General features: G+C 44.7%; 1 protein-coding gene and 1 pseudogene across 3 annotated transcripts; one reads left to right on the top strand and one right to left on the bottom strand.

The window, feature by feature from the left end:
- The first annotated feature begins 6,606 nt into the window (after positions 1–6,606).
- On the top strand, positions 6,607–12,574 carry LOC105239600 (annotated as a pseudogene).
- GAD1 (glutamate decarboxylase 1) lies at positions 12,256–54,003 on the bottom strand. 3 transcript variants are annotated; one of them, XM_011230649.3, is made up of 18 exons: positions 53,911–54,003; positions 53,122–53,447; positions 51,630–51,774; positions 48,187–48,249; positions 42,485–42,643; positions 40,664–40,906; positions 35,486–35,576; positions 28,263–28,375; positions 26,991–27,106; positions 26,827–26,906; positions 26,549–26,603; positions 25,135–25,251; positions 23,920–23,984; positions 20,408–20,486; positions 19,117–19,266; positions 16,719–16,826; positions 14,721–14,810; positions 12,256–13,930 (listed from the first exon to the last, which is right to left on the bottom strand). In XM_011230649.3, exons 3-18 carry the CDS (start codon positions 51,709–51,711, stop codon positions 13,757–13,759), a joined length of 1,785 nt encoding a protein of 594 aa, XP_011228951.1. In that variant the 5' UTR covers positions 51,712–51,774; positions 53,122–53,447; positions 53,911–54,003; the 3' UTR covers positions 12,256–13,756. The 3 variants fall into 3 exon arrangements, with proteins under 3 accessions (XP_011228951.1, XP_034510614.1, XP_034510615.1); XM_034654723.1 differs by lacking the exons at positions 35,486–35,576; positions 40,664–40,906; positions 42,485–42,643; ... (2 more) ...; positions 53,122–53,447; positions 53,911–54,003 and adding an exon at positions 29,726–29,779; XM_034654724.1 differs by lacking the exons at positions 12,256–13,930; positions 14,721–14,810; positions 16,719–16,826; ... (5 more) ...; positions 26,827–26,906; positions 26,991–27,106 and adding an exon at positions 29,726–29,811 and having other exon boundaries at positions 28,348–28,375; positions 53,122–53,927.
- Positions 54,004–64,151: the final 10,148 nt, after the last annotated feature.

Raw genomic sequence — 64,151 nt, 5'->3', positions numbered from 1 at the left:
CTCACTTATATGTGGAATCTTAAAACAAAAACGAGATCCAAGCTCAAAAATACAGAAAACAGATTGGTGGCTGTCAGTGGCAGGAGTTGGGGGTGGGAAAAATGGGTAAAGGGGGTCCCAAGTTATGAGCTTCGAATTACAAAATAAATCAGTCTTGTAATGTCAGGTACAGTATGGTGACTATAGTTAATACTGCATTGCATAATGATCGCTAAGAGAATAAATTTTAAAAGTTCTCATCACAAGAAAAAAATTGTAACTATGTAAGATAACAGATGTTAAACAGACTTATTGTGACGGTGGTTTACAATACATACAAATACCAAATCACGTGCTACATTTGAAATTAATAAGTTATATGTCAATTACAACTCAACTTAAAAAAATTCAGACTGAAATATTCCTTATACCCAGACTCCTGTGGTCCCTCAAAATCTTCTCCAGACCCGGAATGCACCCACAGTGGACTAAAATACAGAATGGTCAGAGGACAGATGGTCCCTGCCTAGAATAAATCTCACCACCATATTTCTGCTAGCTGGTGCCACCGTCTTGAATAATAATGACCTTCTAGATGTCAGACTTCGGTCTTAAGGACCAAAGAGTTCCAACCTGCCTTATCAGATGACCCCGATTCCAGACCCTTGGCTTCTTGCTAACCACCGACTGCTGGAGGCCACCCCCGTCTTCTGCCTCTTTGGTACCAGACTCCTGAGCTGCTGAGCTCCCTTGGTCTCTCTGGGCTCTCAGGGGTCCTTGGCACTCCTGGGCCACTTTCCACCAGCGTAAATCAGCTGCTGCCTCTACCCCGATCTGATAGCTGCCTCTGAGGGACCAAAACACCATTCACACCCCTGCATTTGGTAGCTGAAGCGAAGAAAATTTGAAATGTCATACTTGGGCTGGCTACAATTGCCGGCTGCGAGAAGCGGCTTGTTTGCCCACTAGGCGGCGTCTACCTAACCCAGAGAGAAGCTTTCCTGTTGAGAAAGCACAAAGGAAGTGTTCTTTTGCTTCTCTTCTGCCTTTCTATTTATTCTGCTCACCACCATCACCCCCCCCCCAACCCTAAAAGTAACCTTCAAACAAGGCCCCTTTCTATTTCTTCCTCCCTGGAGGATTCCAGCTTCTCTCAGACTCCCCTGACTGTAGTAAGGCAAGAAGGCTGTTCTTTACCTTAAGTCCGCAAGGATTGACAAACTAGTTTTGCCACTGGGTTGTAATTGAGCCTGCTGAGTGCCGGTAACCTTACCTCCTCCCATTCCTTCCTTTCAGCTGATTTTCTCCAAAGTCAACAACAAGCTTAGCCACCCGTTTTCTTCTCTTTTCTTCTTTCCCACGTTACATTTACTTTGGAAGGCAGTGCAGCAGCAGAAGAAAATGTCTGCTATCAATTCAGCAGGACTTACCTACAGGGACTATAGGGGGCCTGAGTATCCGAGCGGGCACAAGCACACTGGGGTTCAGCCTGTGAATCTGCTCCCACAAAGTAAAAACTAAAGCTATGCTGATGAAAGACATTGCTCTCTGGAGGTTGGAGTTGTGCCTCTGAGCTCTTCACAGCAGCTGATTGTCTATAACCATTCCCCCCCCCCCCCCCCCCCCCCCCNNGCATGGAAGTAAAAATAGGGTCATAGCGTTAGGGGCAAAACCCCGTCTGTTACCAGAGGGAACTCCAGGCCTGCTCAAATTCTCCCTAGCTAGTTCAGAAAGCCCCAGGAGTGCATGTGGGGTGCTGTCCTTCAGGTACCAGGGGAAACTCACCATTTCCTCCAGCCGGGCTGGGGCGCACTCTCCACTGCCTCTTCCCGCTGCGGCTCTTGCTGGGACGCACCGAGGGCCCAGGCAGGGGCTGCCCAGCCAGCCGCGGCCATGATACAATCTCCTGCGTCCGTCCGCAGGCCAACCCCACTTCCCTCCATCAGGAAAGGACCTGAGGCCGACGCACGTGGAGCCATTTCCTTGATTGGGCCCCACGTAGATGCCTTTGCGCCTTCCTTCCAAGGTGTAAGTACTTAAGACTCACAGATCGGTTGAGCCAGCTTCACGCCCTTTCCTTTGTTTTGCTTCTCCAAAGTCATCTGGGGAAATAGTCATCGCTCCAGGTGGTTTCTCCCCTCTAGGAAAGGGTAGGGCCCCTTGCCCACTCTCGGAGGAACCTAAGATCTTTGGGGCTTAATCTGTCATGACTATACATTCATTGTAAGCATTTTTGAACAGTCCTAATTCCGTGGAGTAAAACACGAAACTGTGTCGTCTTCCAGTCTCTGGTCCCAATTGTTGAACCTCTTTTTCTCACTATGCAGTGAGCCCTTTAGCAGCAGTTTACATGCCTCAACGTCCTTACCACTCTTGATTAGTAAACAACAGTCCGGCTTTTTTTTGTTTGTTTAGCACTAAAAAGGGTCGCTTTTAAATGTCATCAAAAAATAACCACTGTTTACAAGTTGCCATAGTTTTCCTGGAGACTTTATTTTACACAGCCGTGTATTTTCAACTAGGGTTCACCACTGAGACGCAAAGGCAGTTTTAAAACCCACATTTAATCCTCAGCAGGCGTCGCGATTTCAGCAACCTCCCCACCTCTCCACACACACACTCACACCAACATCCGGAGTTGCCCCGGGGAGCAAGGCGCCAGAGGGGATGCACGCGTCCTGACGCCAGGTGTGGCCCGCCCTACGCGCCATCCCGCCATCCGCGCGCACTCCGCGGCGGCTTCCAGAACTTTCCACATGGGCTCGCTGCCGGTGCCCGTCAGGTAGCTGCACAACAGCGCCCCCCCCCCCCCCCGTGTCCCTAGCCCCCGAGGCCAGCCTGGGGTGGTCAGGCAAGCCCGGTCCCCTCACACTCCTCATGCCCGCATTTCCTCACCTCCCAGGCTTCGGACGCGAGTCCCGAGCTGCCCAGGTCCTGCTCTTCAGTCCGTTTCTCCATCTCGCCCGCCTTTGTGCCTCCAGGGACCTGAGGCGGGAGGGGCGCGCTGTGAACTGGGGCGCTCCTCTAGTGGAGGGGGCTCTAGCTCCTCTGGGATGCCTCCTCCCCCTTGACTGCCAGGCTCCAGCGGCTCTGGGCTGATGGGCTCCAACTCACAGTCCTGACCAAGCCCTTCGGTCCTCTGTGGGGAGGAGGTGGGGTTGGAAGTCTGGTGCGAGGCCACGACTAGTGTTGGAACGGCCAGTTCTACCACCTTGCGGTAAACTGTGAGTGGGGCGAGCGACTGGACGGTGGTCAGTTCTCTTTAGAACGTGAGCTTACTGCGTTTTGACTCCGTAGTTGGATCTAAGCACCAATTTGGGGACAAACAAAAAAGCCTCCCTCAGAAGCCTACTCCAGAATACAAAACCATCCCTCATGCCCTCTTTCCCTCCTACACACATGCTTTGAGGACCAGGAGCAGAGGCAAAGCCTGAAACCGCTCACCAAGCCACATCTTCCTGTCATTTGGTCTGCCTGTTGTTCCTGCATTCATGCCTGCTGGGGTGACCAGAGCACCTTGATGGCCAAGCAGTGCTGGCATTGGAGCAGAAGCAGCTGCAGCCCTGGCCACCGCTAGCTTTGTCCCTTTCACCCTGTTCTCTTCCCTTGAGTCCTTGAAATGTATCTATGGCTGGGGAAAAAAATACCCTCCAAAGTTAACCACTTTGAACCCATCCTCATTAGAGTCTTTTTTCAAGCCAAACTTAATCCAGTAATGTGAGATCTAGACATAAGGCATGGCCCTTTCCCCAAAAATCCCCATGTGGATTCCACTGTTATGTGGCTACAAAACCATACCCGCTTGTCTTCTGTGTGTCTCACAGTTTGTAGTGAAACAACTTCTTTTTTTACCACCGCCTCTTCAGATTTCTGATACTAGTTCTTAGGAATAATCCAAGGGCTGCCTCTTCAAAAATTAAAATCTCAACAAGACATTTCCTGCTGAATTTAAGGGATTCCTGTTCACACCAAATCATTGTCCTTAGAACACTAACTGTCTCTCTTCCTCAGATGAAGTTTTTGTCAGGAGGTACCTTGGTCCCCAGTGCAAATTTAACTCATGGTGGATCCTACCTATAGCACCCCCCCCCAAAGATGTCCTTGTGCCTTATCCCCGAAATGATGAATGTGTTACGTTACATGGTAAGAGGGAGTATGCAGATGTGATTAGATTATGGATCTTGAGATGGGGAGATTATGCTGGGTTATTTAAGTAGGCCCAATGTAATCACAAGGGTCCTTGTAATGGAAAGAATGGGGCAGGACAGTCAAAGATGAGGATATGAAGTAGGGCTATGAGCCAAGGAAGTCAGACAGCCTCTAGCAACTGGAAAAGTCAAGGAAATAAAGTCTCCCCTAGAGCCTCCAGAAGGAATTCAGCTCTATCTCCGGGACTCTTAAGAACATAAATTTATGTTGTTTTAAGCCACTAAATTTGTGGTCGTTACAGCAGCAATAGGAAACTAATATAGCCCTTTGGACAAACTGAGCCATTATTAAAGAATCTTAGGGTGAACATAGTGTAGGCTTCCAAGGTGGGACTCCTGTTCCATCTGTTACATCAAGGCCAAGATTTCCTAGGCTTCTTACATGTTGCTTTACACATGGAATCCTTATTGTCTATGGCTTTATGACCTCACTTCAGGAATATCCTCAGCTTGTCTAGGGTCAAGTGTCCATCCCTCTGGTCCAGGGCATGGAATGTCCTGATTTGCCACACCTGTGTCAGGAGATCTCTAGAATCAGGGAGTGGGCTCATCCCTTCAAATTATACTGGGCAAGAATAAAGAAAGGATATTCTGTCAAAGGAAAGTTAGAGTAATGTGATCAGAAAAAGACTAGACGCCAGGCAGGCATAAAACACAGATGTTTATAATGGAGGCTGAGGGAATCAGGAGGAGAGCTTTTGTAAGTGGTTTTATTAGAATATTAAAGCAACCTTGTATTATAAAAAATTCCAGTCTTCAGCCCAAAATATAGTAAAATCCCTTTTATTAAGTTGCTTTACATCATTTGCTCAGATTAAAGGATTTTAAGATTCTTGCAGGTAAATTTGATGCATGAATCTGGTTTCCTTTATCTGTAAGATATAACAGAGTTGCCATAATGCCTAGGAGCAGGGCCCCTTGATGTGACTGGAACATTTCCTGTTGAACAAAGTCACCTTATCTAATAGTTACCCTTTCCAGCTTCAAGGCAGCAAATCACTTGGATCACTGTGCTTTCAACCCAGCCTCACAAATGATGCCCAGGGAGCAAAGTTAGAGAGTCCATTCTCAGAGAGGGGCTATTAAAAGCCTTCAGTAAAGAAAAGTTCAAACACATGCAGATCAATGAAAAAGAAAATTACCCAAATGGAAGGTCTGAGATGTAAGAACATACCATGCATAAATTGAGTGGTAAATATGTGGGTATAACTAAGCAAAAATCTATTGAATAAAGCTATTAATAATACACGGATCGTACGGTTAAAAAAGACCTAAAATACCGGATAACAACGGCACGTGTATTGGGAGGATGAGGATCAAAGTGATCTAAGGTTCTTATATGATTTATGAGGAAAGTAAAATTATTAACTTTTGAAATGGTAAAGTATTCATGCTAATTTATTTAGGGTAAGCGATGAAAAACAGACATCAAGACTGTAATTTATGAGCAGTTCTAGTCTCATAAGTTAAAACTGAAGAACAACAGAAACAAGAGACGAAACTCAACTAATTAAAATCTTCTACAAGAAAGGGAGAAAAACATAAAAGGATAGGACAAATAGCACAAAATAACATAGAATTAATCCAAATATAGGAAAGGCAGCCAAAAAAGTGGGTCAGCATATAATGATAAAAGTTATGACTCACCAGAAAAATATGACAATTATAAACTTGTTTATACCCAATAACAGAGCAAAAATTAAACTACAAGGGAAAATCGACAAATCCATCACACTTAAATTTGAGTGACAACAAAACAATTGTGTGTCAAAACTTGTGGTATATAGCTAAAGGGATGGATGTTTGAGGGAAATATCTATCTTATACTTCCATTAGAAAAGAAGAAATGCTCAAAATTAATGGCCCAAGCATAGAACTTGAGAAGTTAGAAAAAGTTACAGCAGATAAGACTTAAAAAAAAAAAAAGTAGAAGAAAGGAAATCATAAACACAGAAGCAGAAATTAATGAGGTAAAAGCAATCATACAATAGAGAGTATTGACCAAGACATTCTCCGAACAGTTTAATGGCACTGACAAGCCTCTGCTGAGATTAATCAATAAAAAAAGAAAGCAGGGGTGCCTGGCTGGCTCAGATAGAAGAGCATACAATTCTTGATCTTGGGGTTGTGAGTTCAAGCCCCATGTTGGGTGTAGAGATTACTTATAAATAAAATCTTAAAAAAAAAAAACACGGACACAAATTACCAGTATAAGGAAAAACGTGAAGACTATAACTATGGATGCAACAGATTAAAAAAAGAAGAGGTAATTATGGACACCTTTATGCCAATAAATCTGAAAACTTAAAACCTATGTAAAAATTCTTGGAGAATCTAAATTGCAAAGGTGGACTCAAAAAGACAAAAAGGTCATTTCCAGGTGGTACGGGATGGAGTGGCCAACAGTCTGCAGAGCAACATGTCTGAATTTTAATGTGACTTCTGTGCCACGTTCCTCACCCATGACTCTGCATCTGTGAGGAAGACACACTGCAGTGGCAGGAAACACAAAAAGAATGTGAAAGACTATCAGAAAGGGATGGAGCAGGTCAGAGCCTGATCCACAAAATGACTGCTGCATTCAACAAGGAAAGCTACCTCCTACTCCATTCCCTGCTTCTCCTCCTGCAGGGGCAATGACCCACCTACCCCCCATCTCAAGGGTCCTCCTTGCCCTGGTATGATGCCAGCACCCCATATGGGGGGCCCTCCCATGATGCCAATGATGGGTCCTCCTCCTCCTGGGATGATGCCAGTGAGACTTGCTCCTGGAATGAAGCTTCCTATGGGAGGCCACATGCCAATGATGAGACCTCCCACCCGTACCATGATGGTGCCCAATTTGGTAGTGGGACCAAAAAAAAGAAAAAAAGCAATTTTCATTTGTATTGTGAAATGTGAAAATAAAATTGTCAACTCATTTAATTAAAAAAAAGAAAAGACGTGGAAAACAAATTATTTATGAGTAATACTACATGAACTAAACATTTATTTATTGCAGAAACTTAGCAAACTAGGAATAAAAAGAAATTTCTTAACCCCAATAAAGGGCATCTATGAAAAAACCTAACAGAAACATAAAACTGAATGGTGACCGGTGAAAGCATTCCCTCTAATATCATGATTAAGGCCAGGGTGCCTGATACCAACACTTCTTTTCTGCATTGTACTGCATATCCTGACCAGAGCAACATATCAAGGAAAAGGGGTGGGGGAAGGTATAATAATCAAAAAGGAATAAATAAAGCTGTCATTATCCATAAATGGTATATTTCCCTATTTGGAAAACACTAAAGAATCAAAATTATTTGAGTTTTAGCAAGCTTTCTGGATACAAAATCATTACCCCAAAGACAATTACATTTGCATACATCAGCAACAGTCAGTTAGAAAATGTCATTTTTAAAAAAGATTTATTTATTTATTTTAAAGAGAGACAGCATGCGTGAGCAGGAGAGGGACAAAGGGAGAGGGAGAGAGAGAGAATCTAAAGCAGACTCTGTGTTGAGTGTGGAGCCCGATGTGGGGCTCAGTCTCACAACCCTGAGATCATTACCTGGGCTGAAACCAAGAGTTAGATGTCCAATTGACTGAGCTACCCAGGTGCCCCTGGAAAATGTAATTTTTAAAAGATGCCATTTTTGGGTGAAATAGATCAAGGGGGTTAAGAATACACTTATCATTATGAGCACAGAGTAACATATAGAATTGTTGAATTGTACACCTGAAACTAGTATAATACCATATGTTAATTATACTTCAATAAAAAAGATGCCATTTAAAATAACAACAATATAAAGTACCTAGGAATAAACCTATCAGAAATAGTGCATATCCATTGTAAAACTTTATTGAAAGACATTGAAGATGACCTAGTTAAATGGAGATATGTACTATGATTATGATTACTACACTCAATATTGAAAATATGCTGATGTTCTTCAAACTGATCCACAGATTCAATAAAATTCCAATAGGATTTTTTTGTGGAACTTGATGAATTGACTCTAAAATTATATGGAAATTTATATGGAAGAGTAAAGGGCTAATAATAACTCTCACTCTTGAAGAAGAACCAAACACCAAAAAAAAAAAAAAATCAATTCAAGACAAATAGAGACTTAAATGTGAAAGGAATAAAACCATAAAACTTAGAAGCCAATATATATATGAAAATATCTTAATGACTTTAGGATAGGGAAGAATTTCTTAAGTCACAAAAAAAAAGCAGAGAATGCAAAGATAAATACTGATGAATTCTACTACATTAAATTTAAGAACTTACGTTTCCAAAAAAAGACCATTAATCAGATGAAAATTCAAGCTCCAAATTAGGAGAAGATATTTGCTAAATGTATAATCAAAAAGAATTAGTACTTGGAATGTATAAAGGACTTCTAAATACCATAAGAAAAATACAAACAACTCAATTGAAAATTGGACAAAGGGCATGATTTAGGCATTTCATAGAAAAGAGAACACAAATGATTCATAAAAATGTGAAAAGATGCCTCATTTTTAATCAGGGTAAGACAAATTAAAACCACAATGAGATATTACTTCATACTCACTAGACTGGCAAAATTCTGAAGCCAAGTTTTGGTGAGGTTATGGGCCATCGTGCTGCTGGTTAATGTGCAACCTGGTATGACCACTCTTCTTTACTCAGTGAAGTTCAACAACATGACCCAGCAATTTCACTTCCAGATATAAATCTTAGAAAAATATTTTTTACACGTGCACCAGCCAGCAAGTACAAGAATGCTCACAGCAACATTGGCCCTAAAGGCAGGAAACTGGAAAAAATTCATATATCTACCCCCGATAAAACGGATAAACCAACTGAAGTATATTCATGCGATGAAATAGCCATAAAAATGAATGAATCCTGGCTGGAACCATCATCAAAGGTAAATCTCAAAAACATGAGGCTACCACATAAGGCTGTGATCGCAAGCTGTGGCCGTGGGTTCAGCAGGCACTGAAATCTAGTCTATGCTCCATGTGCCAAGCTGTACACACTGGCACAGGGACGCCTGTCCCTGAAGGGAGGGGTGCCTTTTTTACTTTTTAAAACTGCACAAGACCCTCTGGTCCTACAAAATCATAAGGTTGAATAGAAAGACAAATCACAGAAGTACATATATTCTGTATTATTGTATTTCTATAAAGCGTGAAACCAGGTAAAAGTAAACAATAATGATTCATATATATGTGGTAAAACTATATAGACAAACAAGAGAGTGATTAATGCAAAATTCAGAATAGTGATTATTTCTTGGGAAAGGGGAAGCATCCAGTTAGGAAAGGTTCATGATGGGGGCGCCTGGATGGCTCGGTCGTTGGGCGTCTGCCTTCGGCTCAGGGCGTGATCCCAGAGTCCTGGGATCGAGCCCCACATAGGGCTCCATCCCAGAGTCCTGGGATCGAGCCCCACATAGGGCTCCTCCGCTGGGAGCCTGCTTCTTCCTCTCCCCCTCCCCCTGCCTGTGTTTCCTCTCGCTGGCTGGCTCTCTCTCTGTCAAATAAATAAATAAAATCTTTAAAAAAAAAAATTAAAAAAAAAAAAAGGAAAGGTTCATGATGGGTTGGACAGCTCTAAGCTACTGATATTCTATTTCTTTGGCTGAGTAGTGGGTACTCAAGTATCATGTTGTCATTCTTTATCCTTTACATGCCTGTTAAAAAAAACCCCTCCTTATATATTCCACATAATGATTTTAAATAAAAGGGACTCCACCCAAGAGTACTGCCTGAGGAGAAGAACTTCCAACGTAAAGTTTGGACTGGGTAGATTGCCAAGGGGCCCAGAGCTGAGGGTCTGAGTTCTAAGTGGTTGCAGGAGAAGAGACGTTGACTGCCTCACGTGCGATGAGGTGGGAGGGCCTCAATGGGATGTGTCAAAAGTGCTTCATGAAAAAGCAAATTAAAACCACAGCAAGATACCGCTATTAGAATGAAGACATATGTCCATACAAAAGCTTGTACACAAAGGTTCATAGTAGTATTATGTACAATAACCAAAAAGTGGAAACAACTCCAATGTCCATTAACTAATGAATGGGTAAATAAAATGTAGTATATCTCCAAGTGGAATATTAGTCAGCAATAAAGGGAGTGAGATATTGATAAATGCTACAGCACGGATGAGCCTTGAAAAGATGCTCAGTGAAACAAGCCAGTCACAAAAACAGATTGTGTGATTTCATTCATATGAAGTGTCTAGAAACGGCAGATCTGTAGACAGAAAGTGGATGAGTGGTATGCTAGAGGGAGTGTTTGTATGGGAATGAAGAGAGACTGCTCGTTGGTATAAGGTTTCTTTTTAGGATGATGAAAATGTTCTAAAATTGATTGTGGGAATAGAGACACATCTCTCTGAATATACTACAAACCAGAGAGTTGTACACTTTAAATGGGTGAATGATATGGTCATGTAAATTATATCTCTATAAAACTATAACCAAAAAAAGAAAGGTTAAAATTTTTTAAAAAATTGATAATACCAACTATCAGAATACAGAGCAATTGGAAAATTTGTACATTGTTGGTGAGAATGCAAACTGGTACAGCCACCTTGGGAAACACAACAGCAGTCTCTTGTACAGACACACTCTATACAGTATGATCTAGCAACACCCAGGTTAAACGAAAACCCATGTTCACACCCAAGTCTGAATACTAACATTTATAGTGAATTTTAATTGCCCCAAAGTGCAAACAACGCAAACTTCCCTGTGTGAGGAAATGGATAAACACACCAGTACATCCGTACAAACGGAACACGACGCACTAATAAAAGGAACTAACGACCGATGCCAACAACAAGGATGAATTTCAAATGCACTGTGTGAAGTGAAACAAACCAGACTCAAAAGGATGCATGTTATGTGATTCCATTTACATGATGGGAAAGGCCAAACTCTAGGACGGAAAGCAAACCAGAAGTTGCCAGGAATTAGGGACTGGGAGAGGTGCTGCCTATAACGGGACAGGGGGACATTTATTGGTGTGATGGACTGTTCTGGATCTTGATTATGGTGGTGGTCACAGGACTGAATGGGTTTGTCAGAACTCACAGAATACTATACGGAATGACTTTTATTGTATCTTAGACTTTACCTCAATAAAAGAAAAATCCCCATTCCTCCCCCCACTCCCAAATGGTCCCATGAGAAAAAAAATTTCACAGACCAGAGGCCCTGATGCTAGGTGAGAATTTATCAGTTACCTAAAATTGTGCCTTTCTTACTTTAACCCCTCTGCCCCCAGGGAAAATGCAGTAACTAGGGAGCAGAGATGAGCTGAAAGAGGATAAAAAGAAGCTGACCTTGTCCCACCACCAGCCTGTCTCCCCCTACCACTATGGGACTGCAGCCTAAAACAGTGCCAGACCAAGGGAGGGGAGAAACTCTCTGTTGTATAAAAACTTGAAGTCTTCCCTTATTACATTGAGCTGGACATTTGATTGCTAAAATGAAACTGTTCTTGTAACTGAGAGGCCAGAAATGTTATGAGATTGACCTGAATTCAAACAGGGGCGTGGAAAGAATCATACCTCAGAAGGGATTGGAAGGAATAGTGGCAGAAAGAAGAAAATGACTTTATGATCATCTCCCTGTGGAACCTGGTCTTACGACAACAGTTATGTGTGCAGTCAGTATGCTCATTACAAAGGACTCTTACCTAATCCCTCCATGTGCTGAAGAGAGAGCTCCTTGTATTCCAAGTGAGTGAAATAGTATTATGAAAGCTTAATAGAATGTAGAAAGTGGGACCTATTTCCTAATGATCCAGCACCAACACATATTCCCTGAAAAAGTGAATCAGGCCCACCGTACGAGCAGGAGCAGCGGCAAGGCACGGTCCCGTGATCTTAGAGGTATTCAGATACCACAGAGGCCAAGTGCTGTAAGATCCCCATTAGAAGGAACATTTGTCTGCCATGCACATCGCTGTAATCCCAGTGCCTAGAACAGTGCCTGCGACAGAGGAAGAAAACAGGTTTTGAATGGCTGCATGAATGGGACTCCAAGGTGCAAACAGGAAAATGAGAAACAGGGATGGCTTTTTTTTCTTTGGGCTTGAATCGCAAATTTTATTTAATTGTAATCAGAATGATTTTACAGATCAGGGGTTTGGGCACCTATGACAGTGGGTTGAGTCCCAGCTTAAGAAGGGCAAGTGACCATCACCTGTGGCAGCTGGTGGAGAGGGGATGGGCTGCGGTGATCTGTAACCATCCCTGGAAAGCTCTGTGCATGAAACACAAGCTAGAAGAAAATTTCGTTCAAATTCTCCATGGAGAATATTTTTATTTATTTATATTCTTCTTGCATACTCTAAAACGCACAGTGTGAATTTCCTTTCCTCAAAAACAGTTGTGAGCCTGGTCAATTTATTGGAGCTCTTCAGAAGGTCCTCGGAAACGTTGCCTTAGGTTTGAGCTAAGCAAGTCACAGAGATTGGTCATGAACTACTACAAAATTACAGGAGATCTAGTTATTATCCAACAGTTACTAGAAAAGCATTGAGAACACTAGACAGATAGCCAGACAGAAAGGGTAATAGAAGAGCAGATGCTGTTTAAGTTATGGAATTTCCGTACAGATGACTCTATGTACAGTACCAGAATTCTCTTACAGACAGTAAACTTACACTTTGATCATTATTTTAAGGGCACTCTAGTATAAATACAAGTCTCACTAATTTTTATCTTTTTTCTTTGGCTCACAAATGCACGAAAATACCATAAACAGTTTTCTGAACTTACTGCATTAATATATAAATAAGATACATTACAAATGGGAAGAAAATACAAGACGCCTCTTTAACATGGTAAATCTCTGAATATAAATAAGCAATTATTTCATTTACCTACAATTTAAACAGTCATTGAAATCATTACATGTGTTCTTTCCCTACCTGCCCCCCCCGAAGGTCAGACAACAGAAATATACACAATCTACGCAAATTAGTCCCTAAAAATACAACCACAGTACACCTGTAACAATGACTCTGCTACGATTTTCCCCTAACTGGATGCTAATGGAGAGGGTGTGACTCTTGTCATCTAGTGGTACTTTGTCTCGTCCGTCATCACTTCAGGTTAGGAGAAACACTGACAACGAGGTCAACTCTCGCCAGCAGTATGTCCCTTGGTCCCTATGACACAACATCTGAAAAATATCTTTCCTGGGATTGTTGCGCAAGCTGGTTTGCAGCATGTTTGGCCCCTCAGTAGTTACTGAGAAGGTAAAGTTAATTCTCTTGGAACGGGAGACATGCTGTGATCTATCACCAAGCCACACTCACGATACATACATATACATAGAGAGAGAGGTATATATAACTGTACATATATACTGTGTTCCTAATGGGCAACTTTTTAAAAAGAACATGATTTCCTACTAACTATAACAAGCTTAAGTAAGGTTTAAACAGTATTCTTCGAGATATTATATTTTCCCTCGATGAAATAGCCTATGTGTTTTAGCCATTCATAGAGGTTGTTCTAGAGTGCCAGAAGGAAAGGGAATTCGCATAAACTCATGTTCTGTGGAGGGCAATTACAGATCCTGGCCCAGTCTTTCTATCTCCTCAATGAGGAAGTCAATATCAGACTGCGTAGCGGCTGGGTTCGAGATGACCATCCGGAAAAAGTTGGCCTTGTCCCCCTGAGGCTGGTAGCCAACCATGGTCGTGCCAGACTCCATCATCAGTGCTTTGATTTTGGGGGCCACCTTGTGATGGAAAACACAAAACAAAACTCAAGACCAACATTAACACCATTCTTTTTTGAACAATGCAGCCTATTTCTTAGTTGAGGAAAAGAGCCACTTGCTTTTTACTGTCTGTATCTATACTGGCATAAAGGCAAATATTTTATATCCGAGTTTCTTCAGTGGCTAATATCCAATGACTGAGTCTACCCAATCATAAATTCCCTCAGAAACTATTGTGTGACTGAATTTTGAAAGTCAGTCGTAGAACCATGATAAAACAAAAAACAAAAACAAAAAACTCTTATGGGCCGCAACGCAAATTAAGACTTCTGAATAATCCAGAGCCCAGGATCTTGCCTGGCACATAGACTACGCTCAACGAATATTTGTTAGATGAATGCAATATTATATAAATTCAATACTAATAACCAACAATTACAAATAATAAACTGGATATAGAAACTGACAACTAGAATGAATCAGCATTAGAGTGGACTTGAACTTAGTAAAAACATTTTAAGAGACACAGTTTAATACGGAAGTTTCTAGGAATATATATATCATTCACCTGCCCCGCATATAGCAACACCAACCTAAGATAGGGATGCGTCCTTCAGCAGCTCCCCCCAAATGTGAATCCCAGCAAAGGGATAGCCCAGATTCAAAAAGAATATAACAAGATGGCACCCCAGCACCCCAAGTCTTTATTTTTTATGTCATCCTCATTAGAAGGACACATTAAAGTGTGGATGTTCTGACTGTTAGAGAAATTGCAGAGGGTTAGATGAGATAAGGAAAGATTCCATACCCTGTGTAGTTTTTCCCGTCGTTCAGGGCTATCCGGAATGCCCCTGAGGCTTTGTGGAATATACCAGAAACAAACGTTTGTATGTTCAGGCTGCAGAGATTTTCACAAAAAAACACATCAGAAAATAATGAGAATTTGAAAGAAAGCTATTCCCAAACCCCCGTGTACCCTTGGTGGAAGGCTCTCAGACCAAAAAAAAAAAAAAAATTTTTTTTAAAAGGGTTTCAAGTCCATCTTGAAAGCAATGTTACTTCTCTACTAGGAAGAACAATGCCTGGTTTATCCAGTCATATCTGGCAAGAGAGCTGCTTCCTGTGACCAATTTTCTAGATGACCAAAGTTACCCTTTTCTTTTTTAAAAGATTTTATTTATTTATCTATCTTAGAGAGTGTGTGTGCGCGAGTGGGATGGGGCAGAGGGGGAGGAAGAAGGACAAGCAGGCTGCACTGGGCACAGAGCCACATGCAGGGCTCCCCTCACAACCCTGAGACCATGACCCAATCTCACGACCACAAGACCATGACCTGAGCCGAAATCAATAGTTGGCACCCAACTGACTGAGCCATTCAGGATCTCAAAGTTACCACCTTTAAACATTGAAATATTAAAAAATTATTACATTTGGGCAGGTTTTCAGAAGAGTATTATCCATCTCGCCGTTTTGTAGGGCCTCATATGGAGAAGATGCCTGGCACATCTCATTTGGATATCGAATATGTTATGAGTTTATTATACTGATACTGAATCTTCTCTTGATGACTCAGGATTATTATAATGAACATTAATATCATGTCTAAACCATAAGACAGTTCTCACTGAGATGCCTGGAACTGTTTAGTGTCCCTGCTCTAAAACCTATCCTTTTCGAGTTCTTCTGTATTCTTGGCATAACTTTTCAATTTCCTTCCTCGCTGCTGTTTGCCATCCCCTGCCTGCCTCTACCTGGCTTGAGATATCACATTTGTCTCTAAACTGCTAGAATGTTCAAAATAGTGTAAATATTCCAAGTGCGGTCCCATAGGTGAAATGCATGAACACTGTGTCATTAAGTTGAACTGCTCAGGAGTTTTTCTTCCTCATTTGGTGACTCTCCACACGTTCCTAATAGTTGAGGTTGCCTGATAAATAGACTAAGTTGAACGTAGGTGGTGTTACACTATGCTGGTTTATGAGTGGGTTTTCTTTTATTGAACACTGGCTCCTCCTCTAACTTTCTTTATCCAACTGTGAACTCCGTTAGGGCAGAGATAGTACCTGTTTTGCTCACTACTCTATAACCCAGCTCATGGCATGGGATCTGGCACACAGCACGCATTCAGTCAATACTAGTATGACAGGTACCTTACTGTATGCAACGTGGATATGAACTCAAGGGCAGAAACAAAAAAAAAAAAATTTAAGAGAGAGTGGGGGTGGGGGAGGGGGAAGGGCAGAGGGAGAGGGAGAATCTTAAGCAGGCTCCATGCCCCATGCATGAGCCCAATATGGGGTTCAAACTCACAATCCTGAGATCATGACCTGAGCTGAAATCAAGAGTAGGATGCTTAACCAACAGAGCCACCAAGTGCCCCAGAGCAGAAACAACTTTATCTTGCTCTCCTCATAATGAATCTATGTAAAGTAGAACTTCATTTTAAAACCAGTCTTGGGAGACAAGAATATACCTGTCTTATAAACTTCTTGGAACTGAGAAATACTTTATCCTGGAGGTTCAACACAATAATAAGACATACCCAGGAAAGACAACAGGCCAAGTAAAGGCCTCTTGTCTGCAAAGGGTTGGTCTAGAGCTGTACCATTTTAGCAAAGGCAAAGGCCAAAAGTCATCCCAATGATATCAAAAGAGAAGGTCACTGACACAGAGGGAATTAAATGAAGAGTACATAAGAATAAAAATTCAGATGCAGCTTCTGGCAGTGTGGGAAAATATGGCTTGAGAGCATCCCTCATTAGCTTTTCTGGAAATGTTATGCATCTAGTCTAAGATGACAACTTACCTCACCATCAAAAACCATCTCAAATTCTTCTCTGTTTTTAATCTTGGCATAGAGGTATTCAGCCAGTTCCAAGCATTTGTTGATCTGATTTTCAAATCCCACTGTGCCCTGGTGTAGAAAAAGAAAAGTCATGTTGGTTGGTGATGTGTTGCATTTTCCTGTGATGAGCATTTGAGAAAGCTATGCTGACCTTGTCTACTGGGAACACACATCTTGGAGATGGTTAGGAAGAGCCACCTAATTAAATGAGTACAGTTTCTTCCCAGCACTGCAAACAATAAAATGAAGCATGTCTACTCTCTTTGGAAGGTACTGTAGTCTCTGGGCAGTTAGTTCCAATAGGGCTTTTAGTTTCCTTCTAGTGATTCACAGCCTGGACCTGAAGCCTATTGTTGGTTTGCTTTAGGACAGAGCTACTCAAAGTGTAGCTGTCCACAAACTGTAACTGGCGCATACAAATGTGAGAACAGAAACTGAGATTAAGCAGTAAGGAATTTTAAGAGCATTTTGACAGAGTAATTTTATGTCTACTGACTCTAGTTTTAAAAATTGAGGTTTAAACTTTATTTAGTTTTTTATTTCATTTTTCTAGCAATTCATCATCATTTATTGTATTGGTCTATGATAGGTTAAAAAAAACCCAGCTGGTTCTTCACAGAGTTTGTGAAATACTACTTTAGAACCCACTTTCCCCAGCCTTAGCCTTAGCCAACCATGCCTCCATACTCCCTGGCAAGCTACCTTGCACATAACATGGAATCACTCCTTTTTGGTGCCAGGCAGGCAGGCAGGTGGTCTCAGTACATGCCCTGAAATTGGAACAGCTCTAGCTATTGACAAACTGGTTGAGCACAAGTTTCAAAAGCCAGCGTGGCTGATTAATAACAGCAGCAAGGGGGTTGTTGAGTGGGTTGGTGTTAACAAGGCGAGCAGATGCACAAGGCTGGCTTGTGGATTGTTAGTGCGCCTGGGAAGAGTCCAACACTGGCAAAGCGTTAGCCTCCCCAAGTAGTCACTGCTGAGTGTGATACCTTGACCCGTCCACTTTCTTTCTTTTTTTTCTTTTTAAAGATTTTATTTATTTGTCAGACACACACACACACACACACACGCATGCAGAGAGAGCATCCATACATGCACGCATGCACACAAGCAGGGGGAGGGGTAGGCAGAGGGAGAAGCAGGCTCCCCACTGAGCAAGGAGCCTGATGCAGGACCCCAGGATCATGACCTGAGCTGAAGGCAGTTGCTCAACCAACTGAACCACCCAGGCGTCCCTTGGCCAGTCCACTTTCCACTTGAGAAAGAAGCCCGTACTGGGATCCCACCTCAGCAACAAATTCACTATAAGCCGAATTCCCCGTAGATGGTTCAAGAGGTTATCGTTAGGCAAAATGAAGACATAAATTACTGATGTAGGCCACGTGGTCATTATACTTCTAAATGATAGGGCTCTTTCTCTTGTTGCAATTCATGGCTATTTATATGCTTAAAATACCTATGATTACTTTGTGGTAGAAATCTGACTATTTCTATATTAAGACAAAATGACTTAATGAGAAAAAAACTAATAATCCATCAAATCCTTCCTACAGAAAAACATTTGACTAGATGTTTTGCTGGAAAGCTTTGTTGTTTTGGTATTAGTAGACACAATCTTAAATGTAGACATCATTAAAATTAAGTTATAATAGGTAAGTAAAAACAACGGTTGCAATATAAAGCTGTGAAATCAAAATTGCCTTAGTTGATTGCATACTTTTGAAACAAATAGTTGAAATGGCGATCATCTCCCTCACCCATATTTAGGGGGAGATTTCTATAGTTTGCTTTTTTTTCTAGACACAGAAATGCAACCCAAAAGGTTGAATGCAGACGCAGCATGCCTTAGTCTAGCAGTAGGATTTCTCAGGATAAAGTATGCAGTATTCCAGAATAGCATATAAAGTACAAATAATGGGAAAGCCATTATTTAAATAGAACTAAAAACTATCACATATATTCCATGATTCAAGGCCTCATAAAGAAGTGCAGGGTTCTGCATAGAATAATGCAGTAATTTTCTCTCTTTCTCTACATCTGCACTAAATAATTTCAGCATTCCTAAAGGATTATGGAGAAAGTCCTTATCTTGGCAAAATTTTTAGTTGTTATAAGAGAAAGTTACAAGAAAACTTCATGTTAACTCAAATTGAGGAGACTGAATGGAAGGAGGGAGATTTTGACATAAGGGATAAAGTGATCTCATTTGCAAACAAAGAAAATACGGTTAACTCAATTATCTAGATATTGATTACACACATATTAAATTATCTGTGATATATCTTTGCCTCTCTTTTGCCAGCCAGCCTGTGCAAATTGCATTTCTGCTCTATTTCCTGAATTTTCTCCTTTGTACCTTTGCTTTCCACATCAGCCAGAACTTGAAAATGTCCACATGGCGGCCACACTGGATTGCCTTGTCCCCAGTGTCATAGGAGACATCATACTGCTTGTCTGGCTGGAAAAGGTACCCGGCACACATCTGGTTGCATCCCTGGAGTATACCCTATCAGGAAAATCAAGACAAGTTTGCATCTGTAGTCATAGGTCAGAGATGTGAATGGCTTTGAAACAGGGCTGGTGGGAAGGAAAGACTTGGGATCATGTGCAACCTTTCTTCTAATGTCTTTATAAGGCCTTCCATTTGTTCTGATGGCTTTCTTGAAAACCAGCCTTGGAAAAACCTTTGCCCCTTTCTCTCTGTCACTAATTAGAAAATGATTTTTTGTCTCAGACGCTTACAAGAAGGGACCCACTGCCCCCTCTAGGGGGCATTAAGAAATGTGTGTGGGTGTTTTGGGTTGTTTCCAAGCCTGGGAAGTGCTATGGTGTTCAGTGGACCAGGGTTGCGGATAGAAGCTCCCTGCAGTGGGTAGAACAGCCGCACGCGGTGAAGAATTTTCCTCCCCCAAAGTGCCGCCCCCCAAGTCTTCTAGTCTTTTCCAGGGATCTCCTATAATGTTAACAGACACTCTGTTAGGAAAGCAGTAAAGAGCTTGGGCAGGTTCTGGCTCCTACAAGCTGGAGACAGATCTCTGGGCTGCCTCGGTATACATATACTTTACTGAAGCAACAGTGCCCTTGAGAGCAGGGTCCTATCAGTAGACGCTTAAAGAACTAACTTATTTCCAAAAGCTTTTTAGTCAACATTCCTTGTTGTCCTAAGTCGTTGTTCTGCCTAATTTACTTCAGCTCTTGGGACCACAAACTCATGCTAAGAACTTGTAGTATGTTCCAGGGAGCGCTTTCTGTATCCAGTTGGTGGCTCGCCCAACGGCTCTCACTTTTGCTTGTACCAACATGAAGGAACGCGCAGTGAAATAAGGCCCTATAGTTTCCGTCACTGACAGGACCCCGAGTGCTGAACAACAGGCAGGGAGGGCAGTAGAGAGCAAGAGCCAAGAGGAGGCTCGAGCTGGCGGAAGGCTAAGAGACAAGGGCAGGAAAGAACAGCAATGGTAGTTTCAATGGGCCTGTCAATCTTGTGTGTTTATCAAGTACAGTAATAACAATAACAATAACAATAATAATAATAATAATAATAATAATAAAACCAAAACCAACACAGAACAAAAAGATGCTTTTCTCTTCTTGTGCCTTGTAAAGCACATTCAGGCTGCCAGCTCATCTTTGCGGGCAGTACAGACCTTTTCCTTGACGAGAATGGCAGAGCACTGCAATAGCACACCCATCATCTTGTGAGGGTTCCAGGTGACTGAGTTGGCCCTGAAAGAAGCACATGATATGCTCTGAGGAGAAGGTGCAGGAGTCAGCGAGAGGCAACTGTCCTCTTGAGAAAAACACCACCCGTTGCAACTGGAGTCGGTATACGTTTTCGATGCCTGGTCCCCCAGACAGGCTAACGAAATAGTAAACAAATATTCTGCAGGCAGTCTAAGGTCCTATGCTGCAGACTGCCTCTTCTAAATAACTGCTATTAATAGTAGCTAACATTTGTGAAGAACGTTTATTATGTGTCCTACTGTTCTGAGAGCTTTACAGGCATTCTGTCAGTATGGTATGGTGGTTAAGAACTCAGGCTTTAGTGCCAGACTGTCTAAGTCTGAATCCTGGCTCTGACATTTGTGAGTTTGGGTAAGTAACCTAACTCCTCTGTTTCTCAGTTTTCCCATTGGTTAAATGGGGAGAATAGTGTCTCCCTGCCAGAAGTTAATAAAGGATAAATGACTGGATACATACAAGACACTAATAACCATTCCTGGCATATCTAATTCTCACAACAACCCTATGATGTAGGGACTCTCATCCCCTCTTTTATGTGCAGAAACTGAGGCATGAAGTGGTTAAATGCATCACCCAAAGTCAAACAGTGGGGCAGTGCTGGAGCTGAGACTGAAGTCCAGGAAGTCGGACAGCAGAGCCCATGCTCATAACTCTTCCACGAGCCTGCCTCTCTCTAGGCCAGACCCTGGCTTCCCTCTGCTTTCCTGTTCTCATTTATAAAATGCGCTGGCGATGCTGACCTACCCGCTTAGGAGGTAGTGTGAAGAGTGACGGCTAAAACCAAGGATCATTTGGGTAACTCTACATTTTGACTCCTTAGCAGCATTATTTTAGTGCCAAATGAACATGACGTTGCCAGTGTAGGCTGCAATGATGGCCGAACAAGCATGGTTTCCCAGCAACCACATCGGTCGTTCAGACTCGAGAAAAGGGTTAAGGAGCGCACTGGCTAAGCCATTTCAGAGACGACTAAGTCGAGCGCATGGTGACTGAACCGGGGGTAACTTGCTTCAGTGGTTTTCAGACTCGTTCCCAATGGCCTGGCCCACAGGTGGCCTCTGCACTTTCATACTGTGAAGGATGTTTTCCCCAGACACGCCAACGGGCCCTGAATTATACTGCCTCTGTGCTCCCTAGAGCTAAATCCTTGCTGGGAATGTTTAACCTCTTCATCTTGCTGAGGTCCTTTAGATGGAAAACAATTTAGTGTCTAGGTGACTATAGGGTGAGTACTGGGTTTCAAGGAGAAGTAAGGCCTGAAGTACTTCTCCCCTTTGCACATAGTACAATAACCTTTGTGAAAGAGACCTGTGAAGAATTCTTTAAAAAGGTGACTAAATGTTATCACAGTGAAAGTCATCAGTGTCAAGCCATATTTAAAAGGGAGTGGATGTAATCAAGTTTCTCATAGCTATCATTCACTGAGTCATTAAGAAATTTTATTTGGTTCTCATAAACTGTCTTAATGGTTTTTTGAATGTCTTAGAGGTCTGAAGTAAATGATTCTTTGCTGTTCCCAATGTAAAGTAACAAGACATGATATGGATTCAATTTCTTTTAGGAGACATACATGCTTTAAAATCTTAGAAAAATCTGTGCAGAATGTTTCAGATTCTCCTAGACGCAAAGACAGAAAATGGAAATCGCCTGAGAAATCTAAAGTACAGTTGGACTGACTCATCTACATTTAGTATATTATCCTCCAAGTCATAGGGTCATATAATTATGCTTCAAAGAGTCAGTCCCACTCACATGGACACTGGCCTTTCAAAACTGAACCGGAAGGAAAGAGGCACAGTAGAGGTAACTGAAACTCAAGCCAGAGCCCCTGCTGTGAGAGAAGCCCTGGAGTGTTTTCCCTGCTCTCTATGCACCTCTCCCCTCAGTCTGCTCCCACCTCTCTCTACTTTGCTCCAGCCACACCGGCCTCTTTGATGGTCCTCCAACTTGCCAAGAACAGTCTTACCTCCGGGCTTTCGTACTTGCCCTTCCCCTGGCTGGAATACTCTTTTATGTATCCTTGTTTCCTGTCTCGTTTTATCCCCGTATCTGCTGAAATGTCACATACCCAGGAAGGCCTCTGACTACCCCATCTCTAATGGCGTGCCTTTGTCCTCACTGTTTCCTAACCCTACTTTATTTTTCTCTACCATGGGATAGACTAAACATCTTGTTTAGGAACGTCTAGCTTGCTGGACAGTAAGCTTCTGGAAGGTAAATCTCCTGGTTGATAATACCTTCTAGATACTGCCTTATTTTTCCTATGTGTGCCAGATACACATTTTTTAGAAAAGTGCCCAAATGGCTGGACTGAAGGCAGGTAACTAAGGACTCACATCCATGCCTGCCTGGCTCATGACAGGTGCTCAGAAAATATTTGCTGAGTGAATACATGAGTCGAGGTGAGCTCATTTGGGATCAATACATTGGAGTCAGGTTAAAATCATATTTGGGTTATGGCTTGATTCTCTCTGATGAGAAGCTTCTGTTTCTGACATGAATTGTGTCAGGTTAGCAAGTGAACACAAGAAATGGTCCTGATTCTAGCTGGCGGGGTAGGGGCCTGGTTCTCCTAGGTCGAGATGGGGGTGTCCTGGCAGCAGTGAGTGACTTGGGAAAAGCCCAGATGGGTTTGGGTGCCTCATTGCTCCTCTGGGAAGTCGTCTTTGCCTCTTCAGCCACTGTAGATGCCAGAAGAGGGGACTGCCATTTGCAGTGGGTGTAAGGTCCAAACACGCCAAAGGCTTTGGCCGCCATCCAAGTAAACTCAGTGATTGAGAAGAACAGGGAACAAAGAGGGGGACTTCAGTTTGGGAGCTTGTGCAGAAATGGTTCTGATACTGGGCCAGAAACGGTAAAAAGTAGTACCGGTTAGGGAAAAAAAATCCTATTTAGCTTAGAACCACCCACTGAACTTAAATGGTGAGCAAGAAAATAAATTAGTTAGTTCAACCGATCAACTGAGTTAGATCAACTAAATTAGTTAGAAGTCCCCCATTCTCGGCAGTAAATTTAATGAGAGAGAAGAGTGCACTGAATCCGTGCCCCTTTCTGTGCCCTTGGCGAAATCTCCTTTGGCTTCTAGATTCCTGCACTGCTCACTTTCTCTTCTCTACTAGCTGGTCACCTAGCAATCACGTCTGTCATTGTGCTTACCACATTGTGTTGTCACTGTTTACCTGTTTGTCTCTCTTTCTAAATTGTGAACTCACTAAGGACTCATCTGGCTGGGAATCATCTTTGATCTCCCAGTGCCTAGTGTGCAATAATTGCTCAATAAATGCCTACCAAACTAACACAGACTTAGTCCGACGGAAGGAAGACCCTGGGAATCAGGGTGGGGAACATCCGTGGACGCAGGGCACAGCGTGTTTGATGGCCTGGGTGAAAGGTGGCCCTGAGCTCAGGCCCTTACCTTTCTATGCCACTGAGTTTGTGGCGGTGCTTCCTGGACATGAGCAGCCCGCCGCCCCAGGCAGCCTGTGAGGACAGAGACAGGAGAGGGAGGAGGAGCGGCGACATTTAAGAATCGCAAACCAATCACTCCACACCTCTAGTAAAATATGAGAGAGAACGTAAATGGTGAAAAGCATGAGTTTGTTTGACCAAAGGAACCAGAACTGATTGTCCAACCAGTGGCAGCTGTAATTATTTATCATCTGTCACTTCTTCAAAAGTTCCTCCAGGTTAACCTCAGAGGGGCTGTGCGAATGATACAGGCAAATGGGGTCTGAGTCCATGGTGCCAAGACCCAAAGGCCCGGAGTACTGTGGAAAGCCAGGGACGCTCAGGGAGCCCCACCATGGCTCTGGAAGTGACTCAAAGGACTGGAGGCTGCCATCTGATTCTCCCTAGGGGAGAATTCTAAGGGCTCCTGAAAAAAACAGCAGGTCTGCCAGGCTTGGGGATCCCACAACAGCAAGACATTTTTGTGGGGACCCCGATGCATATTTACTGAACAGCTTGGGACACCATATGACACAAGAACAGCCGTTGTTGGTCATGTGCTCGATAGTCTGGCAGAAACTGTCCAGTTGTGAGAAGTTCTATCCATAAGAGAATGGAGAGAGAAAAAGGAAAAAATATACCCAGTCTCACATGTGGAAAATGTAGCTTTTATGTTCCTGGGAAAATTTGGGACTAAATCTCTTAGTTGATAACACCTTCCTTATAGGGCCTTATTTTTCCTACATGTATCAGATACAGGGCTTTTTTTTGAAACGTGTCACAGATGGCTGGACTGAAGGCAGGCAGCTGAGTGTCCAGATTTGTGGCTACTTTCTATACATTGTAGCTTATATTTTTTCCCTTCCAAAACCAGTGATATCCCACTCTGTAGCCATTTGTCTAGACAAAAGCTTCCTGGAAAGGTGAGGGGAACGGTATTCTCACAAGGACCGCAGAAGACAGTGGTGGGCCAGTGAGAAGCCGGATGAGTCCTAGAAGATTACAGGCCTGCAGTATGTACCCGTCACGAATGGCCGGCTGGGGCCACAGGAGGGCTGAGCTGACGTGACGTGGAGAGAGGGCTGGCTGGGGCACGGGGAGAAGCTTGCGGCACATCATAAAGCAGAGCTGTTCCCCCCCACCCCGCAAATGGACTGGCCCCTCTGTGAGCTCTAGCACTTACGTCGACATGTAGCCATAGGTTATATTTCTCACATATATCTGCAATCTCCTGGATTGGATCGAAAGCTCCATACACCGTCGTGCCCGCAGTTGCATTGACATACAGGGGAACGAATCCCTACGAGGGAGGAGAGACAGGCTGATTAGTGTTTCCACCCCTCTCCTTTCCACATGAAGTAGAACTGCAGTGGCCTTTCTTTCTAGCAGAGATCAGCTGAGCTGATGTGCCGTCGGATCCGATATCTGGGAGATTCTTTGTTGGTCCATGTACTCATTCATTCAACAAATAGTTTTTGAGTGACACGTATGTGCCAGGTCCTGTTGCAGAGCTGTGGAGGAATTCGGCAGTGAGCACAACAGATGGAGATTTCTGTCCTCATGGAGTTAACATTCTAGCGGGGAGTGACAGACAACAAACAAAATTAAAGGAGCAAAATGCACAGTATGTTCGATAGTGATAGGTTCTATGGCAAACAGGAAAGAAGGAGAGAGTAATAGTAAGTGTTTGGAGTGATGGGAAGGTAGTGCTGAACATCTTGTGGGTATTATACATTTCAGAAGCTGTATTGCTCTAAGTGTATTGATGTAATAATTTCGCTCAAGCATTGTTTGCTTACTTAAAACACAGTGGAAGCTGAAAAATTCATGAATAGTGGACACAGTAAAATTTTGACGCGGACAAGAAATACATGAGTTAAGTGGAATAATGGGGCTAGGACAGGCTTGGGGGACTCTTGGAGTCCTGGGTTTTTTTCAAGCTCAGCTCCACCCACGCCCCTTGCTCAGTCCTAGCAACATTTCCATCCATCTCCTCTACTGACCAGCAAACAGCTAGAGCTAGAAAATGAGCTACAAGGATGAAACCAAAACAACAACTTGGTAAATGCCTGATAGCTACCTGGCAGTGCCTTGTGGATACATCTGTTCTGTGAGATTTTTTTTTTTTCCTTAATAGCATTTATTGAGGCTGAATTCACCACGTACCATGGGCCATCTGCCAGGGCATGGAAGCACTCTGCTAAACAGAAGCCTAAGCTAAAATGGTATCTGTTAAAATGAGATTATACCTAACAAGTAGCAAGTAAAAAGCTCAATTAGGCTGTATCTTCATGATACTTGGGTAGTGGATTTATTGAAGTACATCAAACTAATCACTTGGCATAATAAAGATAGGACAAATGGCTTAATTAAGACTGAATTTCTCTTTTTCTTTTAAGAAAATGACATTGTATAGACACAGCTTTAAAGTGAAATCATCTTGCAATTGGAAATAAGCAAATATCTGAGATTATAATTTTAGAAACACAATAAAATTGTCTCTTATATTATCAAAGACTTTTATTGTCTAGGGCAGAAAGAAGATATTTTTAAAAATTTGTGTCTGCTGGAGTTTAGGTGCACCACAGGGTACATACCTTTTGCTTGGCATCAAGAATTTTTGCCTCTAAATCAGCTGGAATTATCTTCCCCCTGTAATTATTAAAAAGGAAGAGAAATTAAAATGAAGAATCAATGAGATTGCACATGAAAAAAACTTCAGCGGCAGCAAAAAGTAATTTAATCGGATATTTTCAACAGACCATTAGCAGCTTGGCACACTGTACTGAGTCAGTGCTTAAACACAATAAAACAAATTTAACAGATGAACACATTTAATACATCAAGAACCTAATATTCACTCTCCCCTGCCTACCTTTCATTGCACTTTATCAAAATCACATTGTCAGTTCCAAAGCCAAGTGCAGATCCAGCCTTCTTTATGGAATAGTGACTCTGCAGCAAACAGAGGATTGAGGTTGGAAATTAGACAGTCCCTTGTAAAACACCATAATCCACAAGCAAGGGCACCCAACTCACGTGTTCTGAGGTGAAGAGGACCAGTTTGGGAACAGCCGCCATGCCCTTTGTCTTAACTTCCGGGAAGAACTTGTAGCGAGCAGCCATGATGCTGTACATGTTGGAGATGGCTCCCCCTATAGCAAGTAGATACATTGGGAGGTATGAAGCTCCATCATTATTGTTTCTAATAACAAAGACTGAGCTGGTGTCTTAAGAGACAAGGGAGGCAGAAATGGGAGGAACAATATCCTGATAGGTTTTGCTGGCTTCCCTATTGCCACGGCTTCCCTCTGGTCCCTTTGCCTTGGGAATACAGGTAGTCATACTCATTACCAAAGCCATCTAGGCAATTTGGCTGGAGGTGATTCATGTACTCCAATGCCCGTTCTACCTGAAGCCTAGACAGAAATATAAGAGGTGGCAGTGGCAGTGGCTGCAAAGAGACAGGTGAGTTACAACTTTCCTGCTTTCACTTTCTGCTCCATCTATTTACTGAACAAAGATAAATCTATTTTCTGAATCAGAAAGACAGAAAAAGAGAGAGTAATGGAGCCTACAGAAGGAAACAGTGACATTGCCAAGATACTGACCTCAAAGAATAGCTCAACTGAATTATTGAGTCATTTAGGAGAGCTCTAAGTTTATTAAAGTAAAACTAAACTCGTGTTTACTTAAATAAAGATCACAAGGAGAATGGTGGTAACTATCTAGGTATGTCTGGCCAACACAAACCAATCACTTTTGTATAATTTCTTGGCAATTAAACAGGCAAATTCATGGCCAACTTGAATTGCCTGGACAACTGTAATGCTTATTTCTTCTCTTCCCCTTGTACACAATTATGCTGTCTCTGACACCACCCCACAGTGCTGCTTACCTCCAAGAATATCTGTCCTTGTTTTAAAGATTCTTCTGTATCTACATCAAACTAAAGATTCGAAGTAGATATACTATTTTGGCTGAAATTGATTAGTCAATTGATAATGTTGATTCACTGATCCTCAGATGAAGCAAATTGTTGTTAACAGACTAGAGTTGTTTAGCATGATTTGAACACAGCCTTTGTCAGTTTTCACAGGTGAGGCCCAGGCTCTGTTAGACAGTACACATAGAATGCAGCATTCTTGCTAGCCTTCACCCTCACAAAGATAGGGCAGGGGTATTGAAAAAAAATATTTTTTAAGGTCATTATTCTTCCACAAACTCACTTTGTGTTTAGTGTTCTCAAGGATCCCAAGGATCTATACTACAAATCTTGAGGAGAGTCAGGGAAAGAGAAGAGAAACATACCAGGAGAAAATATCCCATCACCGTCTTTACTTGACCATCCAACTATCTCTCTCATCTTTTTAAGTGTTATTTGCTCCATGAGGACAAATACTGGTGCGATTTCATATGTAAACCTGAAAAGGTGGTAAGAAAAGAAAGTGAACATACGGAAGTCAAACCACTTGTCTGGGGAACACAGATGATTGGTTTAGTGTTTGTACTTGGGTTCTAAAAAAAGGTGTATTTGTTTCCTGGAAATGCAGTAAGTCACCAATCATAAAATATCAGAAACCAGCCTGGGTTACCTAGAGAGGTGGTGGAAGTGCCTGCTCTGTGCTTTCTCAACAACAAAATAGATTTTATCTGAATGGAATGTCTTAGATGTGGTCCACCCAGAGAAATAGAAGGAAAGAAAGTAACTTTCCTGGGTCTCCTTTACCTTTAAGATCTAAGATGATGCAAATGTTAATTGAAAAAAGGTATTCTAAGTTCTACATAAAATTAGTCTGCAGCTGGCCGAAACCAATTGCCAGTTTCATACTTGTAGGATCTATAAAACCCAGAGCAAAAATCTATCTTTTAAAAACAATATAAACATCTGAAAGCTAACTGTGAATCTAATTGGAAATATTGACCCAGGTTTTAAAGATCTCAATATAATTATCTACATGGTTTTTCTACTGATAATCCCCAAGGACAGCTATGTTTCTATAATTCTCTGAAGTCAATATCTGTCAAGAATAATTATAAGTGATGACTTTCTAATTACCAATTATAAATAATAAGATAGTCAACTGGCCTACACAGCTAACTGCAGGTTATCAGATATCCTGGTAGGCCAGTTTTGTCTTCTAACAAACTGATTTAGAAGTAGCAAGCCATACTCTTCTCAAAGCAATTGAGAACAGAAGCACAGTCAAGTAGACTAGTCATTGAAACAAGATTGTGGTACCAAGGATAGGGCTTAAGAGAAATCAAAGAAGGTCCATCCATAGAAAATTAAGCCAGAAAACAAAAAGATATTTACTGACTCTGAGCCTCTTTGTCTTTCTGCTTGTTGCTTGGTCTTCTTAAGCATTAGAGCCTGTGGGCTCGGCTCAGACCATGCTTGCTGAAGAGAGATTCCTAAATTGACTCAACCAAGTGATATGGGGAGACTTTATCATTGATTAGGGTGTTTGGGCTGAACACCAATGCTGAGGACTAATGGGAATTCTTGCTGGCTTAATGATTTAGAAAAGCTCTTTGCAAGGATGAGATAACAATTGTACAGTAAGACACAGGTGAAGCTACTAAGTTTTAATCATGGGGGAAGCAATCAAATTAATCACTTAGTGGTAAAAGAGGACAAAGAGATCCTGGAGGACCCTCAGGATATATCTGCTGGTAGAAGAATTTTGTTTCCAAAAAGAATATGTCCATTTTCCTTGGGAGGACCCTTGAAATTTAGGAGGAAGACCCTTGGAAATCATGTTTTCAGTTACCATCACCTCTGGAGGTCACAATCATGCTTTGGTTCTGCTCTGAGCCCCATCACCGTAGCAACCAACACTCCCTCATGTCTGATGGCCTGATAAAGGAAGAAGAAGAGAAGGATTCCTGGTTTAGCCTGTGCTGCTGAGTGTACCCAAGAGGCAAACTCATGATGTGCTTCCAACCATTCTTGAACAAATGTGGTATCAATAGTGCACTGATTTTTGGAAATGTGGGAATGGCAAAAATGTTTGCATGGTGGAGAGGTACTGGCGGCAGTGTGTGTGCTGGAATTTCACAATACCAAGTGAGAAGGCTCTCTGGGAAAAGGCAAAGAACAAATGGAATCACATGCCATAATATCAGAACCTATCAAGGATTAGATGAAAGCTGAGTTGGAGTCAAGTCAGTGTTAGATGGCCAGCAGGAACCACATGGGGAAGGCAGAAGGAATGGCCTTGAAGGTCAGGGGGTTGGTCCACTTCATGATTTAAATTAATTTAGGTCCCAGGTTTGTATGAATTAGTGATGCTCTCTAAGGACCAGGAACATGGCCATTACTCTCAGGATTAGGAGGAAGAGTCTCCAGAGTTTGATCATGAGACCATTTGATCTCATCTGTTTCAGTTTCCTTATTTGAACCAGGTACCCAGTTCCTAAACGTTCTTCCAGTTTTGTTCAATAAATACATATTGAGTGATTATTCCCTGCCAGGTGGCATCTTATGTACTGAGGAGATGAAGATGGTACAGCACCATTCCCAATCCTGAGGAGGAAGCTTACTAGGATGAGTCCAGCATCTGCTTCTTGGTCTTGCTGCATCCTGTTTGACAGTCCCTGCTGGGGTCTGAAGGACCAGTTATCCTACAGCTAACACCATGCTTCTCCTGATTCACGGCTTTAGTCCTGACATCCTCTTCTGGAAGCTGATAGATTGGTCCCTGGCTGTTGATCCTCAGCCAAGCCTGATAAATGGGCTAACACAGTGTTCCCTGTTTCTGACACCTCTCTGATCCTGCCTTCCCATCCTGGACCGTGTTAACAACTGGGAGTCTGCCTATACCCAAAGCCTTAGAGAAGGCCTTGAAGTTCACCCTAGAGCAGTGGTTCTTAACTGGGGTCAGGGAAACCTCTGAGGACCTTGGAAAGCTATGGTCCCTCTCTCCAGGAAGAAGATGAGGATATGGACATCATTTTTGTATTATAGGAGCTTCTCCTCTTGCAACCTGGACTCCAAGTTAGGTACCCTTTCCCTAAATGACAGGTAAAGTAAATAAAGCCAAGAGATCAAAGGTCAAATATGGATTCAAAAGAAGCTGATTAGATGCTAAAGTCAGAGTATAAGATGACATTTCAGAATCAGAGAATAAGAAGCTAAAACTGCAAAAGTCTGTGGGATGAAGTTAAGAACCTGGGATTGGAAACAGGATGGTGATGATCACGAGTGACGGTAAAGGAGAGTTCAGGGACTTTCTATGTTCTGAGTAGGGTAGCAAGTCTGCCCTTTTTTAGTGGTTCAACTCCACTTCTTAGTGGAATTCATTCCAAACTAAGGCAAACTGTTAACAAGCTCTATTTCTCTTGTGGCAGAGTCTGCTGGTTGCTAACCAGTATCAATTTTCCCTTGCTTCATTCAATTTTCTTCAGGGTTGCAATTCACCTAGATCAAAGATGACATTTTCTAGCCTTCCTAGGTGTGGCCATGGGACTAAGTTCTGGTTAAAGAGATGCTATGGAACTGTTGTGTGGAGCTTCTGAAAAGCTTTCTTAGAAGGAAAGAGTGTGTTCCCCTTTTGGCCGCTTGCCCTCCCTCCCTCCTCTCCTTTCTTTCCTCCATCTCCCTATCTCCCTTCCTCCCTTCCTCCCTCCCTCCCTCCCTCATTCCTAATTCTGGAACACATAAATGATGGCTAGAGCTCCAGCAGCCAGCCTGCACCATGAGGTGACTCTGAGTGTGAGGGACACGTGTTACGATATGGATTGGAAAGTCACAAGGAATTTGGATCCCTGGTGACTGTCAAACTGGGAACTTCTTTAATGAGAGAAATAAATAATTTTCTATATGGAGTCTCTAACTTTATATTCCTCTTAGATTTCTCCTTCTTACAGGTGTGACAGGTGACCCATCTTCACCTTAAAAGATAACATGTCTGAGGGGAAACTTAGTGAGCCCTTCTGGTGCCCAGAGATGATGAGACAGAAACAAAAGAGGGAGCCATCTCAAATAGCGACAGTGACCTGTGTAGTGGCTGCCTCTCCTGGGTGTGTTCGCTGCACGTTGCATACACTGGGCACTTAAGACTGGCGCCTTCTCCAGTCTTCAGAGCCACTCTGTAGGATGAATATTATTATCTCCCATTTTCTGAAGAAGGAACTGAGGCTCAAAGAAGCCCAGTGATTTGCTTTAAGATCTCAGTATGTTTCAGAGTCAGAACTCCCAGGCTTTTTACCTCCCAGCTGCTTTTCTATGACAAATGAGACCTGCTTACTGAAGGTTCCTCTCTAACAACCTGCCTAGCAATACAAAATGACTGATAACTCCCAAAGAAAATTTCTCCTGTGTAATTTCTATGAAAATAAAGCACAAGATACTTGAAACCATTACCTCATTAGAAAGGGCTGTGATAGATCTGCCATTAAGATTATACACTGTCGTCAGGGGCTTGAGGGAAGGCTGTTGTTTGCACTTGGGTGCTGCTCAGCCTGCACTATTGTGCTCAGGAGCCCTGTTTTGGAAGAAAAGAGCTGGACATGCCATGGGCAACTACGTATTTGTGAAGTCTTCTTAGGGTCTTCACTGGGTCCTTGCTTGGAAGAATAGATCTCAAAGCTATATGCACAGGCAGGTGTAAAATGCTGAGCATCAATGTTCTTTCTATTTTCTGTTAGCAGTCAGGTACCTTATACTTTGCCACTTGAATTGGGAGACTGGATAGTTCTTTTTGAAAGACCATACTGAGGAATACAGTTATTCCTATTACCAGTGCCACCCAAATGCAACGATAGTGCAGGTCATCAAAATGAGCATATCACTAATTAAATCCTATTCTGCCAAAGAAAAATCCTTTTGTCATTCTTTCTCAGGTTTATTTTGAACACTGTCCCCAATTGGAGAAGGAACTGTCCCAAGGGAGCAAATTTCTGCGTCAGCTTCTGACAGTGTTGCCACATTTCACGATCTTCCAGGGGAGCAGACTTAGAACAATTTCTAGATAATAGTTATTACTTCTTCAGACAATGCCTTGTCTCTAGAACTGACAGAAACTATTTCACTATTTTAAATAGCCATCTCTATTGATCTGCTGGAATCGGGTCATATTTTATAAATATCCACTGTGTTCAGTACAGCTGCAATTACTATGTGCCATTTTGTTGGACTGGCCTTGACCTCAGATGGCTGGGACATATTTCAGTGTTTCGTGGCTGAGCTGAGGTAAGGAAAGAGTAAGGGACTTGATTTTATGAACACACACAAAAATGAGAATTTGTGAGATCGCTCTGATTGAAGAAAAGCCTTTTAGGAGAATATCTGGTCATGAACGGTTGAAGAGAGTGAGTTCCTTTTATTTACCTTGAGATTGGGCTCTATATAGTAGGAAATTGCAGCTGACAATCCTATGGAGTACACACTTCAGGACGCTGGGTGAATTCAGAGCCCACGTTAATATGAGTACTTGGGCTTTAATGGATATATACCTTTCCCTCTATTCTTCTCATTTATTTTCCAAATAGTTAAGTTCTTTGAAAAGTTGTACTTCCCAATTTAAAATTGTTCCTTAGTGTGAGATGCTCCAATTAAGCACTAGTGTCTTTTTTCAAGTTATAATTAGTACATTACGATATCTGGGCTTGCTGATGTATTTTTGTCTCACAAATCTACCACAGCAAAGGTGGCAAAGGCAAGCTTTTTGTTAGAGGAGGCCATATAAGCAATTGTTCTTTGACCCCAGTTTCTCTCGGCTCTTCATAGCCTCGGTGTCCCGACACAGACACTCCGTGAACTTAACCATGACTTGCAAACAGGGAGCATGAAAATCATTTTTGTTTCCAATCAATTTAATCTCTTGTGCCTTTTAGCACTAAAGGCTTCACTTGTCACATTTGCTTTTAAAAATTTGTCACTGTTGTTTTAAATTAGCAAACAAAGCAGGAATCCTTAATTAATAGAAACTTCTCTTTCTTTTTTTTTTTTTTAAGATTTTATTTATTTATTTGAGGTAGAGAGACAATGAGAGAGAGAGCGCACAAGCCGGGGGACAGAGGGAGAGGGAGAGGCAGACACCCCACTTAGCAGGGATTGGATGTGGGGCTCAATCCCAAAACCCCAGGATCATGACCTGAGCCAAAGGCGGAAGCTTAACCCACTGAGCCACCCAGGAGCCCCAGTAGAAACTTTTCTGAATGTAGTTTGATATTTTGAGTCACAGCATTAAATAGCTTTGGAACACACATGTATCAATGTATATTTTTTTAAAAAAATATTTATTTATTTATTTATTTATTTGAGAGAGCGAGCGCACACGGGGTAGGGGAGTTTAGGGCAGAGGGAGAGAGAGTCTCTTAAGGAGACTCCGTGCTGAGCATGGAGTCTGACTTGGGGCTCGATCTCACAACCCTGAGATCACAACCTGAGCTGAAACCAAGAGTTGGATGCTTAACCAACTGTATCACCCAGGCATCCCCAATGTATAATTTTAAAGCGATTTTTCAGGTTTTGTGACTGGTAGTAGTTTGTTTAGAAAAATAGAATACCTGGAACTTTAATAACTTACATTCTATCTTGATGTCAAATGGCATCTCTCATTTTAAACGATCCCCCCTTTCACCTAACTTCACTTTTCAAATCTACTTTACCATGAACTTAAAAAGTGGATGGTTATTTTCTAAGTACTTCCACAGTAACTAAAACCCATATGATTATTTAAAAAATTATTGTTAGAAACTTGTTTTATTATTTTCCCCTGGATACTTTAGTAGAACGTGGTCCCATGGGCTGTAGTATAGATAGTGCTAAAACATTATCACAGGGTTGAGAGAAGAGGCATTCCTCAGTAGGCTATAATGACCCTCCATCAACTTGTAACATGTTCTTGTCTCTAAAAAGGGCACTTGTGTGTAGAGGAAATTGTGGGGTGATTGCAAGACTACCCAGGAAGTACTTGCACCCTAGGACCTTGGAGTCAGTTTCATAGAAATTTATAAGAAATTGGAAACAAATGAAAGGCCTTGCCAACTCAAACAAGTATGGAAAAAATGTCAAATTCAGAAAAACAATGAGTTACTTTGAAAGGAATATATAACACTACCTGCTGAATTTTGTTTTAGAATTTTTAGGTAAGCAATAGGTTGATTGAACTGGTTTGTGGCTCTCTGGCAACTTTAACTGGGAAGGAAATATGCCCTAAATGATGAGGACCCCATCTGCTTAGATGGGAAAACAGACCAAGATCATATTCCAAAACATGACCTCTTTAGATACCTCATTAAGAGACATGGAATCTTTTACATGAAATTTCACTCTAAATTCTGAAAGTTAGAATTATTCTTTCTCATGACTGTGCTCTTATTAAACTGCATTATTCATTAAAAATATCTTATTGAGTACTTACTATTAAATCAGAACTGTGATAAACCTAAAAGATTTTAAGAGAAAAGATGACTAGGACAACTGTAATAAAATTATTATAGAACCATTGGAAGTGGACTTTTAAAGCAACAAGCCATAATCATATATCATGATTGCTTATATGAAAATAATATGTGGAACTTACATATTGGTATTGGCAGTTGATGTCAGCCATTCGCCAGCTAAACCAATGATATCCAATCCAGTGGAGAGCTGGTTGAAAAATCGAGGATGACCTGGGGAGATGAGTAACAGGCAAGCATCAAGGCAAACCCAAATTTTTCAAGCTGTCTCCAAAGCAAAACGCTGGCCATATTGATGGTGCCTCTATCCCAGTAGTCTAACAGGACAGCTCAAGGATCTTGGGAAAGGAAGGGTGGGTTGACCCAAGCTATACTAACCTTTAGCATTAATGACATTCCTCAAACTTATGCTTCTGAAGCAGAATGCTTTTAAAGTTAAAAAAAAAATTCTACGTCATGAGACTAATTATCTTTCCAGTATCCAATGTGTTGATTTTCAGATGAACTTCCCTGTCATAATAATTTTTTGAATTACAAATCAGGATGTGGTGGCCCTAGTTTTATCTATAAATATTTCAACTTTTAATTTAACATCTTGAGGATTCAAGATCAAGTAAATCAACATTTACCGTTGGAGGAGAGCCTGCAGGCCTCAGAGAGGGTCTGTGGCTCTGTGGACCAAACCAAGCCTGGGGAAAGTGCCAGCTCTGAGGCTCATGCTGAGGGCATGCCATCTCTGGATCCCTGTGTCACTCAAATATGATGTCAAGCATTGGTGTGTTTTGCCATATATAGTCAGGTGACCATTAAACTAAATTTATTGCTGAGATGACCTGGCATTTCCTCTGTGAAACAGAGGCAAGTAGAGCCCCCTTTATTCATCAAGTTGTTAGTAAAATAACTGTTATTACTTTATAACTCTAAAACCCTTTGCAACACAGAATATGCTTTAACAGGCTTTGTTCTCAGCAAATTCAGGATTGTTGCCAAGTTTTGGCCAACTTGGCATTCACAGGAAAACTCAATCCCACATCAGCAGGCTTGGCTAGACTGTCTCGAAGGTGTCAATGCAATAGATTATCTAGGGGTGTGTGACAGAGAACTGGTGTTACAGAGATATGCTGACTGCTGTGTTTCCAGTAGAAATTGCTTTTGCCTCTGAAATAACTGTCAAAGAGCTAGTGTTTGAATGTTCCTGGTCTGAGACCCCTCTCTGAAAATGTCTATTCTTCCTTGGATGTAAAGGAGACTCATTTAAAACATCCAGACTATGACTTCTTATATCAGAATATACTAATCACTGCATCTCAAGAGTCCTCAAAAAAATAATACTGATATTCAGGGAAAAAAATAAGAGAAGCATAAACAGTAAGCTTAGTGTAATTATGGGCCCAGATTCCAGACATTCATAGATTACTCTAAATAGCTTAAACTTATCCACTTCATTCCACTTTGCTCAGTGCCAACAGAATCTATGAGATCTCTTGCAACGTAACAACTTTTGTTGATATCCATTAAAAAATATGCAATATCTGTTTGAAAACTTGTAACAATAAGCATTTCAAGACGAGACTAAATATATATATAAATATATTTATCATAAATAAATGGAATCACACTGTTTGACAATGTATCAAAACCACTCAATATGGCAGAGACAAAAGATGGACAAAGATAGATAGATTGACACAAATGCCCTCAAATAAACATGAAACAGTATCTCTTTGTTCATAGAATATATAAAGGAAATGAAGTTATCTAAAACCTTATTTTTATATTACGACTATAGCATTATGCCCCCAAAATCTTATACCAGAATTTCTATCAAGTAACAAAGTGACCTATTTTAAATTTCAATTTCAACTCTCTATATTCAATGAAATAACAGATGATAGATGTGGTACTAAGTCAGGTAGGGGGGAAAAGAGTTATTGTTCAAAGTTAACTTTTTCAACAAATAAACTTCAAAAAATGGAAGGGGAATCTATTAAGAGACATACTAAGCAATTACAGTGTGGAGGACTTGCTTGGATCCTGACTCGAATTATAACATTTGTGAGACCATTAGGAATTTGAACACTGACTGAATATTTGATATTAAAGAACTGTAAATTTTGGATTTTTTTTAAGATTTTATTTATTTATTCGACAGAGATAGAGACAGCCAGCGAGAGAGGGAACACAAGCAGGGGGAGTGGGAGAGGAAGAAGCAGGCTCATAGCAGAGGAGCCTGATGTGGGGCTCGATCCCATAACGCTGGGATCACGCCCTGAGCCGAAGGCAGACGCTTAACCGCTGTGCCACCCAGGCGCCCCTGGATTTTTTTGATCTCACAATGATATTGTGGTCATTCATTCATTCATTCATTCATTTATTTTTGAAGATTTATATTTTATTTTAGAGAGAGAGAGCACATACACGAGTGGGGTGGGCAGAGGGAGAGGGAGAGAGAGAATCTCAAGCAGATTCTCCACTGAGTGTGGAGCCCACCGCAGGCTCGATCCCATGACCCTGAGATCATGATCTGAGCTGAAATCAAGACTCGGCCACTTAACTGACTGAGCCACCCAGGCACCCCAAGTGGTTATTTTTTTAAAGAGTTCTTGAAGGGGTATCTGCGTGGTTCAGTTGGTTAAGTGGCTGACTCTTCATTTTAACTCAGATCATGATCTCAGTGAGCAGGGGAGTCTGTTTGAGATTCTCTCTCTCCCTCTGCCCCCCTTCTAAAAAAAATAGAGTTCTTGAGAATGAAGAATATTTATGGATGAAATAGTGTATCTGAGATTTGCTTCCATATAATAGAGAAGAGGGGAGGGGGAGCGGTCAAAGTGAAACAAAGTCGTCAGGAGTTGATACGAGTTGAAGCTGAGTGTTGGTTACATAGGGTTCATTATACTCTTTTACTTCTGTTCATGTTTAAACTTTTCCATAATAAAAAGTTTAAAAACCAAAAACTAAGGAAGTTGGTATAGCTACTGTGATAGAGGGCTGACCAGTGTCTGTGTCAGGTCATGAAGAATCTATGCATACTGGTTCCTTTTTTTTTCCCCAGAAATATTTTATTAATTTGTAAAGAAATTTCCAAATACCATCATCCCTTCACAAACTGCACCCAGCTTAGTATGTTTTCACTATTAAAGCCCAATTCATTATTTTGGCTGAGTATTAATATCCTTTAAAAAAAAAAAAGTAGCTTCCACTGTGGGTAGCCACCTGTGGGGTTTACCCTATTGCTCTGATCTGCATCGAAATTAGAGCTCAGCAACCAGCAGCTGTGTTCTCATATGGCAGCAACGGTCTACTTTCCCAGGGTGAACACCCTGAGGTTTCACAAGGCCTGAGAGATGGTGAACTCTATAAATGTAAATATCTGCTTCCAGATGCTGCGCTGATGAACAGGCTAAGTGGAGTCCTACCCCGGACTCATAACAGTCCACGCACCTGTGGCCAAGGGATGCTTTCATTTTGTAGGCAATATGAGCTGTGCGTTATGACAAACCCATGCATTTTTCTTTGGAGGACAACACTATTCGGAGCTTTAATGATAAAAGTACATGGTCTCATCTCTGAGAAAGGGCATACAGGGAGGCCTGACAAGATAAAAAAACATTGGACTAAAGCAAGTCCAGCTAAGACATACAGGGAGAATCCGGGCTCTTCTTTATCCAGCTATAAACACTACTTGATCTCCATCAGGAATAGGTTAGCCATCAGACCAAGGGGAGCCATAACTAAGTTGATGAGTGTGCTTTTCTTTAAAAATCAAGCACAGACTTTAATATAATTAAGTCTTATCCATCCTGCAGTTATTTCAGTAAGCTACACTTATTTCAATGGCATTGGCAGACCTCAAAAGCTGTTTGGGATTCCTTATTTAAAAACACCTCTTTGGCCTCATTATTCCATTGTAACACTTTGTTTTTGACACCCAATAGGCTTACTCAGCTCTGTCACCACCAAGCTCCCTAGTCTTCACCTTAAATCTATCTTCAGATGACTAGGAAGGCTGAGAGGGATAATAAAGGAGAGGGAGAGAGAAAGAAGAAAAAAGAACAAGGGGCTACCAGGGGCTCCCCTGTGGTGGCAAGTATTCCATGGACTTCCAGTTCCTGCACAACTATGTGCCCAAGAGCTCAGGAAGGCCAGGCTGCTTGGGGAGGGGGGGGAAGACAGCAGCAAGAAGAAACCGTTGCTTTACTTCTAGGCTTAGAAACAGCCAGATAGAGATCCAAAAAGTCCTTGAACCTGAGGCACCTGGGAAGTAACCACTTTGGCCAGAACCACAGATTAGAGAGGGTTCCTGTAATATGAAAAGGAGGCAAGTGGGCTTCCTCACGGCCCCCTGTCAGAGATAGGATTTAGTGACTCAGAGCGTCTAAACTGCAGAAGCTGGAGTGTGATGTAAATGGTGTGTATATATGTGACGTTTTTGCCTAGCCAACAGAAGGTGTTGTGGGTAGAATTGTGACCCTCAAAAAGATATGATCAAGTCCTAACTCCTGATTACTGTGAGTGTGACCTTACTTGGAAAGAGGGCCTTTGCAGATGTAATCAAGTTAAGATGAGGCCATAAGTGATTGGAGTAGGCCTAATCCAAAGATTGGTGTTCTTATAAGAAGAGAAACCTTGGGACACATTCACAGGAAGAAGGCCAAGGGAAGGTGAAAGCAGAGATTAGAGTGATGCATCGACAACCCAAGGAATGCCCTCGACTGCCAGAAGCTAGAAGAGGCAAGGACAGATCCTCTCCAAGAGTCTTCAGAGACGGCATGGCCCCGCACAACTAAATTTCAAACTTCCAGCCTCCAGAACTGTGAGAGAATAACTTTCTGTTGTTTTGAGTCGCCCAGTTTGTGGTAATTTGTTATGGCAGCCCTAGAAAACAAATACAGAAAGGGAGGGAAATGGGCCCAATTCTCCCCAGTTTTAGGGACCGGCAAGGGGTAGGATTTATCAGAATGAAATAGGCATGAAACGGAGGAGAGAAAAGTAGAGTGCAGGTCATTTTGCTCTTTTTAGATTGTGAATAAATCCAAAGAATGAAAACTCTTTATACAGAACTTGACACAGCACCATGTGTTTGTATTTTTAAATTTATGCTGACGACAACAAATGATGAGCTTTTGCCATGGCCACGGCCACGCCCACACCCAAGGTTGTTCGGTGGCCACTGAACACAGGGCTGCCTTCCCTCACACAGTTTGTGCTTCACCTTCCGCACGGGTTTGCTGTCCTCAACTGGCAAGGGTGTGAGGGAGGGCAAGGCTCCCTCCGCGTGTCCATCTGGCTCTCACCCTTACCTGTACGGACCCCGTACTTCAAGGTGTCTCTGCAGTCAACCAAGATCTGCTCCAGGGACTCGGGGTGGTCCGACAGCTCCAAGTTGAAGCCCTCCATGCCTTCCAGCAGCTGGTGCGGGTGATGGAAGTCCAGCACCTTGGTGGAGCGATCAAAGGTCTTGCGGACATAGTTGAGGAGTATGTCTACCACTTCCAGTAGGAACTGCACGGTCTGCTCCTCCCCATTCTTAGCCGGAAGCAGATCTGGGGGGCGGGGGAAGCCAAGAAGCAGTTATCGCCTGGCTCGTGTCTAAACTGCCTCAGCCCAGAAATCCCTAGTATCAGTCACAGTATCTTTACAGACCTAATTTATCCCAGGTTATGTATACACATGGAGAATCTGATGAGTCCAGGGTATGACTCCACTTTTTTCCCCAGAAAAATGCACGTATATCTACACACAGAAGTTTCACATTGGGGCGCCTGGGTGGCACAGCGGTTAAGCGTCTGCCTTCGGCTCAGGGCGTGATCCCGGCGTTATGGGATCGAGCCCCACGTCAGGCTCCTCCGCTGTGAGCCTGCTTCTTCCTCTCCCACTCCCCCTTTGTGTTCCCTCTCTTGCTGGCTGTCTCTATCTCTGTCGAATAAATAAATAAAATCTTAAAAAAAAAAAAAAAGAAGTTTCACATATACTTTCTGAAGGTTGACAGACTTTCTGGTAGTTAGACTGCTCATAACGGAGAGCTTTGAGAAGCCATGAGAAGCCTGTCACAGCTGTTGCCCACGTGCAGGCTGACTGGGCACCTGTCAGGAGCGTGGTGGAGGAGGCCTCTGCCCTGCTGCCCCGTGACCAGCTGCGTCCCTCTACATCTGTTCAGACACTGGCCTTCTGGTTGGTCATTGCGATACACTTGACGGTGAGGGCTCTGTGGGTAGAGGCAGAGGTCCCTCCCGCAAAGTGGTCCTCTGTAGTGTCCTTAGGAAACAAGAGCTCGAAGATGGGGCTCAGAAGGTGGGAGAGGGAACTCCCACATCTCTCCCTCTCGACTTCACGCTTTGGATGTCTGGGAGTGACTTTGGGTTCCAGCCTCTGGTAGGCAGAGTCAGGCTGGGTTAACCAGGGAGGAAAACTGTAGGGGGTCCCAACTGAAGTTGTCAGTCATAGCTCAAGAGCAGATTGGCTGTCCATGATGCTATGTGTGGATTCCCTGGATTATCTCTGAGGTTTTGTGAAGTCTTATTGACTGTTTGGGTCTGGCCTCTGTGGCCTGTGGGGAGTTAACGGAAGGGGGCAATGGGGAGTTTACCTTCAAGCTGTTCAGGAGAGATGGGGAAAGCTCCTTCTGAAACCAGAGTTGTGGGGACAGCAGTAATAATGAAAGATCTCCAAAAGGAAAATGAGTTTCAGGACAGTACTTGGTTGTAAGTCCCAGCTACACAGCTTCCCACAGAGTGATTTTGTCGTTGTTGCCAACATTGGAGGATAAATGCTATTACAGGAATCACTGGATTTTCTTATATGTAAGATTCCCTCAGATTCTGAGAGTCTATGAGACCATATTTGTCCCTGCATGTGTCTTTGAAGTTGACTGTTTTTACTGACAGCCCTCATCCAGCTTCCAAAACGACGAAGTCCTGGGCCGTAGAGAAGAAGGGAGTATATTATATTTAAATACTGGAAAAATAGTTTCATGACAGTTTGGAAAGAGTCATGATAGTTTTGGTCAAGGTAGTTAAATTTCAGGAAAAAGTCAAGAAACCCAAGCAAGAAACCTACTGGATAGTACTGGACAGGACCAGGGAGGGTTGGGGAGTGTTGGGAAGGTAGGGGTTGGAAACTACCTCGAGCAAACAGATTGGAGAAGTCGGTCTCCGTGCGCCGGAAATGGCCATCCCTGTCACTGTTTTCACAGGAAAGCAGGTTCTTGGAGGATTGCCTCTCCTTGAAGGCGCTCACAAGCCGGCTCTTCTCTTCCAGGCTGTTGGTCCTTTGCAAGAAGCCTGTAGCATAAGATGCTGGGTCAGAGGGAATGTATTAAATTCCCAGTCTAAGAGGGTCAGCCGCCAGGCCAGATCCACTGTCCAAGCAGGGTTCTTGCTCCTCCTGAGAAGAAGCTGAGTATCTGCATGTTATATATAAGGGCTTTGGCACTGCTGGCCTTCAGGCAGGGAAGGGGCAGTGCCAAGTGTCATCAGTGGCACAGACCCAGTCATGCAAGAGAGAAAAACAGTAAGCAAAGCCCATTCTCCTCTCTGAACATGACTCTGAACTCAGAATTAAGTCAATTGGACAGCTTCCACTCCAGTAAGCAGCCTCAGGATGGGGTTTTAAGGGGAAGGACACAATCGGAGAGGATGCTGCTGGCACTGGGTTTATGGGCTGTGCAACCGGAGGAAGGAGGAGGTGGGGACCAGCAGAGGGAGGAGGCAGTGAGGACCAGCGCGGAGGGTTGGGGAAGATGCTTTCCTTGGGCACCAGGTAATGCTCACAGGGTTGAATGTAAGTGTAATTTTTCTGACCCAACCCTGAAGTGCAGCTGTCTCCATATAACACCCCCTCTCCTTGAATAAAGGTGTTGGGGAAAGAGAAAAGGAAGCCTAAAACCTTATGTGTGGTGACGTTTAATTCTGTAAATACTTACTGAGCACCTATTGTGGAAAAGCCCTTTGCTAAACATCTAGGACAGGGGACAGATAAAGATAAATGAGACGGATCTCCTACCTTCCAGGAACTTACAGTTTGGCAGAAGGTAACCCATGTTGTAATAAAGCCAGAAAGCCATCCCAGAACCCCACAGAGCCGAACTCCTGAGCCCAGGGTAGGATACAAAGCACCTCACCTCTGCCCCTCAGAAGGAGTAGAAATCTGTCCTACCTGAGGTGAGCAGCGCAAACACCGCCAGTGGCAAACAGAAGCAGGCTGAGGTGAAAGGGCTGGAGACTCTGCCAACTAGGAGCACACTCCTTCCCTTCGTACCCACACCCATTCCTTCTGTGGCTCAGGACCTGCTGACCCACTCCTTCCCTCAGCATCTCCTCCAATTATACTCCAATCTTAGCCCAGAATGCAACACACTGATAAGAAGAGCTGTCTTTGTAGATACCAAGATCCTTGGGGAGTCATGCACATCACAAGACAGGCTTGGAGGAAAGTCCCAGGAGGTTCAAGGAGAGGCAAGTTAATCTGGGGAATTCAGCTTTACTTCCCCAGGACTGCAGTTCAGTGGCAAGAGGTGGAGGAAGGAGGGACACAGGGGGAAGCCTGCAGTGATTGGAATCCTCCCGCACACAGGAGCAGGGTCTATTTTTGGAGGGAAGAATAGGAAGGTAGAGGCACCAGGCCTTTCATTGTTCCCAGCGCCTTGTAAACTTATCACTAAAGCCCCAAAGGACAGCAGGAGGGGGGTAAGACACTAACAGAGCTCCACACTTGGATGTAAAGGCGAGGGTTTGTATCCTTTCCCTCACTTTTCCCCCTACTTTCTGAATTTTCCATACAATCCCCAGAGTCCAAAACCAGGAGCCAGCACTCATTTGCCAGAGGCATGTAGGAGCACCTGGCTCCTGAATTGCAAGTCTGCTCCCCTGCTCCTGGAACAGTGAGCTATGAAATTTGCCAGGCTGAAAAGACCAAATCCATGTGGCCTAATGGAGGTGAGGTCCTGCCAGCTGAACTCCTACTCTTTAGGTCTCTGACTTCTGGTTGGCTCTGACTCACTCCTTGGGAAAACCTTAAGTCTCTACCTTGAAATGCCTTAGGAAAGCCTTTCCTCTGGGCAGCAGGACCTATGAACTTGATTTAGGCTTTGGATATTATCTCCAAAACTGACACAGGCAGTCCCAGGAGTGTCCTGATAGGAGTGAGAGATGACAATTATGACACAACTTTGAATCTGCATCTCATCCCTGGACCACACTGCCTGGTGTGCACTAGGAATCAGTATTTCCTATAAATCCTATATTTATCTTTTCAACAGCATGCTTACATTGCATTATAAACTGTGTAAAACCCATTAATTTGCTAATATAAACACAATGTATATTATTATCAGAATAACACTATCTTGGAAGGTATTTGTTTTCTAAAATATTGGAGGTCTCAAAAAAGGTAAAGGACCAACATCTCTGTTGGCTCTGAGAGGCTCTGGGAAGAAATGTATGCTTCTCCCAGGATGACCAGGTGGTGGATGACATTGAAGTCAGTGCTTTGACAACTTCCCTGGCTAGCAAGGGGTCCTGGAAGCAGGGGTCCCTGAGACTGAAGCAGACTGTTTTCTCTCTTGCTCTGCACACCACCTGTGAGGACCTAGTTTCAGCAGTAAGTGACCGATAACCCGGCTCAACATTCCCAAGAGGCAAAAAGAAAAGCAGAGGCAAGCCAAAGCTGCATTTGACTTTGGTCAGCTTGTTGCACCCTAGCTAGCTTTAAGGGGAGAACAGGAGGCAAGCCCTGTCATGACTCCTCCTCTGGGCAGAGGGGAGATCCTGAGGCTGGTTCCTCACCCCTGCCCCCAAACTCAAAGGCCTAGGGGGCCCATCGAGTGGGGAAGAGTATAGGGAACTAGAGAGCACTTGGCTTGAGTAAGTTGTTTCCAACCGTGTGTATGAGCTATGCATGGCAGGAGGGTACCCGGCCAACGTGGTAAGTGGGGGCTGAAGCCCAACCCCCCTGCTCTTGTTCCACAAGCTATAGAATGGAATTTCATCTACCTAGAGGAAGGAACTTTTTTTTTTTAATTTTTATGGGCTGAAAATACCTTGCCAGATCTCCCCTGCCCCAACTTCTTTTTATTTCAAGAGAAGCCAGAAATACAGAATATTTGAAGTCTTTCTTTGTTTAAAAGTAGTATGGCAACTGACACAAAATTAAACACACACACACTCACCCTGCATGGGCTAAATAAAACAGCTCATAGGCTGTAGCTGGCAGCCAGTTTGGGACCTCTGCATATATAAGTGATGGAAGACCAAAGACACACTGGGAAGTTAGCAGAACCCAGAGCCCCTGCATCTCCTTCTATTTAAGTCATGTCGCCATGCTTATAGCTACCCCACTCTACCTCTTGGCAAACCCTAGGTTTCTTCTACCTGATTATTTACTGAGGGGATTCTGCCTCTGAAGCAAAGGGTACCACTAGTGAGACCCAGAGCCTTCTTTGCAGCTTTCTTTCCTGGTTTCCAGGGAAGGGAGGTGGGAGAGGGGGTGGGAGTTGAATCTTGGCAATGCACTGAAGATGTTTATGGGGGTCACCCAGGGCAATGGATTTGGAGGTGAGAAGAGGACAATTCCATGTTGTCTTAATGTGAAAGGTCAAACCAACCTGGAGAGTGTGGAGAAGGTCCTCCAGGCTCATGAATGTCTGGGATGAAAGGAGTTGGGGTGTCTGTGAGTGGAGGGGGTGGCCTGTGGATTCAGGTCCAAACGAAAGACTGAACTTTGGAAAGCCAGAGTTGGTCCAAGGCAACCAGATGTTTCATTTCTTTTCAGAATCAAATCTAGCATGAAGCCTCCTAACCTGTGCCCCTCAAAGGTTGCATTTTAGCAGAAGGCAACTTCCCCCTCAAGAGACTACCAGCCCTTTCCTCCGGTCAGACAGGTTGCAACTTTCCTGAAATTAGTGTTGGGGTGTGTGTGTTCAGAAACGGAGGAAACTCTCTTGAGGATGGAAGCCCCCAAGTATTCAAGAGCTCTCCCTCATAATAAGTTGATGCAAACGGGAACCCCTATTCCCGGACCCATTGAAGCTCAACTCCTTCTTGCCCGTTTACCCTTTAGGGGCACGTAGGGCTTGTCTCCGGAAGAGGCTGTTAGGTCTTTTTTTCCCCTAACTCGGAAGGGGGCCGCAGGGAACACGGCCTGCGGCGCGAGGCCGAGGCCGGGCACAGAGAGTGCAGGTGGACGAAACTTGCGGGTCAGGCAGGCCCAGGACCGCGGGGAAGGCAGCCCTCACCTACGTCTCCCCCACCCTGCGGGCGACCGCGGCGGGCGCCCCGGGCTCACTCGGTTCTGCTTGCCCGCCTGCATGACAATGACGGCAGCAGAAGCCGAGCGCCGTGGCCGCCGAAGGGACCGGGCGCGAAACGCGCCATTAAGCCGGGAATGGCGGCTGGGGGAGGGGGCTATTTATAGAACAAAGCTTTGCCGCCTCCAGCTGCCCCCGCCCGCGGCGCGGCCCCAGGCTAGCCCCGCCGGCCTCGCGTGCAGGGGAGAGGGCCAAACCCCGCGCCGCCCCGCGGCAGGGCTGGGCTTTCCCTGGGACATGGCTGGGTCTACGAGTAGAGCAACGCTTCCTCACCTTGGGTCAAGGGGACAGAGCCCCAGAAGCGTCGGGAGGGCGCCTCGCGGCAAAGCGGGGAAGGGAGCGGATTCCCGGGAGCCGCTAAATACCCCCCGTCCGCTCCGGCCCCAGCTGCCGCCTTCCTCGGGCCCCCGAAGCGGAGAAGCTGGAAGCGCAGGCCCAGCGACCGCTCAGGGGCCGGCTCGCGCTCCGGCGCTCGGGGCTGGGGCGGGCGTGCCCCGCGCCCGCTCCGCCGCTATCTCCCTCGCGCAGCCGCTGACGGATGGCTCTTTAATAAGCCCCTCGTTAATCTTCCCCCGCCCCTCCACCCCCTGCCCGAGGACGTCCGTATTTTCTGGCCCGATAAGGCTAGAGATTTTAGACGGTGAAATGTAGCAAGGAAAGCAAGTCCTCATTGTTCAGCCGGAGCCACTCAGCTGTGTCCCTTCGAACAAATCTCCTTTTTTCCTTTAAAAAAAATGACATCCCTTGGGCGTTTTCATTTCAGACCCTCACGTCTCCGGAGAACGGTTCTTTCTCCTCTCCAGCTCCCAGATCTATTTGTCTTCCTCTCTGGCAAGTCATGCCCGACACCCCCTTTCTCCTCTCGCGGCCCCACGCCCCCGCCTGCCCCCTTTTCCTTCCCTCTCCTTCAAGGGCAAGCTCGGCAAACCCTCTGGCACGCGCCGCCCTCACTTCCCCCAGGAAGGCCACTGAGGGCTTCAGGCAAAGAATGAAAGAACGAAATCTGAATCAGTTTTGGTATCTCGGGGCAAATTCTCAAGCTGGGGAGGCTACTTTCAATGTACGCTGGGGGAGGGGTGGACGACGTGCCAGCCTCCCAGTCTGGCGGAAACCATGCCTTAGGCCTGCTGTCCAGGAAAACCAGACCAGTTCCCGTCTTCTACCAGACCTTCCCCACGCAGGTAGAGCGCACGCTTAGGATCGGCCCTGACGCGGGCAAGAAGAGCGGGGCTGCCGCGCGGGGGCGCTGTGCTCACGCTCTGCGCCTAAACCAGGAAAGCCCCGCGATTTCTCCGTAGTCCCGAACTCCGGCAGAAAAGGTACCCCCCAGCCGGGTCAAGGGAAGGCGAAGGAGGGTTAAGACTTGTAGAGGGGAGTCTCGCCAGGCGTCGGGGCTGTAGGTACTTTAGAAAACCAAACCCAAGAGCAGGGATCTCCTCCCTCTTGTACCTCACTCTCCCAAACCATTAAAACCCGAGAGCTGCGCCGCCCTGCTGGGCCCCAGCGGGCCCTTCCACTCACCGCAGATCTTGAGCCCCAGTTTTCTGGTGCATCCATGGGCCACGCCGCACCAGGTGTCGTACGCTAGAAAGCAAAAGAGGTGCGATCAGTGAGGTTCGGAGCGTGCGGGACCGGGTCGAGGGCAAAGGTGTTCTGGGGAGGAGAAGGCAGGTCTTTCGCCAGTGCTCCTCAATAAAAACTCTTTCCTGAAAGGAGCAAGAAGCCAGATCCGTGGGACGACGGGCAGACTCGTGCCCTTCGAGTGCCCATGACACTCCCTTCCTGCTCCCACTTTTAGGTATAGAATGGTGTCTCTGAAAGGCCGAGCACCCATGCGGCCCGCCAGGCCTTCAAGAGAAGCCGGAGAGGCGAGATCGGAGTGGGCCACATACAAAAGACCCAGCCGGGCGGCTCGTGTTACCCAGCATCCACTCGCCCCACTCGCCAGGCCCTGTCCCTTCGTCCCCACCCTGCAGACTCGAAGGGCGACCACAGCAGCCCGGAAAGGGAACACAGAGGCATCTGGGACCAAAACGTCTCATAATTTCTTGGCGGGTCTCCAGCCGAGTGGCAGCTTAAAATAAACTGGCATGAAATGGGGTCGCGGAAGAGTTCAGGAATTAATTGGGTGAAAAATAGTATTTGACTAGATGATCGGGCTCGCATGGCTGCTCTTCAGTCGGACCCAGAGTCGGGAAACAATAGTGCGCCTCCGGTCCTAATCCCGGATCGCCTCTTCCCAACCTGCCCCTCATTAACCCTTCCCTCAGACGTCTCGGGTCTGGAGCAGGCGAAGGCGAAGGGAAATCAGGCGCCTTTCCTCTGGATCCGAATGCCAGACCTAGGAGCCCTTGTATTTTCCTTCTTTACCAGGCTGTTCTCAAACTCCTCAGGGTCCATCCTGCCCTTGAGGGGTTCAGCTTGCAGGGAGGAGCACGGGGGGTGCCTGTGGAGCCCGCGCGCGCGGGTGCGATGGGCCCAGCGCGAAATTCCCTTCGTATCTCTCCAAGCAAGGCGCTTCCAATCACTCCCATCCCCCACCCCACCCTGGTCCGAGCTTTCAGCTCCGCGCGAATGTTGGCGCCGATAAGGAGAGTGACATCCATTAAACCAAGGCACAACAGAGCCCCAGCGGGGAGAAGAAATAGACCGACGTCAGTGAGACAGCGTGTCACAGATGGAGTTCCTGCCACAGACAGGAAATCGGTGCGAAAGCAAAACCCTTATAATAATACCTGGCGGGTAAAGAGCTGTTTCCACTCAATAAAGTGCTTTCGCTTTAAACTCCACCTCAGCTAATCCTTAGAACAACCCTATGAAAGAAGAAGAGTGTTCATCTAGGACTCATTTTACAAATAAAAACATTGAGATTCAGGGAGGTTAAGCGAATTTCCCAAGGTTACTCAGCTAGGGCATTGGCGTTCAGACCCAGTGCACTGCCTTTCCGAGTTGGGGGTTACAGTAATAAAGGGATAGAGGGATGCAGAGAGGAAGTGAGGGTCCCCTTTGGTGCAGCGAAGGTTCAGAAGACCACGTGGCGAAGGGCAGAGAGAAGGGGTCGCTGGAGCAAGAGGCTGAGTACGGTTGTGCGGATTGAGCAAGGCCACCTCCCAGGAGACCTTGGAGGGAGAGAGAAGCGCAGCCGGCTGGGCGGGCGAGGGTGTGTCTACAAGGAAGGACGAGAGCGGGTAGAGAGCCTGGGGTGCGCATGCAGCCTAGGGTGCCCACGCCTCAACTGGGCTGCTGGGGGCGAGCGACGGCGTTCTCAGCACAGGTGTTGCACGCTCTTCCCAGGTATGGTCCTCGACTATCTACCCTCTGCCTCGGTGGCTTCCGGGCGCGCCAGGCCATGTGCGAACTCAGGTCAGCGCCTGCACGGGTTCTGGCCCTGAGGCTGGGCGAATGCGCTCCACCGCGGGCTGCCGCCGGGAGGTAACGTTAACCCAGTGGGGTGGGATGGGGGCAGGACTCTGAGGCGGGAGAACACAGCGGTCGCCCTGCCCTGTCAGGCAGCAAAATAAAAAAAAAATTTAAAAAAAAGGGGGGGGGCGGGAAATGTGGAGAGGTCTGGAAAAGAAATCCATCAAGGCCAGAGCAACAGACAAAGGCGGGCAGGCCTCGCTTTCCTCCCGGCCTGATCCGGCCAGCTCGGCAGCCAGTGCCCGGCTCACGTGCCACCAGGGCTGGCGGCTCTCCCGAGCCCCTCTTTGTTGTGTGGGTAATTGTAGCTCGCCTGGGGGGCGGGGAGAGGGAGCTGCAAAGCGAAGTGAAACGCAGCCTCAGGACTTAAGGCCTCCGGACCCAGGAGCCAATGGTAGCGCCAAGGGACTCGAGAGAGGGCTCCCGGGATAACGTTCCCCCATCTTCGTTGATGGGAACAATTGACATTTTCTCAAGCTCATAGAAAGTGCCATAAAAGCATAGCAATAACCACACTGCCATTCCTAAGCCCCTCTCATATAGAAAATCTGGGGCTGTTACTACTGGAGCTGATGGTGGGGGGGGGGGAGGACTCATTTCAATAAAATTGGAAAAAAAGAAAAACAATTCCCTCATCTCCAGCCTTCTACAGAAATGTAAGAAATAAATCTGAATTAAAGACAGATTCTGGAAATGGGCTGAAGAGCACACTGAGCTAGACGTGGGGAAGAATAGAGCCCTCTTCCCCCCTTTTATCTGGTTCCCCTTTTCTTCTCTTTTGCCGACCTGTCAATTGTTGACAGATCTGCCCGGGAGAAAAGAGAAGGGTGCTCTCTCCTCCCGCCCTGGCAAAGCTTCTTGCCGCTTCCTGGCTCCCCACCTCTCTCCACTCAGGTTGCTGCCCACTCCTTTTTTTTTTTTTTTTTTTGGTCTAAGATGTAATTAATTGTCTGAAATGTCAAGGCTCAGTCTCAAAGCATTTTATGCACCTTTCCCGCCCCTGGCTTCTCCCTCACTCGTCAATAGCTCAACGCAAATTTGGAGCAATTAGGGACCCCGAGTTTTCTAAAAGCTGCAATTAACGTCGAAATTTCCGCTGATTATAGACTTCGAGCACAGCGCAGGAGGAAAAGAGGAGGGGGTCAGATCTTGGCTCAAGGAGAGCTGGAGACAGAAAACTCTATTCCAGCCGGGACTACAGTCTCCTCACACCGCCCTCTGCCCTGACCCCCGTCGTCCCACCAAGCCAAAGAAACCACACACAACAAAACACTCTCGCCGCCCGTCCCTTCCCCGAAGCGAAGCCCCCAACGATCGCCGCTGCTCTAACCTTCCGTGGTTCCCACTCTCCAGCGCCCTAGAATCGTCTGGCATTTCTGGCAGTCAAACGACCTCTGGCCGAGACCCAGGTCAGGGCCCCATTTCTTTCCAGCCTCCATGGTCCCCGCGCTCCCCCTTCCCTTTCCACCAGCGCAGCCTCCGCACGTCCCAGCGCCCCCATCTTCCCCGCAGTCCAGTTGATAGGAAACTGGGGCAGAACCTACTTGTGGGGCGCAGGTTGGTAGTATTGGGGTCCGCTCCCGCATTCGAGGAGGTTGCGGACGAAGAAGGGGTCGAAGACGCCATCAGCTTGGTCGTCCCGGGGCCTCTGCTGTCCGGGGTCCTCGGCCAGTCGGGCGCAGGAACAGGCTGCAAAGAGAAGCTAGAGCAGTGCGGGAAGGGCTTCCGGGGTCCGGCGCGGGAGGCGACTGAGCGGCGGGGGGCGCGGACGCTCCCCCCAGAAGTCTGGGCTTGGGACAGAGAGGCGGGAGGAAGGGCACCTAACAGGCTGAGTCGGGGTGCGCGGAGGGGAGGAGGAGACGTGCGCGCGAGCTCTGGGACTCCGGCGCGGGCAACGTAGCCAGGGGCTGCTCTCCGGTCTGGTGGCGGAGCGGGGTGACCTGGAGTGCAGCGCAGAGACTAGGGGAGCCCAAGGCCAGTTCAGGACGCAGGGGTGCGGGGGATAGGGCTAGCAGGGCAAGGGAGGCTCAGTGCGCGATTTTCCAGCCGAGCCATGACAAGCCCCATTGGGCTTNGGCTAATTCCCTGGAAAGAAGGAGTCTAACTGCTCTGTGGACCGGGGACTTTGGGGAGACAAGGTGAGAGGAAAAAAGGGTCCACATCTTTACGTTCTCGCGGACTGGGTCGGGGAAGAACTACAGTCACCTTGCACTCTAGGCAGCCAGAAGGCAGCGGGTCGGAACCTTGTCTCCCTCTTGTCCCACACCGTTTTGAGCCATCTGGAAGCCCGGGACGAGGCTCTGTCCAGGTTTCTGTGTTCCCTCTCCACCCAACTCTCTGAGGTCCCCGGATTTTTCGCTGTACAAAGCCGAAGAGGTTGGGTGAGGCAAGAAAGGGGAACATTACTGGAGAAACGAACTTGCCCTCTGCGCTCGGAAGGAGGCAGACTAGGATCGGTTCGCGACGTCCCTGGACTGCGCTCGGCGCTGGCGCGATGGCTACCGAAGGCCCCGGGACAGAGAGTGCCGGCCAATCTGGGTAGATCTAAGACCCGGCAGAGTAGCACCTGCTCGCCACCGCCTTCACACGCACCCTGGGATCCCACACCTAGCCCAGCGTGCGCACTCATACTACAACGGCGGCCACGGTAGACCGCAGCTTCTGGGGAAGTAACAGGTTACCGCTCCGAGTCGCGCCTTTGGCTGCTGCTACTCGGGAGCCTTTTGGTGAGGCGGGAGCTCACAGCCGGGAAGCGATGGGGAAAATCCTCTCTCCACGTCAGGCGGGTGTCAGCCTCTGGGCTTCCCCAGGCGTGAATTTCGCTGGTGCGGGTAGGATGAGGGAGAGGTCGGGGGTCGCTGCGCGAAGCGCACCAAGGGAGAGCCGGGAGTAGGGCAGGCGGGACGCGTTCTGCTAGGGAGGGTAGATGGCGGTCGCTGGGAGTGGAGGTTGGCCAAGAAACCGCGGGTGAAGAGGACCCAGCTGAACAGCTGAAGCCGGGCACTGGGAAGTCCAGGCGTCCGCACGCTTACCTACCTGGGCTAGGCGACAGCAAGCCGGACGCTCCTGCCGCTCCTCTGCGCAGCGCGCAGCGATCCGCTCGGCCCCGGCCCTGCCACAGGCGTAATCTTCCCGGCGTCACCTCCAGCTGCCGCCTGGCTCCCGCCAGCACCGTCCCGCAAACGAGCGCCGGGAGGAGAAGAGAGCGGTCGGGAGAGGCAGCTGGTAGGCTTCGGGGGAGGCGGGGGCGGAGTGGGGAGGCGGGGACCGCTCCGCGGGGGAATCACGAGGCCGCTGCTCGCGGGGGCAGCTCGTCGGCAGAGCGGTGGGGCTCCTTTGCAGGTGCCTGATCGCCTCTGGAGCTGTAAAGGGCGATTATAAATCCAGATCACGGTTTGAGGCCCGGGGAAAAAAAAAAGGCCCTATGAGTAATCCAGAATGTACTCAGCATGCTCTATTTTTTGAAAGAGGGTGTCGGGTAAGACGAGGGAAAAGATAATTCCTATGAAGAGTTCTGCCTCGTTGAGTGCTTCTTCATGCCTCTCCCCCTTTCCCTTCCCCTCCCATATCTTCGAGAAGACTAGAACAGTGGCTTTGCCTCAGTTTCTTTCCACGCGGTTCTCCCAGATCTACGACCCCGCTACTCTTTCCTGAGTAAAAGCGAGCTCTGGTGTTGTGTCCTCGTTGGCTCTCTACTGAGCCAGGATTGTTGTAAAAGCAAAGGAGGCAGAGACGAGGGCAGGAACACTCAGACCCCAGAGGAGACCTCATCTCCTTTCACTTCAGTTTCTTCATCCAGCTCAGAGCCTCCCCAAAGTACTTTACCTGAGGACCGATACCCAGTGGCGCCCGCAGAGAAAGGTCCTGTTTCCCACCCACTATGCACTCCCTACTAGCTTTGGTGCCCTTGGTAATAGGGAAAGAAGTCCTCCTGATTGATCACATCTGAAGGTTAATAACACGCACGAGCGCTGCTCCACACAAACGGGAAACCCGAGCACAGAGGTGGCCCAAGGGGCGGGGGGGTGGGGGGTGGGCAACGGACCGTCCCTCCCAGCCCTGCCCTCTCTCCTCATTCCCCCTACGATTTTGCGCTTCTTAAGGATTCTCCCTTTGCATTACTTAAGCATATTTAATGAATTGCCGCGTTCTGAAAAGCCCCTCACAATAAGAAGGCGTTCACCCAAAAGTTTCCACCAGGGGGCGCCAGGTACCCAGAGACCGCGAGGCCCTGTGCGGGCGGGGTCTTTCCTCCCCGCGGGAGCTAACACCTGGAAGCGCTGTCTGAGCTCTGTTACTTTCCTGCCTCTTCAAGCCATCGCTCAGCCAGCCTCGTCACTAATGTACGTTCTCCTCTTTCCTCTACCTCAGTTTCTTTTTCTTTAGGGCAAAAAAAGTTGGTCTTTGTGTTAGGGTGATACCGTGTAACCAATGATTCCTTTACTCGTTTCACAGTGGTTTTTTCCCCCCTTGTTGCGGTGCAGCAGGCAGGGGTTATTTATGGACACGTCTGCGGCCTTGCTGGTCCAACGGAAGCCCGTACCTTATATCTGAATGTCTTATCTCCTTTCGCCACGACACTGAGGGGATGCAGAAAATCTTAATAATAACCAAAAATTCCCTAATAAGATCGAAGATTCCGCCCTGAGAAGATATAGTCCCATTAGTAAGAGGGATCGCGCTCTGAGATTTGAAATAACCGCGTTGCCCTTCACACTGAAGAAAATACTGCCGTCCTCTCTCCACCTCACAATAAAAACTCGGGTACTTTTTAAGGACACAAAAGCATCCTGAACGGCGGACGGGCAGTCACGGCAGCTCTGGGCGCCAGAGCTCCAGGCTGGGCAATGTGGGCGTGCCCACATCCCTTCAAAACCTTGCACCACTACGCTTGAAATGTGCGGTTTACTCCGAAATGAGGCTCGGAATTCCACCCACGCCCCCTCCTCAAACCTCCCTAAATAAGATGGTTGCACCAATCAGAGAGCCCAGTGCCCATGCTAAATCATGGAAGATGCCAGGAGCAAGGAGACTGGCGGGAGGAGGCAACAAATAGCGGTGTTCCTCAGGGTCAGTTGTCCCAGAAGGATGCCCGCTCACCCTGTCTCCCCAGGCCTCTCCCTAGACCCAAGATTCCCCGGAAAGGAAGATTTGTTTACTTTCACCTGTGGCTTGAGATTGAGAAATCTCCTTCTTCTGACCCGTGTCCAAAATGTTCACCCCTAACGTTTTAGCCAAGAAAATGATTCCGATGGTAAAAGAAATCTACAAAAAGCAGATATCACAAATTAAAGTTGAGTCCGTCCAACTGTGAGGACATCCCTCCCTTTCTTCTTTATGGAGGGGGAGGGAATGAAGTCTTGTCCTTAATTTTAAAATGTTTAACTAAATAACTAGAAATTAGGTAATTAAACGAATATTTATTCATCACTTACTATGTGACAGGCGCTGTTCTCAGAGAGTTTTACACCGTTCCAGCAACTTATATTATGTCTGCACTTATGGAGTTGACATTCCAGTTAGGCAAGGAAAGTAACAGACTTGGGGACTTATAGTTTTGGTTTAATTTCCAATTATCTCCCATTCCAACCTAGACTCTAGGGCTCAGCGAGATAAGGAACTAAGGGCCTGGAATTTAACCAGTTCCAGCACACAGAGTTGGGACACAGGGCAGGCGTTTTCAGAACCAAGGACAGCGCCCGCCGTTCAGTCCCTTAGGCCTCCCTTTACTCAGCTTCAGTCACCAGCTCTCGGCCAACCCGCCCCACATACCCTGCCCGCCTCCTTTCCGGCTGTAACTGCTGTGTTTTTCCCTTGTTGGAGTGGGGGCTGGGGATTAGAGTATTTCGTCCTCTCCTTCTCGGTAAGAATTTGTAGTGAGGGTGGTTGTGGTTGTCTTTTGGCTCTTTAGAACATTTGGAATCCATATTTTTGTTTGTTTCTCACTATTCTTTTTATCTTTTATTACTCCCGGGGTGGTGGGGAGGAGATGCTGTGGACAATGAGGGTGGAAAATAGATATCCTCTACAGGGACTCGAACCGGTGGTGAGGGGTGGTCCGGAAGGGAGTGGTGTCCGCTCAGCTGTTTCGTTTGCATTTGATGTAAGGTTTAGAGCTTTGAAGAAATGGGAACACCGAGCCCAGAGGCGGAAGGAGTGGGCGAGCGAGAGCCCTCCGGTCTCTCCCGGGTGGTAGGGGTTTCCGAGCCTGCAGCCCGGGCTACTCGATCCTGTCCACCCAGGACAATCTTCCTTTAGGTCAGCGACGGCTGGGACTTGGGAACACGGCCCTCCGCCCACAATACTCTTTCTCAGGGATGTTTAAAGATATTCCAAGCGGATTTGGAGCCAAGCCTTTCAGCAAAAGAAAAAAAGGAATGGGTGGGAGGAGAGTAAGGCGTGGAAGGGGCCCCAAACAGGCTGCGGGGGAGATTTTTATGCGTAAAATATGGTCCACGTCAAGGTGAGTAAATAAGAAATGTCAGTCTTTTTTTTTTTTTTGACGCATTTAGCATTTTTAGCTTCCAGGAAAGGTAATTTGGAGCCACGGTGTTGCTTCATTTCAGCTGGCTCTTTAAAGTCTATTTTAAGTATCTAATTTATGACCAAAAAAAGAGGGGAAAAAATGGCAGTGCTCACCGTTTAAACGTCTGTCTCCTGAGACGAGGGCTGTGGGAAGCGTTATTAACCTTACACTCGGCTTTTCTTAAGTCGAGGCTAAAGCCTATTCAGTGTGCTTGTGTACTTTAAAGATAGTTCCCAAATTATTCTGGACTTTCTATGGGGACCATCGCTAAATAGACACCCCTACCTCAACAGATCACACCATACTCCTGAGAGGCAGTAAAGGGTTAAAAGTGTGGTGAGGAAGGCAGAATTTCAGCCAGAACGCTGGAACGGACTCCGGAAATTACAATCTTTTCTCCTAATGAAGAGAGCTGAGTTCCTCAGATAATTGTCAAACGGTCCCTTCCTCTTTGGCATTCAAAAGATGAAAATATTCTAATATTAAAGAAATTAATCAAGGAGGACACAGTGATTTGTATTTGGGCAAATCTTGTGTAAATCTTAAACCCAATTCCTGCTATTCCAAACACGCAGACAGAGGGACCAGCAGGTGGCGATAGATTACAACTTCTGAGAGGAAACAACAGCCCCCACAAGCGAGCAGTTCTTCAAGGAAAACTGCAGGCACTTCCCAGTTCGCATTCATACCCTGCCATATTTCACAAAGCCGGCTGTTTAAAATGCTGAGAGATGCTACCGGAAGTGGCCTGAAACACGCAGGGTCTCTGTCCCTTTTGTGAAAGAGAAGGGGATGTGAATAGCCATTTCTTTCCCACAGAGGATTACCCCAAAGGTAGCCTTAGGAAAGGAACTCTTTGATATAGGCAAGGTATTTCACTGCAAAAGTGGAGACCAAAGAAATAACAGATCTGGACTGCAATTGTGAAGGAGAGCTTTTACGATGTATCTATGTTTTCTGCTATTCTCTCAACAGAAACCAAGGCAAAATCAGTCTTTTCCCAAAAGAGTGGGATGCAAGAATGTTGATTTCCCCTATGAGATGCTTTGGTGAAATGGTATGGAATGGGAGAGTCGCTCCAATAATATTTTATCCATTTCTTTCGGTGTAAAAGCTCTTAACTGTTGAAAATAACAGGAAGTTAGCCTTTGTTTTTAGATGTAGGTGACTATTGTTTATGAGAAGTTTCTGGAAGGTTCTGACTCAGTCATGGAAAATCTGAGAACTTAAATTTCTCTTTCAGATTGGGTTCCTTCCCTAATCCTGGCCAGTTACTCAGGGAAGAAAACTGGAAATTTAGTGAGAGGGATTCATCTGAGCTGTTGTAGCTCAGTCCCTTTTGTGTCAAGAACTTACATGTAAGAGCTCACTGGAATGTATTCACAGCCAAAGTTCTCACCTGTATCATCTGCACATCAGTACCATGGTTTTCCCCAAAGCAGTTAGTCACCTGGAGCTCATTCTTTCTATCTTACCCTCAGTTCCAAGACTGAGGTTCTGTTTTCTTTGCCTTTGGGTAAGTCGGGGACCCTTTAGATCTGCACAACCTGAAATCTCAAGCAATGCATAAATATGTGTTTTAACTGATAACCAGTATCTTCTTACTAGGGTTTTAGGTACGTTATTTCAACTTCAAAGCAAGGGACAAGCCACAGACAAGCAGTTGAATAGACAATATATTCCTAAAATCTTCAGATGGCCATCTGGAAGGCACCTAGCAACTGAGGAATGAGTGTGCAGAGTCATTTTGCATCAGTTGTTTTTTCTTGTTATATCTGGATTCAGATGAGTTGAAAAGAAAATGTAGAGAAGGAAAAAATAAGTCTCAAAAAGTCAGAGCCATCTACAGGACCTCAACTAGCCTACGAAGGAGCCACCAGTTACATTAGTATTGAAGCCATTGCTTTAACAGGTTGTAAAAGATCTCAATTTAGCAAGTTTTACTTTGAGATAACTTTCTCAAAGTATTCTTTTACTTCTGTTTAGTACATGATTTTTAATATTTTTCTTCTTATTTTCTGTCACTGGTGGGTTACAGGCTAGGAGAAGATGGCTTTAGGAGGGTGATGCTGCCTGGTGATTCGTGTGTTCTTCCTCACCTTTGGATGAGTTCTTCTGACACCAATAGGAAGAAACTGATTTGGTGCCTGTTATGATGAGGAAGAGATTTTCCTCCTAGCACACTCTCCAGTGGTAGACAGGGTAATATGAAATTTATCATCTTTACAGAATGATCATTTTTGAATAATCCTTTTTATGGAAAGATGTTTAAAATAATTTTTGTTAGAGGTACAGCTACACTTAGGGACCTGAGAGCAAGAAACAGAAAAAGCTTCATTTCAGAGTAGAAGAGAAAGCAAGTAAGTATTAAAAAGGAGGAAAGGGGCTCATGAAAGTTAACCAACTATTTGTTGGGGAGAAATAATTTTCTCTGCTCTTCAAGATCTTTCTAGCTGGACAAAGAATCAAATTGATATGAGGCAGATTAATAGGAGAAAATCAAATTTCATTTTGTACATATAGGAAATCCACACAGACATGAAATTCCAAAAATAGGCAGGCAAAATGAGGAATACATATCATCCTGAACTAAGAAGAGATTAGGGCTCTGGGACCTCAAAGGGAAGGAATGCAATTCATAGGAAGATTAAAAAGAGTAAACACTGTTTACCAACAAATGTTTGCTGAGCCACTCAGGAACAATGGGACATGGACAATTTGATCAAATAGGCTTTGTTAGGTTCCTCCTTGTCTACCACACCTAGCTGATATTAGACTGTAGTTATGTGTGGTGATAGTTTTCTTGGAGTGGGTCATCTATCTAAATTCTTTTAAGGCAGTTGATGGGGAGGTAAAGAGCTTTTTCCTGAATCTGCTGGTTTGTTTTGGGGGTGTTGTTGTTGTTGTTTGGTTTTTATTGCTTCTTAACTCAAAAGAATCTTTCTGCCAAAGTGGCCTATCTTGGGGTGGCCTGCCCTTGGCCCCTACAATTAAAAATATATTTGTACAGTTATTCAGCAATAGGAGCTACATAATAAATTCTAAGAAAATAGGGACTTTGCGGGGGACACTACTGATGATGGATTATAACTTTTGCTACTTAAATTATCCAATTAAGCATAAGGGTAAGCAAGTTTATGAGTATAATAACTGTTCTATGAAGATCAGCAAGTTTCTATATCAGATGACATTTCTTTTCTGAACATAATAACCTACCTATTTACTTACCAGTGTTTATCCTTATTAGAAGCTTCTAGCATACCAAAAGGAATACTAAGGCCACTAAAATGGCTCACATACAATATGCCTTCCACAAATATTGATCTCTTGTTTCTTCCTTGCCTTGTAACTTTTCTATACCCAGGTCAGTTTTACCTTAACTCGTTTTTTTTTTTTTGTTTGTTTGTTTGTTTTAAGATTTTATTTATTTATTTGACAGAGAGACAGCCAGCGAGAGAGAGAGGGAACACAAGCAGGGGGAATGGGAGAGGAAGAAGCAGGCTCATTGCAGAGGAGCCTGATGTGGGGCTCGATCCCAGAACGCCGGGATCATGCCCTGAGCCGAAGGCAGACGCTTAACCGCTGTGCCACCCAGGCGCCCCTACCTTAACTCGTTTTTAAAGTTTATTTTAAAAAATACATATATTTTCCCTTTAAGATAATATGTAATTGTTAAAGAAAGTATATGACTCTATAAAGAAATGAAATAACCTCATCACCCAAGCACAACCATAGTTAAACTTTTATTAATTTTTTCCCCAGATTTCCACCCTCCCCCACTTCATGTATAGGTTTAATTAAAAAGTTTTTAGTATTGGACAGATATTTGTACACTCATGTTCATAGCAACATTATTCACAATAGCCAAAATGTGGACCCAACCCAAGTGTCTATCAATGGATGAATGTATAAACAAAATGTGATATATACACAGTGGGATATTATTTAGCTATAACAAGAAATGAAGCATTGATACATATTATGATGCTAATAAATCTTGAAGACATTATGCTAAGTGAAGTAAGCCAGTCACAAAAAGGATAAATATTGTAAGATTCCACTTACATGTGGTACCTAGAATGGTCAAAATCATACCAATAGAAAATAGAACAGTGGTTGCCTGGGGCTGGAGTGAGGGGGAATAGAAGTTATTGTTTACTGGGTATAGTGTTTCAGTCTGAGAAAATGAAGTTCTTGAGATGGATAGTGGTGATATTATCACAGCAATATGAAAATACTAAATGCTATTCAACTATACACTTAAAAATGATTATGTATGTTATGAATATTTTATCACAATAAAAAAGTGATACATGTCCATGACAAAAAAAAGAGGATAAATAAAAAGTATAAATTAAAAATAAACTCTTCTTACTTACCTCTCCTCCTCAGTTGCACAACCCAGGGATAACCATTCAAACCAGTTTCATGCAGGCATACCTTGGAGATATTGAGGATTCAGTTTCAGACCACTGAAATATAGCAAATATCACAATAAAGCAAGTCAGGTGAATTTTTTGGCTTCCCAGTACATATAAAAGTTATGTTTCCATTATACTGTAGTCTACTAAGTGTTAGCATTGTGTCTAAAAAAATCTAATGTACATACTTAAAAATACTTTGTTAAAAAACACTAACCATCATCTGAGCTTGCTGCTGGAGGTTCCTGCCTAGATGTTGATGGCTGTTAACTAATCAGGGTTGTCGTTGGTGAAGGTTAAGGTGACCGTGACAATTTCTTAAAATAAAACAATAATGAAGTTTGCCACATTGACTGACTCTTCCTCTCATGAACAACTTCTTCGTAGCGTGCAATGCTGTTCAATAGCATTTTACCCAAAGCAGAACTTCTTTCAAAACTGGAGTCAGTCTATCAAGTCCTGCCACTACTTCATCAACTAAGTTTATGTCATATTCTAAATCCTCGTTTGTCATTTCAACAATCTTCACATCATCTTCACCGGGAGTAGATAACATCTCAAGAGACCACTCTCACTGCTCATCAATAAGCAGCAACTCCTCAGGGGCACCTGGGTGGCTCAGTCAGTTAAGCACCTGCCTTCAGCTCAGGTCATGATCTCAGGGTCCTGGGATCAAGCCCCATGTCAGGCTTCCTGGACAGTGGGGAATCTGCTTCTCCCTTTTCCTCTGGCCCTTCTCCCTGCTTGTGCTCTCAGTCTCTTTCTCTCAAATACATAAATAATCTTAAAAAAAAAAAAGCAACTCCTCATTTGTTCAAGTTTTATCATGAAATTGCAGCAATACAGTCACATTTTCAGGCTTCCCTTCTACTCCTCTTGCTATTTCCACCACATCTGCAATTACTTCCTCCACTGAGTCTTGAAGCTCTCAAAGTCATCCATGAGGGTTGGAATCAACTTCTTTCAAACTCCTGTTGATATTTTTATTTCTTCTCATGAATCACACATGTTCTTAATGACATCTACAATGGCGAATCCTTTCCAGGTTTTCAATTTACTTTGCCCAGATCCACCAGAGGAATCACTATCAATGGCAACTATGGTCTACAAAATGTATTTCTTTTTTTTTTTTTAAGATTTTATTTATTTATTTGACAGAGAGAGAGAGACAGCGAGAGAGGGAACACAAGCAGGGAGGGCAGGAGAGGAAGAAGCAGACTCCCAGTGGAGAACCCTGATGTGGGGCTCGATCCCAGAACGCCGGGATCACGCCCTGGGCCAAAGGCTGATGCTTAACGACTGAGCCACCCAGGCACCCCTACAAAATGTATTTCTTTTTCTTTTTTTTTTAAATGATTTTTTATTATATTATGTTAGTCACCATACAGTACATCCCCGGATTCCGATGTAAAGCTCAATGCTCCATTAGTTGCGTATAACACCCAGTGTACCATGCAATACGTGCCCTCCTTACCACCCATCACCAGTCTATCCCATTCGCCCACCCCCCTCCCCTCTGAAGTCCTCAGTTTGTTTCTCATAGTCCATAGTCTCTCATGTTTCATTCCCCCTTCTTGATTACCCCCCCTTTGTTTATCCCTTTCTTCCCCTACCAATCATCCTAGTTCTTATGTTCCATAGATGAGAGAAATCATATGATAATTGTCTTTCTCTGCTTGACTTATTTCACTTAGCATTATCTCCTCCAGTGCCGTCCATGTTGCAGCAAATGTTGAGAATTCGTTCTTTCTGATAGCTGAGTAATATTCCATTGTATATATGGACCACAGCTTCTTAATCCAGTCATCTGTTGAAGGGCATCTCGGCTCCTTCCATGATTTGGCTATTGTGGACAATGCAGCTATGAACATTGGGGTGCATATGGCCCTTCTCTTTACTACGTCTGTATCTTTGGGGTAAACACCCAGTAGTGCAATGGCTGGGTCATAGGGTAGTTCAATTTTTAACTTTTTAAGGGACCTCCACACTGTTTTCCAGAGTGGCTGTACCAACTTGCATTCCCACCAACAATGTAGGAGGGATCCCCTTTCTCCACATCCTCTCCAACAATTGTTGTTTCTTGCCTTGTCTATCTTTGCCATTCTAACTGGCGTAAGGTGGTATCTCAGTGTGGTTTTGATTTGAATTTCCCTGATGGCTAATGATTTTGAACATTTTTTCATGTGTCTGTTAGCCATTTGTATGTCTTCATTGGAAAAGTGTCTGTTCATATCTTCTGCCCATTTTATGATTTGTTTATTTGTTTCTCGTGTATTGAGTTTGAGAAGTTCTTTGTAGATCTTGGATACCAGTCCTTTATCTGTGGTGTCCTTTGCAAATATATTCTCCCATTCCGTGGGCTGTCTCTTAGTTTTTTTGACTGTTTCCTTGGCTGTGCAGAAGCTCTTTATCCTGATAAAGTCCCATAAGTTCATTTTATCTTTTATTTCTCTTGCCTTTGGAGATGTGTCGTGAAAAAGGTTGCTCTGGCCGATGTCATAGAAGTTGTTGCCTATGTTCTCCTCTAGAATTTTGATGGATTCCTGTCTCACATTGAGGTCTTTCATCCATTTGGAGTTTATTTTTGTGTATGGTGTGAGAGAGTGGTCAAGTTTCATTCTTTTGCATGTAGCTGTCCAATTTTCCCAGCACCATTTATTGAAGAGACTGTCTTTTTTCCACCGGATGTTTTTTCCTGCTTTATCAAAGATTAGTTGCCCAAAGAGCCGAGGGTCCATTTCTGGGTTCTCTATTCTGTTCCATTGGTCGATGTGTCTGTTTTTGTGCCAGTACCATGCTGTCTTTGTGATCACAGCTTTGTAGTACAGCTCGAAATCCGGCATTGTGATGCCCCCAGCTTTGTTTTTCCTTTTCAACAGTTCCTTGGAGATTCGGGGCCTTTTCTGGTTCCATACAAATTTAAGGACTATTTGTTCCAGTTCTTTGAAAAATGTCCTCGGTATTTTGATCGGGATAGCATTGAAAGTGTAGATTGCTCTGGGTAGTATGGACATTTTAACTATGTTAATTCTTCCAATCCATGAGCATGGAATATTTTTCCATCTTTTTATGTCTTCCTCAATATCTTTCAAAAGTGATCTATAGTTTCTAGCATATAG

Source organism: Ailuropoda melanoleuca, chromosome 2 (assembly GCF_002007445.2).
Source record: "Ailuropoda melanoleuca isolate Jingjing chromosome 2, ASM200744v2, whole genome shotgun sequence".
Lineage (NCBI taxonomy): Eukaryota > Metazoa > Chordata > Mammalia > Carnivora > Ursidae > Ailuropoda > Ailuropoda melanoleuca.
The sequence above is the reverse complement of the archived record's forward strand: the minus strand, read 5'-3'. Positions and strand labels throughout refer to the sequence as shown.

Coding starts and splice junctions, on each gene's coding strand:
- GAD1 (XM_011230649.3), bottom strand. CDS start 51,711: ATGGCGTCTTCGACCCCTTCTTCGTCCGCAACCTCCTCGAATGCGGGA. Junction 26,907..26,990: donor TCCTCTTCACCTCAGAACAC/GTGAGTTGGGTG, acceptor TGTTTGCTGCAG/AGTCACTATTCCATAAAGAA. Junction 14,811..16,718: donor AGATGGTTTTTGATGGTGAG/GTAAGTTGTCAT, acceptor AAATCTCTGCAG/CCTGAACATACAAACGTTTG.